Here is a 72,089-nt window from a genome sequence, read left to right as displayed (position 1 = left end):
TGCCAATGATTTTATATTTTAGTAACATGTATCTACGAATTCAAAAGTGCCAAAAGGCAGCTACTTACTTCAAATTCAAACTGTCCATATCTTATTTACTTTCCTTAGTACTCAATATAATTATTTCTACTATTAGTCACACTAGGCTCTTGGTACATCAACCAACAAACTTCAAACATTTACATTTGAAAGTTGTGGTCGTAAAAATATTTTAACGATACACGAAGTAGGTAATGCTATTATTTGAAACGCTTTACATGAAGATATTTGGACTTATTTTTGGCCAAATAAACAACATTTACATGTTCTTTCACTGAACAGCCTGGGCATTTTATATGATCTTAATATAAATAATGTTTATAATTACATGCCATTGAGTTCCAAGACGCTAATATTGAAGGGTGTAAACACGTGCGACCTGAAAAGTTCCCTAACATTGTTATTGAAACGTCACTAAAATATCTGGGGTTGATTACAGATGTCCATGGGCGGCAGTAGCCACTTACCATCAGGTGTCCTGCATGCTCGTCTGCTACTCTTATATTATAAAAAATCTTAGATATACTCATTACATAATACGAATGCCATAAGTCATATCTACTTACCACTTTAAAACGTAGGTTTCTTAAAATTCTCAACCTGTAACCGTACGAGCAAGCAATTTTACGTAGTAAGGCAGATATTAAAATTTCGGTGTCTGCGAATTTTAAGTCGATTCATATGAGGATTGTGGATTCTCTGTATGGGAAATATATTTGATGCTCTTGTAACGAATGATAAATAATTATTCTAAAGTGAATTATAACTGACTAACCGACTAGCTCACAAAATTACATATTTTAAGTTGTAGTACATTTTCAAATTTATATTATTGGTTTTATTTGAATCATTATTAAAAAATCGTTTCATTTAATAGCTCTTTAGTGCATAAAAGATCTTGGATCGTCCGCTATATTATGAGATTTAGAATTATGTCACTAAGCATCATGAATTATTATCGTCAAAACCAAACAAATCCAAAATTTCAGCTCAATGTGTTGAGATTAACTGGTTTAAATTTCCGTTGCAAGATTTGGACCCAATGCGTATGAAAAGAGTTCTTGTTACTGGTATGGTTGGTTGGTAATAACTGACAACCTTTTACTGGTTAACTGGTTTTTATTCTAATAACGATTAAATGGTAATAGTAATGGTATACACGATTCTAACCGCGACTGAATGGTAATGGTATTGGTAATGGTATTGGTCACGTACTAACTTATGTTAATGAAACTAATTTAAAGAAAGCGATTGCGCGTCAATTGCAACTATGCAAAAACGTGTAATCGCTGATCTGTTCGGTTGTGCAAATCCGAACAACGTACACAGGGACTATTAGATAAGTTAAATCATCTATAAGACTATAAGACAAACACCGTAAAATAAGTTACCAATAAAAAAGCTTGTAACAATAACTAAAGTAGTTAAGCAGTATCAAGCACACCGTCATTTACGAGAACACGCCAACAATCGTGTAAAATATCTATGCACTTCGTTTAACACAAAAGTAATGTAGCTGGAAGAGATAAGCTCCTGGATTAGTACGAGTAGAACGGATGGGTATATACTCGTAATACTAGTAGAATGAGTAGTAGTATATGTATACTCGTATGTACGAGTTATACGAGTGAATACTTGAATATACGAATTCCTATACTACACTAGAGTTTATCCATGGTCCCGTACGGTTTTCTATAGCTTTTAAAGTCCTTTTAAAGTCCGTGCTTTGAAGGGCATGTTAAGCCAACATTCACGTTGTTGTCATTGATTTTCAAGTGCTTTTAACTTCGGTGCTACGAAGGGCATGTTAAGTTAACATTCGAGTTGATGTCATTGAATAACTGTTGTTTTTGCTTAAATGTTGTTTTAAGATTGCTGTAAGGAAAATATGTTAAAGTGAGGTGCTCCCGTAACGAAATGTAAAACTGATGTAGTACCTCTTCACATAATGATTTAAACAGTAGAGAAGAGTTAGGTACCACCATTATATTGGTTTCTAACGAAACAGATTTTGCGATTAGGTAGAACGGTGTAGACGCTGGTGGAGGTGCGCTGGCGGACGCATATCTGTTCGGCTTTGGAAAACCCTGTTCTACATGGAGTTAGGGCCCATAGACGGCAATGACCACTTACCATCAGTTGGACTGTTTTATGTTACTTCACGATGAGAATAAATCCTTGACTGATTACCTATGACTTATTACCTATTGATGAAAATCTGTGGTCCATAACATCTTTACAATATTCAAATGTAGAATAATTCACACTTCTCAACCGCTTTTTGCCGTATCTTTTATCAATTCAAACAAGGAGTTCGGAGTAAGAACTTCTTGAATAAAATCCATATTTTCTTAGAATATCTTATGAGTTCTTTTGGCTTTTTCATGAATTTTATAACTTGTAACTGTTTGTGTATGCTGAATGTACGTAATCCGGTTTTATTCGAAAGGACTTTACAAAGAATCCATATTTTTTGACAGATAAACTGAAATCTATAAGAGTTTACACTTCATTATACTATTTAAAGATAGCTTTCCACTAGAATGCGACGTAGGTAAGTTGTAATTTGTCCTTGTAGTCCCGGGAATATAATAGGGCTATGGAATCCCATGTATGTCGTAAGAGCCTACTAAAAGGGGGCTTCCGGGGTTGCCGGCGGCAAGAGTGACAGCTCAAACCGTCCGGCAAGCAACCCCGGAAAGAACGGCGGCCCGTGTGGTCGCATGCCGTCGTAAACACCGGGTGTGCGAGAGGATCGTGAACTGCTCCCCCCAGGGCAGAGCCCGACCGGGGCATCGCGCTCGGAGGACTCCGGTTGTGTTCCATCAGAGATCCCGGAGTTCTCCACCAAGCGCTGAGGACGGCCACCGGGGAGGGTTTAGCGCGGTAAAAATCCCACATAACCCGGCGTCGCTCCCACACCGTCGGGTACCTTTTGAAGGTTTCCCCCTCGAAAACAAAAAAATGTAAGTTGTGAAAGTGTCATCATCATAACTCATCGTCAGTTCATTACACTTCACTTCTGGACATGTACAAGGATTCCCTGACAGGCAGAGGGTGTAGGCCATAATCCACCACGCTGGCCAAGTGCCGATAGACTTCACACACCCTTTAGATTTTTTTTAATAAGAATTCACAGGCGTGCCTCTGAAAGGAGATTTTTGCCCACCAGTGGGACAGTAATAGGTTGATCAGCGGAATAGCCCTCCTATTTATATTATTAGGAAATGGCGCAACCCAAAATAAGACATACGAACAGTAATGGTCTAAAAAGGTTTACTATAAGTAAGAATGCGTGCAGAAAATTGTATCCGCTACATTAGAAACTTTTTCCTCTTAAAACTAAAACCATTATCTTAGTATTTTTATGTAGGTAGGGCAGAATGGATAGAGCCTAGATACTATTTATTTAAAGATGGTTGAACTTTGTGGTTCGACTGGTGTGGTACAACTACTAAATATATGCATATTTTTGCCTTTTTTATTTGTTTATTATATAGGAATAAGCGGTCGACCTGTCAAGCTACTGCGGTCCATGGACATCTGTAATCAACCTGAGATAGGATTAGATATTCCTCACTGAGGTCGGCCACATATGCACCGCTACTCCTGGGTACTAAGCTAGAACGCTTCGGAAAAATATGTGTCCCTTAGCTCACCCTTCACACCAGAACACAGCAGCATTTAACACTGCTATTATGAGGCAGAAATAGATGTGGCGGTGCTGCCGTCAGAGTTGAACCAAAAAAGGTTCTACTACCTTCAAAATTCATTATGGTGGAATGCTTATGATTATTTGAATATACATATTTGCCTGACTATCAATTATCTATACGCCAAATTATCGATATTATGTAGCAAAACGACCAATTATCCAAAAAGACCAATGTTCAAGTTATCTTGAGCAATTAAATGGGTCTGATTATTAAATTGCCTTTACGGCACTCTTTGTTGACTTTCATAAATGATGACTCAATCCCAGCTCTTTGAATCTTAAAATATATAATCATTAGGAATTCAACAAAGCTTCAACTGATAATAAATTAAATATTCGAAATGAATAAAATATTCTAAGAATACCTACGAATATCAATATCCCTTTTAGTAAAAGTTCTTAAGATCAGTCTAGGTATTTACTAAATGCACCTGCTTAAAGCTGAAACCCAATATTAGTTTTAATTTAACAAAGGAGAATCTTTGAAATTACTTTCAAAGACTAGCAGAGAAAAATCTATTTTCTGGGAAAAATGGAAGAGTTAGTAATATTAGTTTGAACATTCCTTTCTTAAGGATTTCTAGTGATGATTAAAAACGTTTTGTTATCGTCGTTAATAAGAAGCTTGGATGTTAACGATATCACATTTTTATAACATTAATGTGATGTTATAAAAATGTGATATCGTAAGTAATAAGTAACTCATTTAATACTACAGTTTAAAAACAGATGCGGGTATGTGAAGTGGGGACGACACCTTGGCGGCGCTCGAATTAACAGAGAGCGACATTCTGGTCGGAGACTTTAGCAAGAACAGTCGAATAACGGACATACTTGTGTAGTTATAATACTTCTAATCACTAGTGTGAACTTAATTACGTAAAGTTACTGGATTTGAACCTCATTCAAGAGGTCGAGTTTCTTAACCATTAGGCTATCACTGCTTTTTTGTAATTATAATTACCATTGCCATTGTAATTAACCCTTAGGATTGTCGTCCTAACTTAGGTCTGCCACACATCAGTTGCTACCCTTGAGGACTAGTTACAACGCCTCGTATAACTATCTCTCCCGTTACACAAAAATACAGTGTCGTTCCCAAAAAAAAACTTAAATATATTTTTGTCACACAAATGGTCGACAAGGGTGATATTGACATAACACGTTTGCCTGTAAAATGTTTCATTATGCTGACATTACCAGCCAAATGGGTCGCGTTATAACATAATGGTGATAAAGTAACACAATTGGTGTTTTAAGTACCTACATGTATTTTTTTATATTGTAGTAGCAAACTAGTATACAGTCCACTAAAGATATGTAGAGTGTCTAAGGACATCTTTAATTAACACAAATGAGACTAGATTCTTATCTACAGGTAGTAATCACTGCCGTTATAATTAACCCCTAGGATTGTCGTTCTTCCTTAGGTCGGCCACCGTTTAGTAGCTTTTTTTTTTGTTTACGAGGGGGAAACCTTCAAAAGGTACCCTATGCCGTGGGAGCGGCACGGGGTTATGTGGGATTCTTACCGCACTAAAACCCCCCCGTTGGCCGTCCTCGGCGCTGCGTAGATGACTCCGGGATCTCCAAAGGAAAGCAACCGGAGTTCTCTTAGCGCGTTGCCCGCGTTGCCGCGTAGCTTAGCGTTGCGCTATTGTTGTTGAGTAGCTACTCTCGAGAAGTCAGTTGAAACGTCTCGTATCTATACCGTTCCACAAAAAATACAGTTTTATTCCCGGAAAAAAACTTCAATATATTTTTGTCACACAAATGGTCGGCAAGGGTGATATTGACATAAGAAGTTGCTTGTAAAATGTTTCATTATGCTGACTTTACCAGCCAAATAGACGAGCATGCAGTCCACCTAATGGAAAGTGGCTACTGCCGCCCATGGACATCTGTGATCAAACCGAGATACGATTAGATATTCCTACCTGAGGTCGGATACACCGCTACCCCTGAGGACTAAGCTGGAACGCCTCGGAAAAGTATGTCTCCCTTACCACACCCTTCAAAATGAAACACAGCAGCGCCTAACACTGTTGTTATTAGGCAGAAATAGGTGTGGCAGTGGTGGCTAGAGTCGAACCACAAAGGGTTCTACCACCTTCAAAAGGTAAGTAGTCACTGCGGTTGTAATTAATCCCTAGGATTATCATTTTAACTAAGGTTGCCTACGGATTACGCGTATTTACTGCTCTTGAGAAGTAAGTTGAGACGTCTTGTATAAGTATCTAACCCAGTTCCACAAAAAATACAGTTTTATTCCCGAAAAAGACTTCAATATATTTTTGTCACACAAATGGTCGGCAAGGGTGATATTGACATAACAAGTTGCTTGTAAAATGTTTCATTATGCTGACATTACCAGCCAAATGGGTCGCGTTATAGCATAATGGTGATAAAGCGACAATCGGTGTTGTAAGTACCTACATGGATATTTTTTATATTGTAGTAGCAAACTAGCATACAGTCCACTTAAAGATATGTGGGGTGTCTATGGACATCTTTAATTACCACAAATAAGACTAGATTCTTATCTAAAGGTAGTAGTCACTGCCTTTATAATTAACCCCTAGGAAAATTATTCTACCTTAAGTCGGCCACGAATTTGTTGCTACTCTCGAGAAGTCAGTTGAAACGTCTCGTATAAGTGTCTATCCCGTTACACAAAAAAACACAGTATCATTCCCGAAAAAAACTTGAATATATTTTTGTCACACAAATGGTCGGCAAGGGTGATATTGACATAACACGTTTGCTTGTAAAATGTTTCATTATGCTGACATTACCAGCCAAATGGGTCGCGTTATAACATAATGGCGATGAAGCGACAATTGGTATTGTAAGTACATGTATATTTTTTATATTAAAGTGAACGAGCATGCAGTCCTTATTGGTATGTGACTATTGCCAATGGAAACCTGTAATCAACCCCAGATTAGATTCCTAACGTTCGCAACAGTTGTGTTGCCACCCCTGAGGACTAAGTTGGAACGCCTCGAATAAGTATAATACATAATTATGTATGTCACACTAATTTTCAAAATTTTGTAAGTATAACACATTTATTTTTAAAACCATCCTCTCATACAGGTGGCATATGGTTCAAATCCTAGGCTACCAACAGTCTTTCGAAATAATATGCATTAAACAAAAGATAGAACTAAATTTAACGATAACGAAAAATATGTATAGTAACTATTACCTGAAAGTTTCCATAACTTCTAGACTTATATTAAGTAGAGGTAAACTTTCTATAACATTTAACTTGACCGGTGTGATGGTATAGTACCTACTCATAGTGGTATAGTCATGATGATAAAGATTAAGAACAATTTCTGGGGGAAAGACCAGTCTTACTAATATATCAGCAAACAAAACAGGTATTCAATTATAGACATTCCAATTTGGCATGTATAACGTCTTACAATAACGTAGACGTTCAACCTACGTCACGTAGCTTAAAGCGTAGATGTTTGCTACGCCGTAGTCCTGTACCCTTACCATGAGTTTTTACGTTTTGACAAATATTACTGTTTTGGTATTTGTTTACGTATTGGCCCATACTATTTCCAAGTTCTGATATAATCCGCTAGGGGCGCTGATTGGAAATTGTATGGGCAAATACGTAAACAAATACCAAAACAGTCATATTTGTCAAAACGTAAAAAGTCATGGTAAGGGCACTGAAAAGGTGCTACAAATAGATCGCCTACGAAGATTATATAACTACACAATTACTATTATAGCAAAAAACCCCGTCTGGTTAAAAGCCTATGCTAAAAGCGAAGAATGAAAAATACACATATACGCAATAAAAATCATTCCTCTCCTCAATCAGGTAAACATTGCTGAACAAACTTATTTTTTAAGTGTAAAGCAAGATACTGGAGCTAGTGCTTTATTAATTATATGTAAAAAATGATGGCATTAAAAAAAAGATAAAAGAGACATAAGTCTTATGGGAAAAATAGAAACCCACTGAGTTTCTTACCGGATCTTCTCAGTTAAGGTCGCATTCCCATCCGGTAGTAGTTTAAGAAAAAATATTGTAACTGACAATTTGTAAGTGCCACCGTAGGCCGTAGTATGTATGTATATTTCATTTCAATTCATTTCATTTAATAATCATTCTTCCGTGGCAGTTTAATAGGTTTAATAGGCAGTTTAATAGGCAGTTTAATAGGTTCTCAAATTATACTCGTATGCGCACAAAAACATGTTTTTTTTTATAATATAGGAGTAGCAGACGAGCATGCAGTGCACTTGATGGTAAATGGCTACTGCCGCCCATGGACATCTGTAATCAATCCCAGATAGGATTAGAAATTCCTACCTGAGGTCGGCCACAGATGCGCCGCTAACACCTTGAGGACTAAGCTGGAACGCCTTGGAAAAGTATGTCTCCCTTACCATACCCTTCAAAACGGAACACAGCAGCGCCTAACACTGCTGTTATTAGGCAGAAATAGGTGTGGCGGTCGTGCCGCCGGAGTCGTACCACAAAGGGTTCTACCACCTTTGAAATAAACATTGTCTTATTATATCTAAGAATTTGATCTTATTAAAACACTGTCACAAAGTTATTCCAAATCATAAACAGTCATTTCAAAGTTTGTGAGCTTTTAAGATGTCTAAGTCGTCAATCTCGGTAGAAAATTTGGTTTCTTGTAATAATTAACTCCTTGAAATGACTCGCGAACAATCTAAGTCAAAGTGGAGTTTAATTGATAAAGTTTTCTTGTTCCGCTAAACAAATTCGTGTAGACCTACCCGGCCGTATTACCAGCTTGTATATTCGTTTAGGCCTTGACATTTAGGTAAATGTGCTTAGGTTCTTTTATACTCTTGTGATTTACTAACGAATTCATGCTAGCGGTTGACCGGGCGACGCTCCACTACTTGTGTAGATTTGAACCGATCTAAAAGTGGGGGAAACCTTCGTGGTCTGGTCCAGGTGGCATCCGCGCCGTCCGCCACACCTATTTCACTTTTGTGGTCTGGTCCGGGCGGCATACGCGCCGTCCGCCACACCTATTTCTACCTAATAATAGCAAAGTTAGGTACTGCTGTATTCTGGGTTGAAGGGTATGGTGAAAATGGCATACCTTTAGTTTAGTTCCAACTTAGTCCTCAGGGGTAGCAACCTATCGATGGTAGCCTCATCTGCAGCATTCGCATCTGTACCGCAAGTAGGTACGACTCTTATCTTATCAGGAATTGATTACAGATGTCCATGGGCGGCAGTAGCTAGTTAACTATCATTAGGCCGACTGCATGCTTTTTTGCTATTTTTATGTACTGGTTAGTGATCAACTCGTAATGCCATACGTACTCCATAAAGCCTCAAACAGTTAAACGGCTGCTAACCTATCATAACAACCAGAAACACGCATGATTATCCACTAGCGGCCACCCATCCAACTCTCAACCACGTATGACGTTGCTTAACTTCGTATAGAACGCCGCGCCCTCAATATATTTATTTTATGTTACCATAATTACTTTCGTTCTCATTTACGCGGCGAAGTTGGTAGCAAATTGTTTGGCATAATCTGTTTTAATTGCGAAGACATAATAACAAAGCGTTACAAAGTCTTGGCAATTCGCAAATTGTGTGTAAACAAAAACAATTCCGTTCTCCAGAGTCGTTTTGCTAATCTGTCTTTGATAATTTCGCGTTACACGTCGTATTAACGGCGATGCAATTAGGGTTAAATATTTATAATGAGATATTTATATTTATAGTTTTGAAGTTGATAGAACCCTTTGTGGTTCGACTCCGGCGGCACCACCGCCACACCTATTTCTACTTAATAACAGCAGTGTTAGGCGCTGCTGTGTTCCGTTTTGAAGGGTGTGGTAAGGGAGACAGACTTTTCAGAGACGTTCCAGCTTACTCCTCAGGGATAGCGGCGCAGCTATGGCCGACCGCAGATAGGAATATCTAATCCTATCTGGGGTTGATTACAGATATCCATGGGCGGCAGTAGCCATCAGGTGGAATGCATGCTACTCCTATATAATAAAAAAGTGAGAAAAAACGCAGAAACGTTTCGTGTAATACACTCGTACATTACTGTGTGCGTTACTGGAATTTGGTAACTCACTCCGTGCTTCTTGTTCACCTTTTTTGCGTAATAACAGCGTCGGACGTTGCTGTGTTCTTGATTTGGTGTGATAAGAGAGACACTTATACGAATCTAATTCGGTCCTCAGGGGTAATGAAGGGTAATTATGAGGGGGAAAATGTCAAGAAATTTAAAATTACCCCCAGACACCAATCTTACATACTTATATATTATATATTGGTACTTACGTTTACCTATAAATGTAGATTTCACTTTTAGCGTAGAAAATAACAATTACAAATTCACGACAACCAAATTCGCAGGCACTTATAATCAAGTTAAATTATAATAATAAAATAAGTTTCACAACCTAATTCTACTGTAAACTCATTTTCCATTGAAACAATTACAACATTTGGCATTAGTAATGAACTTTGCTCTTTATAATTCAGGGCTTCTCAAAGTAATATAATATAAAATAATAAGTTAATATAAAATAAAACAAGTTAATATAAAATAAAATAATATATATAATAATATAAAAAAAATGTAATAAATGGTAATAAATTGTGAATTATAATAGCTACTAACGTAGTATATAAGTAATCTGTTACTAACACACATTATATGGATCTTTAGTTGCCTGAAATAAAGAATATTTATTTAATTTTAATTTAAAGTAGGGTACGTCAATTGGGGTACGCCAGTGAATCGTAGTGTATGCGACTAAATCTGTGCAAGTGCTTCTTTCCTGTCACACAGATTTTATCTGTGTATGAATCTGATACACGTGCATACCACTTGCCTTATACTTTTCCTTTCACGCGCCGTACGCAGGCGGGTTACTAAAAGAGGTAGTGAGACACGCGTGGATAGAACTGCGTGATAGGAAATAGGCCCTGACGGCGATTGCTCATCTAACTCACGCATAACCATCACGATATTCCATGCAAGTAAATCAAATCGCTGTGCTCAATTTCGGACAATAAACAAACCAATTCATGACGTTAACTAATAATCTATAGCTTTTTATGACTGCATTTATTTTTTAACTATACCTTGTTTTGTTCATTTTTTAGAGGTAATCTATAGCTTTTTATGACAGCATTTATTTTTTTAATTGTACCTTGTTTAGTTCATTTTTTAGGGTACATGAGGCTATAACTTTGAGAAACCCAGTTTTACAGGCTTCTGGAGTCCTTAAAAATAGTTCGCAATGGTGTATGAAGTTACCAACTCCACGTATTGTTAGCGTATGATTTCAAATTCACAAGGGCCTACTATCAGCGGTTGCGGTTGACTATAGTTACGTGCTGAATTAAACGCACAATTACACCCATTAATAAATCAAGCATCAATTTGTAGTATGCAGGAATTATTATATGTATTTCGATCTTAGAAGTGAAAGCATTGGATATATAATTTACTAGATCTACTAGAGATACTAGACCGGGCACACGTTGTGTTGCCATATAAATAAAAAAAATGTTAAGGGTGAACAACCCTTATCACGGGTTTGAAAAATAAATAGAATATTTGAAACTGCGATGATAGCTAAGTCTGTCGAATCCAATGTGAAACATTCCAAAATCAACAACTACTTACGAATTAAAAACTAATTAAAAAAAAAACCTTTTCCCACGGACTAAATTGTGTATCTAAACCAATCTCAAGTCCCCTTGAACACCCACAACAAATTTCATCAAAATCAGTCCAGTCGTTTGAGTTTGAGGAGTTCAGTGACATACACACGCACATAAGAAATATATATATAAAGATTAAATACGGGCGTTAATCTTTAGGCAATGTATATTTTTTATAATATAGGAATAACAGACGAGCATGCAATCCATCTGATGGTAAGTGGTAATTGCCGCACATTGACATCTGTAATCAACCCTAGATAAGATTACGTATAGTCCGTGCCAAACTGCTAGCCCGTTCTGAAGTTGTTGCGAGCAGGTGTAGTCATACAATTTGCTATGGCGACTCATTTCTATATTCAGAGCGAACCAGCAGTTTTCCGCGGACTATACCTACTTGCGGTCAACTACAGTAACGCCGATACCCCTGAGAACTAAGCTGGAACACCTCGGTAAAGTATGTCTTCCTTGCCACACCCTCCAAACCAGAACACAGCAGCGCTTGATACTACTGTTACTAGGCGGAAATAACTATGCTACATATCTCTCTTACCACACATCCTTCAAACCAGAACACAGCTTAACACTGCTGTTATTAGTCAGAAATAAACAGCGGTGGTGCAGCCGGAGTCGAACCATAGAGGGTTCTACTACCTTCAGAAACCGTAGCTTTCTGTAACCGACCTGAGATAAAATTCCAAACTTATTCGTCTAAGCGTCTGTAGTTCATTATCTGCTAACGGTTAATAAAATACAATTAGAAAACTACTAACAAATAAGACTTTTATAAGAATTAACTAGAAAAGTATACCTATATTGTGGCAATAAAAATAACCCGTAATATTACGTGGGCGAGTACTTCAATTATTAAAAGAAATACGATATTGTACTAAAGTGCGTGGGTACTTACAATGGAGGGTGGTTAAGTGGCTTAGAAGGGTACTTTCCGCCCTTAACCAACAACCCTACACTTTTTATGTCACTAATACTATTAGAAATGTGCTAGTAGATTGTAATCGTATTTTCTAATATAGAAGTTTCTATGTGGGTCGACAAAATACGCCCTGAAGATTACGCCCTTGGACAACTGGATTTTTTTTTATAATATAGGAGTAGCAGACGAGCATGCAGTCCACCTGATGGTATGTGGCTACTGCCGCCCATGGACATCTGTAATCAACCCCAGATAGGATTAAATATTCCTACGTGAGGTCGACTGCTACCCCTGAGGACTAAGCTGGAACGCCTCGGAAAAGTATGTCTCCCTTACACACCCTTCTAACCACAACACAGCAGCGCTTTACACTGCTGTTAATAGGCAGAAATAGATAGATAACCATCTATTAGACGGTAAGTATAATAAAGGAAACTTCAAATTAAAATTGTCACATATAGGTATATTTTATTTATCGAGTACAAGTTTGAATTAAGTGTTGCATAGTACCATATAATTCGTGTAGTCGAACTACAAACTATAAAGATAGTATAGCCGATTTCTATCTAGTTCCTACACAATCTTCACTCGAAAATCTTTACTTTTTAATTAAAATAACGGAGTCATATACAAGCTTGCAGTCCACCTGATGGTTAGTGGTCACTGCACTCACCCATGAATATTCGTGACCATATAGAATATTTCACTCACGCCGTCTCACGCCGGGCCAGGTGTTCATGTCTGAAAGGGGCCGTGCTCCGACAGTCTCAGTTCCGAGCTTGTATATATGCAAGATGTTGAGAAAACTTCGATAGCGTGATTCAGAGCACTCGTGACGCCATCTGTTGAGTAGCGGGAATTTGCTACAAATACTTTGCCTCTCTTGAGGATTAAATCAGCTAACATCCACACACTCCTCCGAGACGAATAACTCTGCTTCATGCTAGAAATAGGGGTAGCGGTGTTACCATTCGGTCTTCGGTTGAACAATATTCATTCTACTATCTTCAATAAAGTTTCACTTAAAAACGCCTGTAACTGAAGAATAATCAACCAAGTTTCTCCCAGGACTCGAACCTACGACCACTTCGCCACGCACCACGCCTATCGCAATCAGTCCTTGCCATTTAACAAAACACAATCAAAATCAAATCAATTGATTTACTCCTTAAGAACAACTTCTAGGAACTTCTCAGGGTCAGGATCTTCCTTTGTTTTCTCACACTGTCCAGAGTCTATCATCTTCTTCCGTCTACATATCCTCTGACGTAGACCTTCCATTCTTCGTCTGTTCAATAACATTAGCCTTAGAAACTTATTCCATGCGTCCTCGGTAACGAATTCTTCGCGGCATATGAATTTCGTTTCAGTACCGTCTCGAAATCGGAACATTCTTTTGATATCCAATGCCCTTATATTTGTTGTTGAGAGTTTCCTAAAAAAAAATTCAATTAATAAAATTACTTAAATTAAATGAAGTCATTTGTAACTTACTAGACATAATTAAAACCATAGATAATTATAATTGGACTCTAGTAGAATTGTAGCTACAAAAAAGTCTATACGTGTGGGTAGGCGCGACTAACATACGCAAATTTGGTGTGCTTCTTGTTTTAATTAATTTAAAAATATCAAAACCCTAATTACATATCTGCAAATGTGTTAATTGTGTAGTGAACCCTACAGCACTCACTGCCTACTATAATTTTCCTGTTAATTTACCCTTAACCCTTTACTTGGCATACTATCACTTATACCAAAGTAACATGGACCTTCAACTGGCAAACAATCTGGAGGAACTGGAGAAATTGTTTTCGTCACGCATGGCTGATTACGAGGACAAACTGAACAAGTGTGCAGCTGGTGCTAGTCCAGTACATCCGGATATCACTTCTCTGTCACGTGAGTTTACTGAGTTCAAGTCCTTTGTTTGGCAGACTTTAACAAAATTAAAAACACAAATGAATCTCCTTGCACTTGGCTTAGACAGGCATGAAACATTTATGAGGAGAAAAGTTCTTTTATTCCACGGCTTGCCTGAAAAAGAAAACGAAAAGATACATGAACGGGTCCATCATATTATATCCAACCAAATGAAGGAGACTAGCGTATCCATGGACAACCTTCTTGTTTGTCACCGCCTTGGCACGTTCAATGGCAAGTGTAGGCCGATTCTTGTTAGATTCCATGATATCCAACATCGGCAAGCCATTTGGGAAGGCAAAACAGCCCTAAAAGGCACTGGAATCACCATCTCCGAGTTTTTAACGCAAGCACGACATAAAGCGTTCATGGCAGCACGGAAGCACTTTGGGGTCAAGAACTCCTGGACAGTTGAGGGAAAAATAATGGTGCTCCTCCCAAATAAGTCCAGGCAGAAAATTGAATCTTTGGCGGAACTCGAGGCACTAGTTGCACAATATCCACCGGAGACCTCTGATGCAGCCTGTGAGTCGAACCAAACAGCACAATTGTCACCCAAAAATGCAGCGTCTAAAGGTGTTATTGCTGCCCGAAAAACCCGGCGCCGTTAGTTTCTTTTAATCCGTATTGCATACTGTTACAACACCTTTTCACTCATTCCACTTATTTGTTTATCAAACAAACCTTTTGTATTTGGTCGCGTAGTACTTTACGAGTGTATAATTGTATTTGTAGGTATGCTGAAATAATGTTTATCACTAAAATTGTCTTGTTTACACTTTTAAATCCATAAACTCGTTTATCCAACATAAGGATTAAATTTCCCTGCTCACAGCTAACAGCTTATCTGACATTTCTGACAGTATTAGAATTAGACATTTCATTTAATTTCGTTGTCATCACGAGTCAGTTGTTTTGACAATGACATTACGTTCCGTTTCACACGTCATGTTTTACTAAGTGACACTTAGTGTATTTTCTACTTTATTTTTTATTTTATTTATTCTTCATTGCCAAGACATTTATGTATTACGTATTGCAAAAGCTTTTAATATAAGTATTTGAATTGTATTTTCCTATATTGTTGACTGTTAATTGTTATATTTTTGTTTTATTTTATTTTGTTATAGTGATACGTATGAAATGTCTTTATTTTTTATTAGTTTTGTTTTGTGTTTTTTTCATGTTGTAATATTTGTTGTTTTAAAATAATTAGGTACCTATTGGGAATTTCTGTCAGTTTGCCCAATACTTTATTTTTATATTTTTTTCTTGTGAAGTCATTTACATGTATTACGTTTTGCAAAAGATTATAATATAACTACTGAATTGTATTTCCCTAAATTGATGACTATTAATTGTTATATTTTTATTGTATGCTCTTTCTGTGTAGTAATACTTATGAAATGTCTGTATTCCTATTTTTTCCATTATTATTATTTTTTATTTTTGTTTTGTTGTAATATTCTTTGGTTTGTCTTAAAATGAGTATTGTAAATCTCTTTTAGCTTGCCTGATTGTGAGTGATACGGGTTTGCGCACTAAGCATATTTAATATCGTTTTAATTTTTTTTTTTTTTTTTGTAGTTATTGTTATTATTATAATTTTGTTATAGATTTATTTATTCATATATATTTTTTTCTTAGTATTTATATTAAATTATGAATAATTTATTTGACCTTAACGATAGTTTTTTCTCATGCTCTTCCTCTGTCTGCAGTTTTGTAAGTGCGGACAGTGACTCTTCGTCCGCTTGTCTAACCTTGCATGATCAGATCTCCAATACTTACTCCAGCTACTTATCCAATTTCAATGTTGCTCATATAAATGCACAAAGTATTCCTGCTCATTACCCCGATCTTTTGGCATCCTTTAGCACTGCTCACTTGGACGCGTTATTAATTTCGGAATCCTTTCTAAAACCCTCTCTTCTTTCCTCCCAGTTCGCGTTGCCAGGATACATCTTAATTCGGAACGATAGAACAGGTAAAGGCTGTGGAGGTGTTTGCATTTACTTACGTGCTGACTTGCCTTTCAAGGTAGTAAGTGCTTCTCCTTCTCAGTACACCGAATCAGCTGAATATCTGTTTATTGAAATTACTATTCACACCTCTAAATTGTTACTAGGAGTACTATACTGTCCAAATCTTAACATTGACTATTTCGGCACCTTGGATGAAATTTTAAGTGAAATCTGCCCTACTTCTGATCACATTATATTAATGGGAGATTTTAATACCTGTTTATTGAAAAATGATATTCGTAGTTCTAAACTGCAATCCCTATTAGCGTCATACAATCTCCATATTCTGCCACTTGGCCCAACTCATCATTTTCCAAATTGCACTCCGTCTCTCCTCGATCTCATGATTGTCTATTCACCTGGCAACGTCGATACACATGGGCAACTCACTTCTTCTTTTTCTTATCATGATCTTGTGTATCTATCTTATCGAATTCGTACTTCTAAGCGTAAGTCGCAGTATCTCTTACTTCGTAGTTATAAGGGCATCGACTTGGACGCGTTGCGGCGTGATGCTGATGCTATCGACTGGTCACGACTCATCAATAGCACCAGCATCGATGACAAGGTACGTGAGTTCAACCTCCAGGTACTCAAATTATTTGATCTGCACGCCCCTCTCAGACGTGTTAAAGTTAGGCATGCTCCAGCTCCGTGGCTTACCTCTGATATCAAGGAGTATATGGGTCTCAGAGATAGGGCCAAGAGAAAGTTGAAACGTTGTCCCTCGGAGCGGAACCTGGCGGTGTTCAAGCATTTACGTAATCGCTGCAATCGTCTGTGTAGGGACGCAAAGAGACGCTATTTCCACGACTCTCTTGTTAATCGTAACTCCGCTGAGGTTTGGAAATTCCTTAAATCCGTTGGGATAGGCAAAACCTCTACTGCTGCTGATAGTGATTTGGATCTAAATCAGTTAAACAAATATTTTTCTCTATCGCCGTCTTGCTTGGATCCAGTCACTAAAAACAGCACTCTAAGCACTTTATTAAATGCTCCGAAACCAAATTGTTCACCATTGAACCTCACGGTAGTTACGGAAGAAGACGTTAGAAAATCGATTAAGTCTATTTCTTCGACCGCGGTTGGAAATGACAATTTGTGCTCAAAGATGATCTCATTAGTCCTTGAAAATATCCTTCCCATCATTTCTCATATACTAAATTTCTCCTTATCCACATGTACCTTCCCTTTAGCTTGGAAACAAGCAAACATAATCTCTCTGCCAAAGAAAGCGAACCCTGTTTCCCTGTCGGATTTTCGTCCTATCTCTATACTGCCATTTCTTTCTAAAGTACTTGAGCACATTGTCCACAAGCAACTCTCCTCCTTCTTAATTAATAACTCTCTTCTTAGTCCTTACCAGTCTGGTTTCCGGCCCGGTCATAGCACTGTAACGGCATTGCTAAACGTCACAGATGATATTCGGTGGGCGATTGAAAACAAATCTCTAACTGTATTGGTTCTGTTAGACTTTAGCAGTGCTTTTACATCTGTTGATTTCGATGTCCTTACGGGAGTTCTCAGATCCATTAACGTCTCATCTTCTGCCGTTTCTTGGTTTAACTCTTATCTTCGAGGAAGATCACAGCGGGTCCGTCAGGGAGAGTACTTCTCGGACTGGTGCGAGCTAGCTGCTGGTGTTCCTCAGGGTGGCGTTCTCTCTCCTTTACTTTTCTCTATCTTTATTAACTCCATTACAAAAATTATTTCCTCAAATTTCCATCTTTACGCAGATGATTTGCAGCTATACCGTCACTTTACTGTGCTTAACGCCCATAATGAAATTAAAAAGTTAAATGATGACCTTTGCAGAATATGCGAATGGGCTAAATCATACGGAATTTCCATCAATCCGAGCAAAACACAGGCTATTGTTATTGGCAGCAAGTACCATCGCAATATACTAGACCTCAGTACACTACCAAAATTAGCTGTCAATAACACTACCATTCCGTACTCTACAACAGTAAAAAACCTCGGCATCATTATGGATTCCAACTTATCGTGGGAAGCTTATGTGCGGGAGGTAAGTCGTAAGGTTCACTTTACTATGCACTCGCTTAAATGCCTCCAAGGTTTTTTGCCCTTTAAAACTAAAATCTCTCTTACTCAAACTCTCATTCAACCGATCTTGGATTACGCGGACGCATGCTATTTGGATGTCACAGAGGAGTCATTGAAGAAACTTGAGCGCTTGCAAAACCTATGTATTAGATTTATTTTTGGTTTACGTAAATTTGATCGTGTTTCTCATTTTCGCAAGGATCTCAAGTGGCTCCCAATCCGTTCACGCAGGAATACTCGAATCCTCTGTCTCTTATTTAATATCCTGAAAAATCCTTCTTCTCCTTCGTACCTGAAGCAACGTTTTACGTATGCACGGCCCTCTCTGGCACCCTGCAGATCTCACCTTAAATCCCTTTTAAATTACCCTTCCCACAAAACCTCTCTCTATTCTCACTCCTTCTCTGTTCATGCGGTTAGACTATGGAATTCGTTACCACCTAATATTCGTCTCACTAAGAATATCTCTTTGTTTAAAAAAAGAGTCAAAGAGCATTATTTATCACTTTCATAATATAATATGTATGTATAATATATATATATATATATTATTTATATGTTTATATCGTATGTATATATATGTATATATATATATACTTATACTTAATTATTAGTTTAATAGTTTATAGTTTTGTTTTTATGCACGCTAAATTTGTTTTCATATGAGCATTCCGATCTCAGGGCTGCTGGAAGAGATTTCATTTTGAAATAAGCAGTCCTTTGTACTCTATTTTCATAATGTTTGCTGTTAATAATTGTTTTTTCCGTGTACAAAAACTTATAAAATAAAATAAATAAAAATAAAAAAGTCTAAAGTTAGTTCTAAATAAATATTTTTAGTTGTCTTTTAAAACGGATAGTATTTAAACGAGTGACTGCAAATAAAAGTTTTGAATGACAAAAATAATGAATTTTGGTTATAGTATTACTAAGTGAATTGGCTGCGAGTGACAAGAAATCAACAGAACAGCAACTTACAAACATTAATGTGAGTTACTTAAAATACAAAATGAGAAGCTTCATTATATTTGAGTGACTTAATATTTGTCTAAGTGTAAACATTACGTCCTGTGTTTTATTGAATATTTAGCAAATGTTTTTTTTTACCACCACTTTTTGGAACCACAAAGGGTTCTACCACCTACAAAAGTAATACTAACCTTTTCAATTTCCTACTCATTTTATCCACATCCATTTTGTCATTACTAGAGTTTGTGGAGGAATCATTTGAGCAGCTTTGATCATCAAAATTATCTAATGTATTTGTAGTGCGATTCTCATTAGCTGTGCTTAATCTTGTACTTCTGAAAACAAACAATATATTATTATTATTTTTCAAATAATGTTTGTTCTCATTTCACGTCAGTTTTATATGAAAGAGGTACGGGCTTATGCCAAGTCACCTTATTCATGTGTGTTTGTGTGATTGGAGCAAGTGATGATGAGTGTATTTGGTGGATTGTGTGTATGTGTTTGAGTATTGTGTGTAGATGAGGTTTGTGTTGTGTTAGGATGTGTGTCTCGGTAGTTTTGAAGTGTGAGAGTGGTTTATTATTATTATTATTGATTAAGGCATTATTCATCATCAAAGCATAATTTTCCCAATGCTGCAGATACTACCTCAGAATTAAAAGGGTTGAAATTATAGTCAACCATGCTGGCTGACCGGAGCCCACAATGATTAATCGATTAGCATATTAGAGTCGACTACTGGACATAGACCTTCCAAATGAAATCAAATCAAATCAAAACTTTTTATTCAAAATAGGTTCAATACAGAGCACTATTTCTGCCTCATAACAACAGTGTTAAGTGCTGCTGTGTTGAAGGGTGTGGTAAGGAAGATATACTTCTCCGAGGCGTTCCAGCTTAGTCCTCAAAGGTAGCGGCGCAGCTGTGGCTGACCACAGGTAGGAATATCTAATCTTATCTGGGGTTGATTACAGATGTCCATGAGCGGCAGTAGCCACTTGCTCATGTGGACATGCTCGTCTGCTACTACTATACTAAAAAAAAACATGAAAATCTCACCTGCGTACACATTGCCGTGTAGTTTTACTGCTTTCTCTTTTACTCTCTTCAAGCATGATATTTTCTATTTCATCAACATTTGTTTCTTCAACCTCATCAATTTGATCTTCACCAACAATTGGTATGGCGTTGCTTAATAATCTCTTAACAGAGCCAAATCCATCAGTTTGATGGTAAGATTGTGGTGTGAAGTGGTCGCTACATACGGTACAATTTATTGTAATTTTGGTTACACCTGTGATTTCCATCCATTGCTTTTTTATGTCCTCGTCGAAGGGAAATCTGAAAAAACAAATTTTTTACAGTATTAATTGTAGTGTGGTAAGGGATAAAAGTGATAAAACCCAAACATTTAAAATTAATTCTCAAAGGTAGCAATTTATCTGAGGGTCAGAAGTTTTTTAAATAATTCTCAAGCATATAGATTTCCTCACAATACATTCTTTCACCATTTAATAGTCATAATTAATGCGCAACTTTAAAGAATCAGAGGTGCGAACTCCCAAATTAAAAGGCCGGTTTTTAAATCACTACTTCAAAGCTAAGCAAATATAAAATTCCATTAAGTTTTAGAAAATATACAAAAATATTTTAGTAGCTACAGTTATACAGTATAATTATTAATTGCCTTAAAATTTATACAACGCACTTACTTGTGAAAACTTCTAGTATTATCACCCGACACTGGGTATTTTTTACATACGACGCAACTTTTTGTCATTCTTTAAGATTGGTACAAAAAATTATTAAAATGATCTTTAAAATATTTAAATAAATAAAATTTTATTTACTATTTACATTTTCTGCCACTGTCAAGTGTCAATAGAGAAACTGTCAGTGTCACTGCTGTCAAAGTTTGTTTTTAATAGGTGTTAATTTTAATAGGACATTCGGCATTGAATTATTTTCAGCCGTTAAATTTATTAGCATTAATCGGTGAGTTGAGACGATCACGTGTTTTTGAGTTCGACCCCCATGAGACCTCTGTTCTGTGCATGAGGCTGACTGATAATGAATTTGATTCATTCTACTCTGGTAAGACTTAAATCTTAGCGAGTTGATCTTTGGAGTTATTTACAGATATTCATGGGCGGTAGCAGCTTCCTGCTTGTTTTCTAATTTTATTGGATTATGCGAAAAAGTCAATTAACAGATCGACCATTGACGATCAATATTATATTTAAACTCGTAATTCTCAAAAACACGCGCATGATTTGAAAAACAGGCGCACATGTCTAAGATTTGAAACACGGATCTCTTGTATCGGATTTTTAATCTTTCTTAGAAAAATAAAAATACTTGTCTAGTTGTTACCAATTAAAATTTATTGCAATTTAACATTTATATTTACCTACTAATCTTTAATAATATTATTGATATTAAATTATTAAAATAAAATGTGTGACAAAGTTACCACAGCTGGACCCGGCACTCATAGTTTTTCAAAACGGTCCAAATGTGATTCCCGCACACAAAGTTCCACCTACACTTTCCTTAGTCTACATAAAGTTTCATCACTTCACTTCTACGACAAAAGTAGCAGTATTTGTAGGGTCCTCAGAGTAATAATTAGTATAGACCGCGAGCATGCCGCCCACACCTTGGTATAAACTGTAGATGCTAGCCAGTTTAATTTAGTTAAGTAGTGTGTCCTACTACTAGCTTTCACAACGCCTTTCATCAGAATTTGACCTGTTACTGTTCAATTGACCAGCGGGAAGAACTTCAGCCTAATCTCTCTCATTCTGAGAGGAAATCAGTGCCCAGCAATAGGACAATAATAGATTGAAGACTGTTAAAACAATGAAATTAGCTAAGTTACCGTGTGCATTTGAAATGTGAATGTTCATCTTTGTATAATGATGATGTTCTGACTTATGCCTGCTGTTCATACCAGAATAGGCTCTCTCTATACATTATAATTACTCTGAGGTAGGGCTTCTTTCTTGTCACGCGGGTTCATGTCCACGTACGAAACTGACCCGCATGCGTACCACTTTTATCCTATTTTTTCACCCATATTTTTCCCGTCATTCGTGCCTCACACATGTCGCGAACTACAGCGAGTTAATTCACGCGTAGAACCGCGTGACAGGAAAGTGGCCCGAATGATTGTTTGTTTATTTAACAAACTACAAAGTTAAAAACACTTGCATATTTGCACTTTTCTTTCAATTACTCTTTAAGTATGACTTCTAGAAACTTCTCCGGGTCGTAGGGATCCTCGTCTTTGTAATCATCATTTTGATCTCCTAAATCGTGATGTTCGGCGTCTAATATTTTCTTTCTTACACTAAGCCTCTGATTGCGTCCTTCGAGTCGCTGCCTATTCAGTAGCATTAGTCTTAGAAACTTATTCCACGCCTCCTCCGAAACAAATTCTTCTCGGCAAAGATATTTCGTTTCGTTTCCGTCTCGAAACCGGAACATTCTTCTAATATTCGATGACGGTATGATGTTGGTTGCCATTTTTCTAGAACAAATGTAGTGTATTAGTTTTTTTAAAGTGTAAAAGTAGTAAACGGGCACGCTGTTCACCTGTTGGTAAGTAGCTACCGCCGCCCATGGATATGGATATTATACTCATACCCGGGCCGGGAAATTTGGATAGGCGGGCAATCACTTTTTTTCTTTGATTCGACGGCAGGCCAAACCTACACCTATTTTGTGTCTACTTTTAATTAAAGGCATCATTACGAAAATAATTATTGCAAGCAAAATTAAATAAATTTACTTTACTGTAAAATATCGGTGACTGGGGATTTAATGTAAATGTATGTAAAAGGTTTTTCCCATGATAGTCGCGGAAAATAATAATTGGTATAGTCTGCGCCAAACTACTAGTCCGCTACGAATATAGAAACGAATCGCGTCGCAATAGCAAATTTTAATTATTAGCATTAGGACGAAGACAGTGCGGGAATTCTCCGGCACCCAGCGCTGTCCGCTCTCGCCAACAGGTACATAGCTGCGTTAGTGAGTATATGCTAACTAAACCTGCGCACAAATCTTCAGAGCGGACTAGAAGTTTGACGCGGACTATACGCAAATTTGTGGGCGTCCGCTATTTTGGATATGGAATAACGTCACATAAATTGTTATCCAAACGTTAATATGAATATGAACAAACAAATAAGTTAAGTAATATAATATTACAGATCAAAATGAGTGTAACAACGCACCTCTTAGCTTTATTACCGATATTACTCATATCCATTTTCTCATCCGTGGAGTTCGCCGAGGAGTCGTTGGAGCAGCTTTGATCATCATAGGTATAATATGGGTTCGTATACGTGTGGTTACCATTCGTATTACCTTGTCTTGTTCTGGAAAAACAATAAATACAATTTTTAAATGGACATAAAGTTTTACAGTCAATAATAAAGCATTAAGTCTTTTTGAATCCTAATAATTTTTGAATTAGAAATTAATGACTACTACTATTGAAATACGACTGAAATCTAGATAGATAACTAGTATTCCCAAAAAAATGTCTCAAAGGCACATGACCTTTATATTGTGTGCTTGACTGTATAATTATGACCTGTAATGTGCTCAATCCTTAGGGAATCTCTTTAAAAAAATACAAAAACGAACATAGTAACGGATTGGTAATGATGATACAGTTTCTGTTTTACTTAAGTTTGTTTGAGTTGTACTTTTGTTGATTAGTCTAAGGGGAAACAGGAATGAGGTATGTTTTATAAATCTTTCTGTCAGTCTTTGAAAGTCTATTGCACATAGGCCTCCCGAATAGCGCTGTGGCGACTTCCTGCTACTCGTCGACAGATGGCGCCACGAGTATACTGAATCACGCTATCGAAGATTTCTCAACGTCTTGTACATATACAAGCTCCGAACTGAGACTGTTGGAGCACTCCCTGGGCATGACCACCTAGCTCGGTGGGAGATCTCTTTTTGCCAGAGCGCCATTGCAACTGATTCTTCTGAATCCTACAATTCTACAGTATTTTATTGTATTATGGGGTTGTACTTCTGTTTTTATGTGGATATTATGACTGCTTTTTCATATAAAACAAATAATAATGCTTACCTACTCACACTTTGACGCGTACACATTTTATTCTCATCCTTTTTACTCTCTTTACTCGACTCCATTTGGTTTACATTATTTTTTACATGTTTCTTAGGATTAACACCTTTTTTAAATGGTATCGCTGTTCGTAACAATCTTTTAACCATTCCTATACCATCCGTTTGATCTGGGTAAGAGTCTGGGGTGAAGTGATCACTACATACGGTACAGCTTACGGTTACTTTAGATATTCCTAGCGCGTCCATCCATTGTTTTTTTATGTCTTCGTTCACGGGAAATCTGGAAAAGATATGTAAGATTTTTTAAAACACATTTATGCTTATGCATAATTATTAGTAAACAGCTCATCCCATGTCATACCAGAATGTTTACTATTATAAGAAGAGTGTGGTATGATAAAACAGTTAGTATAGTCTACGTAGAAGACCAGAATGACCAATCATACAGAGATTTATGTTTGTCCAATTCTCTTTATGGATAGTTATATTGGGATCAAAATACCTGGGTACTGGTATTGGTGTAATTGTCAAAACTCAACCAGATCAAATAATTATAGGGAATTATTACAGAAAATTGTCAGCATCAAGTTGCTGTATAAACAAAACTTTATATATAACATGACAATTTTAATTTTTTTACGTTCATACATTTGTATCAATTTTTCCTTTAACTATGATTTTGTTGATATTTTAATAAGACTTTAGACAAGTTTATTTCTAATTTACTTGGTGGCAAATACACCTCTTCGTCAAAAATTTGTATCTTATTTTAAGAATACAAGTATGAATGTCTAAAATTTTGTGAATGTGAATATTAAATACTTGGTGCTACAGTGCCCTGACACCTTATATCAACCAACACACATACTTGAGTCTGACTGAATGAAACAAGTAATCTTAGCCAGACAAATAACTTATGATGATACTGGAACCTGGGTGGAGGTAGCCATAATGTATGGGCTATAATTATGATCAAGTGAATTTCACACACACAAAAACTATGTCAACCAGACATAAACAAAACTAAAAAAAGTTACAACTCTTTCTGACTGAGTCTAGAAGCAATCCACACGCTCAAGATCGCCACTCCTATTGCTAAATTACGACGGCACTACCGCCACACCTATTTCTATATTACGACTAGACCATCGCCACACCTATTTCCCTATCGCACTAGCCAGGATTCTAGTTATGTAGTCAGACACACATTTACAACAGAATTTCCACCTAAATCTTCACGCACAGCAGCTCATGTCTTAATGTCAAACAGGTAATGGGCAATAGTGCCCACTTAACAACATATATTGAGAGTAAAGCAATCATTACACGGTAACTACCATATAATCAAATATATAATGAACTCACTTATGAAAACTTCGACTAGTATCCCCCGTTACCGATATTTTTCTGCACACACAGCAGGTTTTTGTCATATTTATCGCAATATTTATGAAAACAAAACAATCAAGAGTTCTCGACTCTTCAATCAATTTGTCACTTTCACTTATGTCAGTGATTAAATTGTCAATGTCAAGTTTGTTTGGCTATTGGCTTTTTTATTCTGCCTTGGATTCTAATTTTTTAGCTATTTTCATCTTTTAATTTATTATAACACATTTAAGAAATGACAACCCTGTTTAATCATTTAGTTATGGGCAACATTTGGAAAGTTGCAACCTAAACATAGAACGCTAACGAAGCCGAAGGCCGTAGTGAGACGGCAACAATAATAAACAGTTTATTCAAATAAAATTAAATGGCGTTACGTTACAAATATGGGTGGTAAAAAATACTACTGAGTTCGCTATTATTATCTATCCATTACTGCCCCACTGCTGGGCATAAGTCGTTTCTCAGATAACCCGTATCATTTCTCTCAAAATCCTTGAAAAATGTAACGTAAACAAAACCAAAGCAAATAGTAACATATTATCAAGTGTTTCAGATAATTTCCTAGATATAAGTATATTGACATTTTAAGCACCCATATACAGGCACAAAGAATAAGCATTTTATAAAAAAATATGAGGGTTAATCATAGATTAGTAGGGTTAATAATAAAACCAATCAAGTTTGAATATGCATTTATTTAAACGCCCGTTGATAACTATGACAAGCGTACTAAAATCTAAAATATGTACATTACGTAAATAAAATCCATAATTCTGTCAACATTTATGATGCGTCAATAACATATTTTGTTCCCTTATAAAAGATGGGTTGCCGTACTTACAAACAGTTCCTATATTATTGGTGTTATACGCATTAAAAGTTAATAAACTAAGTCTATCTTATTTATATTACCAGTATGAGTCTTCTGTATATTATATGAGAGTATGTATATAACTTGTTTTAAAACAGATTGAAATCCGAAGTTACAACGAATGCCATTTCGGAATGCAGTATGTATTGAAACAAGTTACACTAAGATCAATATTTTACAAAACTTACAGTGTTGTCAGAGCTTATTATTTTGCATAAAATTCAACTTTACCATATTGAATAGAAAAGCATGGTATTTTACAGCAAAAAGTATTAAACTTTTATTATATAACTGGAGTAGCAAACTAACATGCACTTCTATTGGTAAGTGCCCCCGTGGACATCTGTAATCGTAGTGTAAATTACTATTATACAATAGAAAAAGTTGTGACAGAGCTACAGTCTAACTATAAAAAATATAGTAGCTCTAACAAGAACATTATACTTTTAACTGTTCACAACTGTCATGCTTGATAACTATTTACACTCTGACAGCTCAATAAGCAAACGAGGATGCAGTTGAAATGTCAGCTGACAGTTTCTGTCAAATCTTTGTACCCAGCAAAGTAGTTGACTACAAAAAGGCACAAAATACAAGAAATTTTAACACTATCTGATATTTATTATACAATTTGTGTATGTTTTTTGAATAACTTATTGCTTTTATCTTTGAACCCAGCAAAGTAGTTGACCACAAAAAGGCACAAAATACAAGAAATTTTAACACTATCTGATATTTATTATACAATTTGTGTATGTTTTTTGAATAACTTATTGCTTTTACCTTTGAACTCAGCAAAGTAGTTGACCACAAAAAGGCACAAAATACAAGAAATTTTAACACTATCTGATATTTATAATACAATTGGTGTATCTGTTTTGAACAATTTATTGCTTTTACCACGTACTCGCGCGTTTTCTTACTGTCTTAAAAATACTAAACGATTTTTATAATAGATTTTATCTACAATGATATAATATAGATTGCTCGAACGTATTTAATGTAATTTGATTAAACAAAACAAAAAAGTCAACAAATGATTTTAAACTAATATAATCGCGGAATTTATACATTTTAACGGGTACTCATGATACATGATTTTCTTTTTTGGAGAACTAATTTTCCTGCGAAGGGAAGTGCAGTCGATCTGTATTAACTAAAATAAAGCAGTTCATCTGTACTTAAACTGCACTCAAAACTGCTGCTAAATTACTGCAAATGTAGCCTGCTACAAGCTATAAAGGCAATAACACACACAATGACAACTAAAATAATAACTTAATATTGATGTGCCATCATTAACGTGTGTATGTAACCTTGTATTATCCGACCAAATTAAAAAACAATCTTGCATTATCCAACCAATTTGAAAAGTACTATAAATCTTGCATTACCCGACCAATTTCAAAATAACTGCAACTCTATTATCCTCCTGTTTAAAGTAAGCAACCCGTAATATCGCTTAATCGCCGACTTCTATTGTTTTCTCCTCAGTAAGTTTAATCTTTTTCGTAGTGGGTGAGTTACTATTACTTATTGCTTCTTCAGTGGACATTCCACCTCGTTTTCTCTTAGAAGCTTTCAGATCTTTAACACTTTCTATACTACTTAGCCGGCCACTACAATCTGAGTCGCTAGAGATCCCATTCGTAGCGTTTTTTATTATTAACAGATCTTTCTCTATTTCTGACAACTCTTTTGGCTTCGGTGGTCTTCCTAGTTTCGATTTGGGTTTTATTTTGCTTGTTGAAGGTGAGTCTTCGATTTTTCGCTTCTTGTATGTCCGTTTCGCTGCTAACTTGTTTTTCTTTGGTTGATCGGCCTGCAAAAAAAAAGAAAAGGTATATAATAAGGTGTAAAGGTGATATGAAGATATGTGGCACTTGTAAAAAAAGAACTTCCTTAGGTTTGTATATATTTAATACAGTAGTACAACATTATGAGACGTGCGATAAAAATTAGAATGTTTTTAGTTCTACCTAGAACTTTTTGATTTAACTACATTTTTTGCAGAATCCAATAATTCGCTTCAAACTGAACTCTTTGCATGTATTATTTAAAAATGACTGAACAGATCGAACCCACATTTGAACAACAGATATCACATAACATTTTATTCCAAAAATATGTGAATAATTAATAATTAATTTATTACATAAATAATCTTCTCACCTGCTTGGGTTTAGCTCCAATATAACCGGAGCATCGCTTTGCCCCACACAAACATCTTTTCTTCTCTATGCCCGCACTCTCCAAGTTGTAGTTGAATGTCACTTCACTATTCTGTAAAAAAAAATAGTTAAGGGTTTAAAAATCTATTTATATTGTATTAAGACAATGGTTACTATCAAGAAATAATTAAGTGAAACACCGAGATACAGATAGATGGGGGCAAAGGAGAGAAGACAGATAAACAGACAAGAAAGTATATTGATAGTAATATCGTATAGTCCGCGCCAAACTGCTAGTCCGCTCTGAATATAGAAATGTGTCGCGTCGCAACAGCAAATTGTAGTTATTGACGGGACAAAGATAGTGTGGGCCCCCAGCACCCTCCGCAGCCCACAGTTAGTGTGCCCTTACGGAGTATTCAGGGTGAATTTTTTCAAACGGGCCTTCAGGGACAAATCCGAAACTATAAGGATTAGCGAAAAATGCTGAAAGGAGTTACGACGCCGATTTTGATAAAAACTAAAAGTGCAACACTACTTTTTTAAAATAACTTTTTCCCTAGCCGGAAATCGAACGAGATCATTTTGAAAAAAAAAAAATACATCCGATATATTATACTACTATCTGATAGTGTTGCTTATAAGGATCAAATTCTGGAAAGTAATGTTGTAATGTAATGTGACAAATTAAAGGAAAAGGAAAATTTTGAAGAAAATACATATTTTTTTCATACATTAGCATACTAATCCTTAAGGATTACACATAACATATGACTTATGTATAATTCTTTAAGACTATACATAAGGTTGAAATGTATTAAAGTATAAGTTAAAGGTATATTGTAGAATTTGTGGGTTAATCAATTAATTCTTCAATGTTGTGACCATCACATACGGCTTAGTATGAGAAAGTAAAAGGTTGGCAAATAAGTTCCCGCCGTTTTTAGGATTTATTTTACCCTGTATACTTGTAGTTGTGTTCAACTACGTTGGCTCTCTGACAACACTCGCGCGCAACAACCTCAGAGCGGACTAGCAGTTTGGCGCGGACTATAAGAAAAATAAAATAAAGTACAAAAAAATGCTTACAGCCGGAATGTCGTAAAGCGCGAACAGACCAACTCGCACATCGCCCAACACCGTCCATTTCTGAGTTTCGCAGTTTGGTTCGCAACAGTGGTTCATGAACCTGAGGAAAAATCATTTTCAATTAAATCTTAATTGATTTTAATAGCGGCGCATCTGTGGCCAACCTCTGGTACGAATATCTAATCCTATCTGGAGTCGATTACAGCTGTCCATGGACGGCAGTAGCCACTTACCATCAGGTGGGCTGAGTATGCAATCTGCTACTCCATATTATTAAAATGTTATATGCATTTGATCAAGTGATGATCTTTAGCAAAGTTGAAGGTACGAATTTTCAGTTTTATGTATGTTAGTATGTTATATTATTTTCTTTTAAACGCGGGCGAAGCCGCGGGCAAAAACTAGTAGCCCTATAGTAAAAGACACATATCACAAAATTACCTAGCCAAGTTCCCTTTAGGGCCAGCATCAATCATCCTCTCCTTATCCAACGTGAGGAAGTAGAAGTTCTCGTCCCGAATCTCGTGTTTCCTTCTCATTCTGCGCTGGAATTCTTCTTCGTCTATCAGCTCACCCACATACTCTATCACGAATTGGCCTGGAAATTTATTAAAAAATCTTCAAATTTATTTATCTTGTTCAGCCAATTGTAAGTGTAGCTACTTCAAGTTCAAATCAACAGGTAGATGTCTAGGTACATAAGCCTACACAGGTTCCCAAAGTTTGACTAAAATCAATGCTGGGATGTTCTGGTTATCATAGAAGGTGAATAGCCAAATAGGTTCATGGCTGATCAAGTTAATCAACTATAAACAAAGTTGCTGTCGGGAGAGACCCACATCCAGGCATAGTATTAGAAACATTAGGCATAATTCATGTTATTAACACATGATTATTCTTCATACAGAACTTGTTCGTATGAATTACATCTTATCTTCCCGGTTATGTTGGCAAGTCTATATGTCAAAGTAAATTATGAGGTACATTTAATGAAATATTTTCTAGATCGAGTCAGTGAAAAACTAAATTTGCAGACACAAAATTATTCAAAATACGTATATGGTCCAAACTCAGTTATTTTATGTAAGTGTATCATACAAACCGGCTTTAATATCCTCCAATGTCTTCAACCCCCAACCCCTATGAGGCGTTCTATACGGCACCAGTTTGGGGTACAATCGCTTTTCAAACGCACGGTTGTTGCATCTCTCGCCCGCACGGCAGGTTGGACCGCATTCCGTTAGTAGCATCCTGAGTAAAAATGTTAACAAATTTAACAATAACATAAAAGACAAATAATGAATTATTCATGAAAGTAATGTGAAACAAAAGAGGTCCTACGACACTACCTTGGGGGACACCAGTTGTCTTTTTTTTTTATTTTAACCTTCATTACACACGATTGAGAGTTTCACCTCAAGATGGAATGTTTTATTGCTTTCCACCGGGTAGCCCGCCTGTCTTATCGTTAAGTTAAATATATATTTTTTTTAAGATGAAAACGTTTGGACCCATTGTGCAACTCTTTGTCTTACATTTTTGAAACTAAAATACAGCAGCGCTTAACACCCTGTTACAGATATGTTTTCGGTGGTAAATTTCTATCATCATCATATTTAATTGCCTCAAGTATCGTTCAAATTTGTATGGTCGTAGGGACCATTTTCTTTCCGCGAATAAATACGCATGTGTTCGCTGAAAGCGACCTTTAATTCGTCTACACAAAACTTTTATCAAATATGAAGTTTATTGATTTTTGCTGTTTTTAAGGAGGATTTCGAAGCACTGGCAGCACTGTCAGCCACTCACCTATTAAGACAGTGGGAGTACGGCCCACACGGGCACTCATCATCCGGGGAACATTCGCACTGCGTCAGCGAGCTCTCTTCATCTGGACGACGGTTGACTAACGCACCGCAGGGCTTGTTCGCACGAAGTTTCACGTAGTGGGGCGGTAGGAGGGAGGACGCGATGTCGGAAGACTCTTCTTCGTTTGGTGCTGCACCTTTGGAGTGAGGGATAGTTAATGTTAATACGCACATTAGAAATTACAAATTAGTATGTTAAGTTTCCACTAGATGGCGTCATCTCGTCAAGTCTTTTAATATCAATTTTCGAATGCACAGGAGTACATGACACTGCACTCGCATGCACGCGTGCTTAATATTTTTTTTATAATATAATAGCAGACGAGCGTGCAGTCCACCTAAAGGTAAGTTACTGCAACCCATGGACATCGGCAATCAACTCTAGATAAGATTAGATCCCAACATGAGGTCGGCCACAAATGCGCCGCTACCCTTCTCTGCATAAAGCTAGCAGTTTTACGCAAACTGTACTAGTCTATGATTATTAGTAGAATAAAATATATCGATTATTTTTTCTGACTGAGCTTATCTTGGTAATCTCGAAAATTAAGATATCTATGGAAATTTCACTAAAATAATTAAATATTTACTTACTTTTGAGTATTTCACAAGCCCTCTGTGCATGTTCCATTGCCATTGTGAACGCTGCATCGATCTTCGACTTCTGACTTGACACTTTGCCTGAATCACCTGTTACATTCCGAAATAATAAAAACAATGTGTAATATAGAAACAGAAGCAAGCATACGCCAAACCAATTAAAAAAAATTGACGACATTTAAATTAATTAAATTTAAATGAAATTACATTTTTAAATGATTTTTAATCAATCCATAGAAATTACATTTTTTTTATAATATAGGAGTAGCAGACGATCATACAGTCCACCTGATGGTAAGTGGCTACTGCCGCCCATGGACATCTGTAATCAACCCCAGATAGGATTAGATATTCCTACCTGAGATCGGCCACAGATGCGCCGCTACCCCTGAGGACTAAGCCGGAACGCCTCGGAAAAGTCTGTCTCCCTTACCACACCCTTCAAACCGGAACACAGCAGTGCCTAACACTGCTGTTATATAGTGAAATAGGTGTGGCGGTGGTACCTTCAAAATTATTTTATTTAAAGATGTACCTCATTTTTATCACAAATATATCTATAGTGTTTTTGATAGACATAAAAACAAAACTGTGCATACCTTCTTGGAAAGGAAACACTCGCCCCCTGTTGACCCAATAATGGTCATATTGGCCAAAGAATCGAACCACAAATTCGCCGGGGGAATGCTTCACCGCTAAAAGGTTTTCTGGTATCTCACAAGGATGTAGGATTATTCCTGGCCACCATCTGACGAAGAAAATAATAGTAGTAAATTATAGTATAAATACTACTATCTTACAATTAGTTTTCATCTCTTATTCATCTCAATTAGGGGATGGACTTTAAAAACCCTGTGCTCATTAAGTTATACAACTTTTAACTCCTAGTATACCTCAATTAGGGGACGAATTAAAGAAATGTACGTTTAAGTTGTGTTACTGACTAACACAACTTAAACGTACATTTCTTACACGTACTCACTCGTTTCTCACAACTTAAACGTATATTATAAATTTTATCAACTTGAGTGTAAGTAAAATTACTTTCAAAAAAGTGTACATGACACTACATAAACATATTATGTTTTCAACAGCTAAAGTTTTAGTAGGCTGATTATACTTCGATCACTAATAAAACTAGTGATCAAAGTGATTATAATAATAAAATTTTCTAAAAGCGATTGTCGAAGGGATACAAAAATGTAATTGCCTTAATTTGATTATGATTTACTGAGAGGATTCATGCGTAATATTTACCTATAGTGCCCAAGTTTCACCCACACCATTTCTCCATATAAAGGCAACCTGCCTGTTTCACAATCTTCACACATATAACCACCTGTAAGCAAAAAATTACAATAATTTATTAAGGTAATAAAACGTAATTTTTAGCTTTTAATTTTAGTTCACATTGACCAAATAATATAGAGTTGTAAACATGGTATTTAAGAAAAATATAATTGAGATTTTCATAACAAAAAATATGTTGTAACAACTCATTATAGATACCGTGTAAAACGACATTCGGCACATACGAAAGTAGCCGATTATAGCCGATAGTTTCTAAGCTATATCGTAATATATGTCGTATCGTATATAGGTTGTAACCTAGGTCAGTAAAATGACCAAAATAGACATTCCACAATTCAGTAGAATGTATTGCAAATAAATAATTCGTGTATAATACCCGGCACGAGTCGTGAGCACAGGTGGGCAGTAGTGGGGGTAAGCTCGCGCATGTACACTTTTGGCACGAATGAACATGAACCGAATGACACGCGAGCCTCCAATAGACGATGTGCATTGACTGAGGAACCAATCGCGTGCAGCTCGGCACCCCGCCCTGCCCCCATGGCTTCTTCATTCCGCCAAAGAGACCGAAACATTAACTACTGCGCAGCTGTCAGTTGTGCTCACGACTCATGCCGGTCACTATACAATACATTTTCAAAAAAAAACAATTTAAAGTTCAATCTAAAATACCTTCAGGCGGCTTAATATTAAGGCACTCAGCGTGGAAGGAGGTCGGGCAGTATTCACAACAGATGAGGGTACCTCCCAAAGCGCATATAAAACACCAGCCTGTATTCACGTGACAGGGTACTTTGCCTGGCCTGTGGACAAAGAGTAACGGATTAGTCAATAAGGGTTTTATTTCATTGAATAAATTATGTTAGTTAATACAAGATGGACAGTAATGAGTTGACGATGACGAGAACAATATTTTTGTTTTGTTCCCAATCAATGTTTTTCAACACAGTTACAAACATGTGTTTGTACCTGACTGACTACCCCCAAATAATGGTATTAAGTTGAATATACCAAACTTTACAGGAGAGGAATAATAATAAATTAACTTTTCGTTAGCCTACTTAGGCTGCAAATTTCAAAAAGTTTTCCCATACTTTACTTTTCTTTTGATTAATAATGGATTTAGACAGTTTATTCGTTGATTTGACTAAACGCTCGACTACTACTTAAAATATTATACTCCGCGCCAAACTTCTCGTCCGCTCTGAAGTAGCTATAAGCATATACTCCATAGCAATAATAAGGGTAAGCGGAGGGTGCCGGGGGAGTCCCGCGCAGTCTTTGTCACACTAATATCTACAATTTACTACTGCGACGCGACTAGTTTCTATATTCAGAGCGGACTAGAAATTTGGCGCGGAGTCTACCTTCTACTAGTAACAAAAAACAATCACTCACCTATGCTCATAATGTCTCGGACAAATAATATGCGAGCCGGTCAATATCTGCGTTCCAGCTGGAAGGCACTTCGTAAACGAATGGTACGTAGCCGGACATCTCACACATCTAGCCAGCTTATCCCCACTGAACCTCGTCTTACATCCTCTGGGGTCATCTGACACACACGTATGACACACATGTCTCGGGCACGATAACGCTTCGAAGTACTCATTTATCTTTTTATTATACCTCGCACATTCGCCCGAATTAAACTGCGTTTGGGGCCAATGTTCTAAGCACTCTAAATGGTAGTATTTATTGCACTGTGGCACTTGACAGCGTTGTCGGTGCAATGCGTTGTTCTTCGGGGACTCCGCGTTACGACACACGAAGCATATCGGTACGTCGTATTTCTGGCAATTGTTACATTTGAAATCCGAATAGTCGATAAGTTCGTCCTTTTTCGTTTTCAGTTTTATGTCGATGACCTCACATTTACCGGCTTCAGTGTCGCTCCAGTCAAGTTCGTCGTCGCTTGATAACGAATCGTATTCAACGTTATCAGTTTCCGCGAGTAATTCTTTCATTTTTATTGCTAATTGGGCTTCAAAATCGTCTGCATCAGCGACTATGTGAGATTCGGGTTCTATATTATCGGTCGATGTACTCGCCATTTCTTCGGATACATTCGCATCACTGCTTTCGTCTAAGCCGTCATCAGACTTCGATTTACGACCTTTAAACTTTTTCTTTTTCTTTCTACCCTTCATCGGTATTTGCACTTCGATTACATCTGTCTCTTTCTTGACACAATCGACATGGAACATGCAACTACAGCCCTTACACTTCACAAGGTTGCCTGTTCTCTCGCATATTTCGCAAACTTTCTCCCTTAGCAACCCTTTGAACACGTTCGGTTTCGGTTCTGCTAACTGTGCGAAATACTCTTCAATTTCATCTATTTCTTCTTCACCTTCTTCGACTTCGATTGTCTCTAAAACTTCGCCATTTTCCGATCCTCCTTCAATATTCGACACAAGTACTTTTAATTCCTTTCGCATTGGTTTGAAAATAGGGAACACTTCGAGATCTTCTTCAACATCTGAATATTCTTCATTGTAAGAAGGTCTTACAGTTCTCCGTTTTGGTTTCTGTTTAGGCACAATCTCTGCGTCTTTCACTGGTTCATAATCTTTTTCTTTTTCAACCTTAATTCGCTTCCTTACTTTCTTAGGCTGCGTCACACTTTCTGATTGCAAACCTTTCACCATGTTTGCGGATTCCATGTCATCTGTTTTCTTTCTATCTGTTTTTAGGCTCTCTTCATACAACCAAGTATTGTATAGATATGTAGTGATTTCATCTTGGCTTAATTCTGGATGTTCATCGTATATGGCATCCTGTTTAAGCTCTAAATACTTCAGAAATTCAGGCTCTTCCATACGATTAATCACATTAGACTTTTTCTCAGTAACACTTTGCTTTTCGCCCTTCCAACGCATTCTACGTTTACTCAAAGAAACTTCACTGTCAGTAGAAATAATGGATGCTGTATCTTCATCTTTTTCTTTTATAACATTATTAATAGTAATTACTTCTTCTTTTTTATTGCTATTTTCTTTAATAATTTCCAAACCACTTGGCGTTAATCGTAATTCATCGCCATTCATAATTGCTCTTTCTTTACTAAGATCTACATGGGAAGTTATTTTATTTATATCAATGGACTCAATTTCAACGCCCTCTTTACTAGGTTCGTGATAACCGTTTGGTATAATAGAATCATAAGTAGATTCGTCTACGTCCATAGTGTCCGTAGTTTCTGTGGTTTCAGTTTGATCATCACTATACACACTTTTGTCTGAGTCACATGTATTATTAGATTCTGTTGAACATCGTTCGCTTTCTTCAGTAGTATGTTGACTAGTACCATCTGTATTGACGTCATCATGTGCACTAACATCATCTTCAAGTGTGTCATGTACATGAATTGTATTTACAACTTTTTTACTTGAAATGATTTCTTCGTCGTTATCAGATACATTTCGTAAATTCAAGTTTTTACGAACTGTTTGTATAAGTGTACTTTTACATTTATTAATATTAGAAAAATCATTAAAATTATTCACATTTACTGGGGTTGAATTAGAACTTCTGTCATCATCCTCCGAAGATGAATAGGAATCACTATTTCTTGTCACTGAGTCAGTTTCTAAGTCATCTTTATTATGCATATAACCATTTATTACTAACCCAGTGTTATTCTTAGATTTAAATTTACTTGACATCACAGATTCATTGTCCGATGTATCTGTTTTCAAACTGTCTGTTTCTTGAGTATTATCTCCGTAGAATATATCAGCGCTAATATTATTTACAGAAGCAACTAATGTCTTATTAATATTAAACATTTCCTTATTATACATATTATTGGTAACATTATATTGAGAGCTATCTGTGCTACTATTATCTTCTAACATTTTTGACTCTTCGTTATCTGTATGTATTGAAGTCTTACTTTCTACATCATCACTTACGTTATTACTATCGTCATTTATACTGGTTCTGTTTGTGGATCCGTTGGTTTCTGGAATTGTTAAATCAGAATCATCATTCATAGTAATATTTTCATCAATAGACATTTCATTCATATCATTTATAAAATCAGTCTTATCAGAGTCAACAGTATTACCAACTAATTTATCACTTAGAATTTGTTTTACAATATTTACGTCTTGTTTTTCTTGATCTTCATCGTTTGTTACGTCATGAACAGTGTTTGGGGGCCATCCCATACTTATTTCGCTTCCATCTTCATCTGAAACAACTTTGTTTACTTCTTCATAATCCATTGCAGATTCTTGGTCAAAACAGTCTTTATCGTTAGTCTCTTCATCATGACCATTCGTTTTTGAACTGTTTAATGTTTTTGCAGAATTTACATCAGAATTATCTTCCAATATTACATGACTTGGTTCTTCCACGGAGTCAGATATGCTATTTTTACGATTTTCTGAATCATTTAAAGGAACTACAATATTACACTCAAAATTCGTACTAATTGTAGAGCTGATAGTAGTTGCGTCGTCAATTAAATCATTCGCTTTAAACGTTAACTGGCTGTCTGAAGCATTCATAGATAAATCATTATCATCCAAATTTTTACTTTCTGCAGAACTAATTGTTATGTTACTAACAGCATCATCTTGTACTGTTTGTAAGTCAACGTTATTTCCATCGGACTCTACAATAACATCATCAGAAGCAATTACCTCTTCACTTACTATGTAGTCATCACTCATCATTACTACTTCATCATGAGTATTTAACACGTCATTAAGGCTTTCCACCTTAGTAATGAAATCAGAACCGTTACCTAAATTTGTATCACTTCCAGGTTCATTTGATACTTCAATTGTAATATCATTTGCATACTGACTACTATAATCGTGTTCATTTTGATGCGATTGCAACTTATCAGTTTCACTCAAAGATTCATTATCAGATGTTGTAAATCGAAATGGCTTTGTTAAATCATGTTCCTTCTTTACTTTCTTACTTTTATTCTTATATCTGTCTTGCGTCTTACTGCTTTGAGATTTAAATTGAGATTTTTCTGGTGTTTTCGATTTAGCCTTTTGCAACCATCTGTCCATGTGCGATTGTTTCTGTATTTTTGTTATACCTGTTTTGGCAGCCATATTATCAAGGCATGCGGTAACTACTTCTGATACATCTAACGACTTATTTCTCGTTTTACTTTTGGAGCGTTCCAAGTCATTCGTTTTGGAATCATCTTCAGAGAACAGAGTGTCATACAAACTCTCGCTAAGTGACACATCACTGTCTGTTCTAGAAATCTTCCTACTTCCCTTAGGAGTAGTTTTAACTGTTCGAGTTTTGTTCAGCATGTCATTTAGCATGTCAATTCTCAATCTCTTAGGTTCTCTTAGCAACGTTTCTGCTTCTTCCACAGAAACTCTCCATTGTGTCAATTTTCTCTCAGAAACAAAGAATGCTGCACATTTTGGATCTTTCTTTCTTGCCTGAAATCAGATATTAGTTATATTGTTAGTAAGTTTCTATAATTGTTTTATTTTCTAGGTTACCTAATAGACAGACCGCAAATAAAAATATGAAAATAAAATAATTTTAAAGGCAAAAGTTTCAAAAAACAAGCTGTTCTATGTTTTTAAAATATATTGCTTTCAAGCTGCAACAAATATAAGATTATGTACTGCAAGAAATCATGCAGAATTGCACAAATCATTAAGTAAAGCATGTACTCAATTAATTTTAATAATAAGGTTATTCAATATTATATACTCGTAAGTATTTAAAGTTTATAGAAAATAATCATAATTTGTATTGATAAAGAAAATCAATACAAACAATTAATTGTTGCGTAAAAAAATTTCATATGTCAATTAATGAGTTCTTTCAATAAACTAAAGGCTGGGTAAAGGCACATTTATATTTTTTGACTAAAAAACATGTAAAATATTTTAGACCCAAAATCAATTTGTTTGTACACATATGTTTGTTTACACTTAGGACTCTAAAATACCTCCGGAGTAAATTTATCCCTGGTCGTTTCAAACTCCAGCTGTCCCAAGAACTTCCTGAGCATATTGTCCACAATCCAGCTCCTTCTACCATTGTCTCCGAAGAAAGTCACATGTATCACATCTCGGTCTATACGGCCAAACACTAAAATACACAAAAATGTTAATATTAATGATATGGTCTAATTATTAAATTAATGAAGACATTTAAATATGTGTAAATACTGCACAATTAATAATTCTAAATTATGTATGTATGTCGCGTGTGTTTTTTATAGAGATATTGTTAATATATTCCATGGAAATGAAAGCCAATTACAAATACCATTACCCTTTATTATCAATTAGAGAGGGGAAGTTACTGCCTCCCCATTTTAAATAGAATTCCTGAGAACTAAGATGGAACCCATCATAGCAATTTCAAACTAGAACACAACAGTGCTAAGCCAGTTATACCTTGACTTTTAGCTTACATTGTAAAGTAATTTTCTATAATTATATTTTTATAAGATTATAAGGACTACATTGCGAAAAGTTAAAATGTTAATGAATGAATCATAAACATGCTTAGTTGCATATTAACTTGACTATTCCGGGCAAAATATTATTACTGTTACTAACTTACATTATATGATAAATTTAAATTAAATGAGCTATGTCATTTCATCATATCTCTTAATGAGACATACATTTTATAATAACTGCATTTTCAGTAAAATAAATTTAACCATTCCATATCTTATCATGAACGTTTGTTTATGATTTTACAAATAAATTTCGTTAATTCAATTTGATACCTATATGATACAATTACTATCCAAACAATAATTTAAATTTGTATATATCCGCTAATTTTTATTCTATTTTCAATAGGCTTATGTTTGGTTGCTATCGTACCTAATACTAAGTGCGATGCAGCCTAGGATGCAGCAAACTTGCCAAGAAATAGTCAATCTACTCTCATCTTTAACAAAAATAAAAAAATCTTGCTTTGAAGAGTAGTTAGTTATATTTGTAGGGCGAGACATGTAATAAAATCTATTTATATAAGCCTATGATGGCACTTACAGACTGTCAGTTACAATATTTTTTATTATACTATTACCGGATCGTAACAACACGTAAGCCTAATGTTTAAAATCAAATGTTGGAAGGCAATTCTTATACAATACAGAGTAAATGTAAAGTATTGCGTCTGTAACAACTGGGTGTACTAACATCAATTAAGACAAATAACTCTATTTATAGTCAATTAAACTTACCATCAGCTTCCCCTTAAGCCAGCATGAGTAACAAAAAGTTTTATTTCATAATTTGATACCATGCATAAGCAGTAAACATAAGATACCTATGTACATAATATATTTGATATAATATTCATTTGATATACAAAAAGCGCAGAATAATCAGTTTAAAATATGTATGTATGGTCAATATATTGATAATTTTTTTTAAATAATTAACAACAGATAGATATATTGCAAAATTATCTGACAAACTCCTTACTTAATTTATATGGATACATTTATTTTTATATAAGAATAAATACAACAATATCTCATTAAACTAAAAATAAGAATATTAAAAATGTTATTTATTTTAATCCGATTTCCTTTATAATGGCAAAATAAGCACTACCAATAAATATACAAGTATGTTATAATTTATTATTAAAATAAATTGTCCTATGATATTTTTATTACATGAACTGCTAAAATATTGTTTTATTGTTTAGTTTTTAAATGCAGTATTTTTTAAGACTAAAAATTGCAATATGTATAGGCATTAGTTATTAGTTAATCGCAATGAGCTCACACAAGGAAAAGGCTTATCACATTACTGAAATCCAATGTGGTAAGTATAGAGCATTCTAGCATAAAACCTAGGTCTAATTAATTTCAGACCAGGCCAGAACTGATTCTAAATAGAACAAGATTTATCTTGTTTTTGAAGAGTTGATTAGTGAGACATCATGAACATAGCATGCCATTTTAATATATACAATACTAGAACAATAAAATAATATAGATATACATACATTCGCAATTTTATTCAGAATGCAAAAAATAGTTTTCTAAGATACTTACACTTCTTTTTAACAAACATGCCACTGTAAGGATCTCTTGTCACAATGCAAGGCCAGAATGGGTAGGTACCCATCTTCGCCCAGGCCAAGTCACCGACCTGGTATTCACATTTAGCTTCCAACTCAAAAAGATCACTTTTAGACATAACTCCACCTATTTCTTTAGGCTTTTTCTTTTTATTTCCATCAAAATCTAAAGTCTTAACAACGGAAGAATTATCAAAATAGCCATTTTGTTTGTTATTGTTTAAGCCGAATCTTTCAGATCTCTCTAAAACATTACTTAGATGTGTGTGGGATTTCTGGTTGCCTCGAACAGGGGAATAAATGTGCTTTATTAGTGTCACGGTTTCCTCCTTTTCCTTGCTCTGTATCAAGTCTTTCCTGACGTAGACTTTCTGGGAATTTTTAGGAGGTGATATATATTTTTTATCATCTCCGAAGCGACTTAACGATATGTTTTCATTATAAATGCTTTCGATTTGATGGTCGAGATTGCATTGGGCCGGTTTACTGGGAGATTCGACTCGTATTGGGGAGTTAGAGGCATGCATTTTGTACACGGGGGATTTGATTGTGGACTTATCAGATGGTGGCGATTTGAGTGTACGCATAACTTTTTCTGTGTCATTTGTCTCTGACTCCGTTTTCAAACGACGGGCCCTCCCATACCTACTTGTGTTGGTACTATCACCATTTGTAATCGGAGAGGTGATCCGTTCAGTCAAATTAGTCTCCAGTTCCCGTTCGACTAAGGACCTCTTTTTGGGTCTAATTTTGATAGATGGACTATCTGTATCTTTTATGTCTTCCGAACTCAAGTTATCTTCCAATTCCTCCATCTTGTTTTGGTTTCATACAAATCTTGGATCTAACCACTATGCATGTAATACCAAAAATCGTATTTTATAAGCGTAACAAACTCGCTGTTTTTGGGCTAAAATACCAATGGATCATCGTGTCAAAGTCTAAAACACAGTTCTTATACCTTTTAGACGTCAAACAACTACAATCTGAAACAAAAAAAATCGAAATGAAGTTTTGAATTAAGGGTTGGCTAGGTTATTCGATTTGTACACACAAAATCAGGTATTTGCAACTCCAAAATTGAATTTTATGAATAAAAAAATGACGGAATCGGTTCGAAATCTTTCTACGCAGATCTAGAACGCGAATGACTGAAATCTGTGCTCAAACAATATAGATTATGCGGTATCCATAGTGTTGCATCAAACTCTAGTATCGAAAACTTAATTTTCATTTTCACAAACGCCTCGAGCCGATTTAGTAAGATTTAATATTGTTTTAATATAGATTCGGTGGTATAGTTGCGAAATATTACAATTTTGCACTGTGCGTCTCAACTACATCCGAGCAAAGTCCTATTCTCATACGAAGCAGGGCCCAATACAGCCGTCATTCCACGCGCCATCGCAAATTCATTACTACCAAAGAACAACAACTGCTAAGCTTTTACACTTCAAAATTAAACAAAGAATCACTATCACTCATTACCTCAAAATTAAAACACCAAACAACAATTATTTACACTTATTATTACAGTTCAAAAAGAAAATAAGTTCACCAACGCTAGTGCCGCGAAAACTACTATGAAAATGATGTCAATGTGTGAGTATAGCCGTGTTTGTATACGGCAGTTCTACACAAACATAACATAAGCGCATACATACACATGCACACAAGTTCATTGGCTTCACTTTTGCGCGCTATATAATAACTGCAGACATTAAATTTTTTTAAGAACTGAAAAATCTTTATAATTTGAAACTATATCACACATTTATCGTAATATTATTTTGAATCCAAATTATATAAATAATGATTTTAAATAATATTACATGTATAAATTCATGGCATTGAAATAAAACAGTTACAATTAATAATCTACTAATCAAGATGTTTAAATATACTTCATTATTTTAGTATCTTCATAACTCAATTTATTAATAATTCAATAGTAATCATTTCAACAGTTTTAATCATTTATTCTCCCAAAAAAAAATCTTTATGATATTTATGTCTATTATTACTTGGCTGTAAAAAATACGTTATTTAAACAGACATATTTTCGGACTAATGCAAAATATATATTATACCAGAGGCAGCGATATTGTGCCCATCTTTAAGTTATCTGTATCTATTAGCATGGCGGCTGGCGACATGACATTGACAATTTGACATTATCAATTGCTGTCAGTGTCAACTGTCAATTCGAATAGTAGAAGTCATCGAGGAATAAGTTATTATTTAGTGTTTATTAATAAAATAGGCATTGCTTTAAGTATAACCATGTCAGGAAGAGTTAAAGATGACAAACCGGAGCCCGTGGCGTACAGTGAGGCTGCTCTGAGGAATAATGCGGCGGTTGTCGAGTATTGTAGGACTTCCATGGCTGCCTTGTCGGGATCTACTGCTGGTGAGTTATTAAAATAAGTACTTAACCTCTTTAAATAGGGAAATCCTACTAGTTATTACTATACATTTCAGACTACAAACGGACAACATAGTATATATGATTTACTTGGTTATTAAGAATTGTACAAAACTATGTACATGTCTGAATTTTCCAAAATATTCTTAGATATACGAAAAGTCATATTAATTGTACTTAGAGAATTGTTTCAAATAAGGTTTAAAATGAAAGAAGTGTCTAACCCTTACATAGATTTCCTCATAATAAGTAAATTAATAAATTAAATCACTCATACATAACTCAGATTTGAACTCCAACAAAGAGAGGTCGAGTTTGAACTACTAGGTTATCAGCTAGGTTATCTGCCTATTATCTTTTTCCTAAATTGAAATGTCTATTCTAATTACCAAAATTAAAATTTTCAGGGGTCCTCGGTCTTACTGGACTCAACGGGTTTGCTTTCTACGTGCTATCAGTGATAGTCCTGTGGGTAATGTTCATGATAAAGGCTGGACCTAAATGGAATAAGTACTATGTCTCCAGGTTTGGGCTACTTACGAATGGATTCCTAGGAGCTCTATTCACTTATGTACTATTCTGGACGTTTATATACGGCATGGTACATGTTTATTAGTATGTAAGAGTAAAGGAATATTAGATTAAATTCTTGCATTTTGTTTGAAGGATGTGGATGTTAGACTTACACAATGCAACTATGACATGCCCATTATAAATAATCAAAATGTTTTATTTGTGTCTACTATAATTTGACATTTAATAAAAGTTTGTAATAGTAGTATTAATTGTCAAATTTTATCTTGGTAGACAAAACTTTGGATAGATTGATTATTAATAATGGATGTTAGTCTTGTGGAGAGATATCTTATACATTGGCTTCAGTTAGAACCTCTGTCACAGTATAAGGATCTATTTGAGGATAGTTTTACCGTGCCTCTGTTCTATGTGGAGATGGTTACAAATATGCATATGTGACAGTGACATACCATCTGGTGGACTGCATGCTCGTTGGTTACATAATATATACATAATGAGTCATAAAAAATGTCACTGTACAAAAACATTGTAATTTATTCCATATTATTATGTAATAAGTTAGGTTCTAATTATAAATGTATTGAATCATTATCTCACTGAATTACAGATGTATTAACTGACTTTTTACTTGTTTAAATTAAAATTCTTTATTCATCTTTTAATCATTTTACTATGTTCTAGTATTTTCTGAGGTTATGTAAGTAAAATATTGTGTGGGTAAAACAGTCAACTTAACTTTCTTGAAAATTTACTAGGCCAAGTCAAATTTATAAGCACAGTAAAGTTACGATGGTATTACCACGTCTACATATGAAAATAATTATTTAATGTAATATTTATAGCATTTATATCATTATATTACAGTGACAAATCTACTAGATTATTAGAAAAATAGTAAGTAGTTATGGGTATAATAGGTATATTTGATGTTATTGGTTCTTTAATGTGTGGTTAGAAATACAGATGTTACCAGAATTTTCCATACTTCTGTTTTCGTAAATTGGACATAGTACCATAGGACATTGTTTTTGGATTGGGAGTATTGGGAGTTTGTACTAAAAGGTAATTTTTGGTACTTTCACAAAACTTGGATTCAATACTTTTAATTCATAATTCCAGTCTAATGACATTGAGGTTTTATAATGTTTGCATTTTAGAATTTCAGTTTTGTCAAAGTAGCAAAAGTGCTGTTTTCATTTGGATTGTAGTAAATTCCAATGACAGATCTATCCAGATAACTCTATACTTTATTATGTTACTGGGGAAGTGTAATTAATTGTTAATTTTTTAGATGTAAAAAGTTCAATAAATATTAGTAATAAAACCCAACCAAAGATGTATCTTATTTCATACAACCTTCTGTTACCTAAATGTATATATTTATTTACTTATTTATTATATGTTATTATGAATGAATCTACTCGATTTGCGTAAAATCATTTATTACTATTAATAAGCAATCCACAAGATTAAGCAATTAAGGGTGCGGTCTGCAGTTGGATCAGTTGGATGGGTGACCGCTAGTGGTTCAATTTCACGCAAGCTTCTGTTCTTCACAGGGCACGTGCAGCCATTGGACCCGGTAGTTATTAAATAAACAGCAAATAGCAGTCTTATTATTTTCAAAGTCTTATTTCGTCTACGAGTAATGTTCTAAAACTCTTCTAACCATTCACATTGGAGCAGGGTGTTGGTGCAAGTGTCCAATTGTGTTGCTATTATGGCTATTATGTTATGGCATTACGTTGCTATTATGGCATGAATTAATCAATTAACCTAAATATGAATTTTATTTGTTGTTTTGTTGTAAATATTTCAGGCATTGTGCTACGGTCTATAGCGGCTTTGGGCGGAAGTGGCTGTCCGCTCCGGGCCTCCGATCCTTTGGGGGGGCTCCAAACCCAGTTGCTAAAAAAAAAGGTCGTCAGAACCAAACAATGTGAAATGTGTATCACTCAGCGAAAAAAAGATCACCGAATCACAGACGAAATCAAATAAACTTTACCCTTTTGGGGGCCTCCATTCAAATTTCCGCCCGGGCCTCTGAAGACCGTAGTCCGTCACTGGCTACGGTATTCTTAGGGCATCAATTCAAGGCTGGTGAATATAATGAAAGATATATATCTACGACACATAAACCTCTTATTGTTATTGTAATAAGATATGGGACGAGAATAGAATACGTTACGTTTGGCCATGTCTCGGCATGTTGTTGAAGGTGGTAGAACCCTTTGTGGTTCGACTCCGGCGGCACCACCGCCACACCTATTTCTACCTAATAACAGCAGTGTTAGGCGCTGCTGTGTTCCGGTTTGAAGGGTGTGGTAAGGGAGACAGACTTTTCCGAGGCGTTCCAGCTTAGTCCTCAGGGGTAGCGGCGCATCTGTGGCCGACCTCAGGTAGGAATATCTAATCCTATCTGGGGTTGATTACAGATGTCCATGGGCGGCAATAGCCACTTACCGTCAGGTGGACTGCATGCTCGTCTGCTACTCTTATATTATAAAAAAAAAAAAAAAATGTTGCTAGGACAATGAGTAATTCAATTCTTTGCTAAGTAAATAAGTGTAGTAAGTGCTCAGTGGTATGGAAAGTCTGCCACTCAAACTTTCATTTGTCAAAGGAATGCGCGTATTAACATTTAAAAAGAGGAGGTTGGTGCGTAGTGTTGGTATGATGAAAATTTATTTTTTTATTTTATTTTATATTTAAAAATGGAAAACCAACTAAATACCCACACAAACAACATTAAAGAGAGACACTATACAAAGCTAGTTATTTATATGTAGATATGTATTATGTAGTACATACTTAAATTAGTTATAGGCTTGCACAAAATAACAAGAAAATGAAATGTATTTTAACATAACTGGAAACTTTTTAGTTGCAAATATGCTTATTTACATAGGCTTTAAGATATATATTTTTTAGAATTGATAACATTTTTACGAATAAGTTAAAGTTCTAACTAATGACACGCAATAGGTATCTAAGATAGACATTTATGCGTAAAAATAAACATTGCGCGATATTTATATACCGTGCATATCGTAAAACCTAAGATTATTACATGCCTACATATATTACGTGTTTTATAGTTACCAAATGTTGAGATATTCGATCGTCCTAATTGCTTTATCGTCGCCACCGATATAGCGTCTATGTTATACGATACGATTATTTAAGTAGAACTAATTAAAATTATTAATTAAACTAAAATTTTGAAGGTAGACCCTTACAAAATTTGACTGTGACAGTATCATCATCATAATTATAAAAGCACCTGAAACATTTTCCTGTCGAAAATAACTGACCAAATTGTAATTCGGTCTGAAGGTTCTGTAAGGCACCAGTACGACATCAAACCTAATCTATAACTACAAGCAAAGGTAACTTTGTGTTAATAATATCATTGTTTACAGACGGGGTAGTCACCATTTGCCACCAAGCAAACAAACACTACGATTAATCGTGTCGTGTTGTGTAAAAGGCTTATTGTAAATAACAAAGTGTGACATCACGGTGTCAGCTAAAGAGCTAAAGTGGTTATCAGTTCCAATCCAGGCTATTAATTACCCATCAACTATCAACCTAGTAAGATAACGTACAAAGTTCTGATGAGGGCTAGATGGGAGGATTAAAATTTCGACGCCACATCGGTAAACAGTTTTAGTATCGTGCTACTAGATGGCGTTATAAGTTTTATTAGAATGGTGAAGTGGTCGTCGTCAATAAATGTGTCAATTGTGCCCTAAAATTCGAAGCCATATTAGTATATTGAGTATTCTAGAGAGACAAAGTGTAACAAGTAATTAATTTAAAAAATCAAAAACCCGACTGCACTAAAAAGGCTGAAGTAGAATTTCCAAAAGCAGTGAAATAGGCATTTAATTATTTTTATCCAGAAAGCCAAATACAAAGTTTTGTAGGAGGTGTCTGCTTCAAAAATAAAAGATGTTCAAACAATATTATCCTATTTTATCCTCTTAGTGCTAATTTACGCTATATAAAGAACCTATGTGTAAAATTCCAGCACGCTTAAGTTCAGCGGTTTCCCCTTGCGTTGATCTCTGGCACAGCAACTCACTCATTTAGTCAGACAGTCATCTCGATGTGTATATACGATTGTATATGTACTAGCTGACCCGGCAAACGTTGTGTTGCCATATAAATAAAAAATGTTAAGGGTGAACAACCCTTATCACTTGGGGGTAAAAAAATAGATAGTGGCCGATTCTCAGATCTACTGAATATGTATATAAAATTTGGTGAAAATCGGTGAAGCCGTTTCGGATGAGTACGGTAACTAACACGAGAATTTTATATATAAGATATATTATAAAATGTATGTGTAAACTCCTCTTAAATTCCTTTATTTTGACACCTTACTCGATAGGTTTGATTAACTTTTTTAAACCGTGTTACTATTTCGCGAAAAAATCCACCATTTACGGTCTATAAAATATATAACTTCAGTAAATCAAACTTTTGGTCATTATTTTACCTCGTTAGGGGTAGAATTACATTATTTTTATCCAACAAGCCTGATACAAAATTTCATAGTGTTTGCTTCAAAATTGACGATTGTTCAAATGAACATTTAACCCTTATTTTACCCTTTACGGGGTTGATTTTTCGGAGGGGGATAAATAAATGCGTCCTTGTTCCTATGCAGAAAGCCAAATATAAAATTTTATAGTAGTTGCTTCAAAATTAAAGGATTTCAAAAAAACTGTTTTCCCCTATTTTACCCTCTTTAGGGTAGATTTTCCAAAAGTCCTTTCTTAGTACTTATTCACGCTATATAGAGAACCTATGTGCAAAATTTCAGAACTGTAAGGTCCTTGGTTTAGGCTTTACGTTGATTTCTGAAAAATGAAAAAGTCATTTAGTTAGTCAGTCAGTCAGTCACCTTGCTGTTTTATATATAAACAAATATGTTTTTATAATCTCCGTTTAATTTCCTTTCATTTGATATCCTGCTCGATAGGTTCGGTTAACTTTTTTTTTTAAATGTGTTACTATTTCGCGCCAAAAATCCGCCATTTTGCCTTTTTTTTACTAACACCTATCTAAGGACACTCGGGTCATAGAGACAAATATAATGACACCTTAACTGTTGAAATTCATCCAGACGTTTGTTAGATCGGATCAAATAAAGAAAGACAAACATACAAGATACGCGCGAATAACATAACCCTTCCTTGGCAGTCGGGTAAAAATATACTTTACACTTTGTTACTAAAAAATAATATAAAATATCAATAACGATAAAAATGTTTTTCTTTTACTTGCTTTTTAATTACTTGCTCAATGATAATTTTTTATAAGAAATTTATTTGGTAAAGGCGTGTCCTATGGAACACCATAGAAGAAACATCTTCTCCCACTCCTTCACAGGTTGTTCATAAATCACAGAGGTTGATTACAAATGGGTTGCTACCAACTAAGGTTGCTAAATTTTGTCTCTTACAAACTATACCCTTATGCATCTCGTATAAATTTCTCGTATAATTCCTTTAAATCAGAATAAGTAGCGTTTAATCCTGCTGTTATTAAGAAATAAGTGTGAGGCCGTAGGCGGAGTGAGGCGTGTAGTCAACATCAAATCAAAAACCTACCTGTTAATATAATTTTTAAACATGAAATCCTTTTAAAGTTCCTAATTCCCAAATACCAGAACAAGGACACGTGTTTTCTAGAATCTAAAGTCCAAGTAAAACACTTTGTAAGATCACAAAGCGTTTCACTTTGCACTTGTTGAAGTGCGAAAGAACTTTGTGCTGTAAACTTTGTTTCCCAATACTTGCGACTCTCGAAGGACAAAAGATTGTCATGTTTTAGACATCTGTATTGCATTCTGGAGTTCTCTACAGCTGGATTAACCTGGATAGATATTTTTGTTTTATTTTATATAGAAAAAACTAAGTAGTAAGGTAAAATAATGATTTTGTTAAACTTTATTTTATGACAAATATAGTATGTACCTATATTTTTTATTCTTATATGATTTTACGTCATAAAGTTATGTTTTCATGCAATTTGACTTTTTTATAGTAAATAACTTTTCCTAACGGGCCGAAGGTATGATATTAACTTCCCTAATAAATTGGTTACTTATTTGGTACTTTATTTACGAGAAAGGAAAACATCGTGTAACCTACATGGCTCAGATTTTTATTATATATATTATTTTGTGTTTATTCGTTACAATATATTGATTATCTATTTGACAATTCATTTATGGGAAAGGAAAACGTAGTGAAAATTTAGATTCCTTAGATTTTAGTAACAATTTTTACTTTGTCTTTATTGGTTGTCTAAATTGATTATCTATTCGGCTTTTCATTTGTGGAAAACATCGATATACTACTAATAAAGACGTCATTGGTGGAAAAGGAAAACAGCGCTACACCTATATAACTGATTTTAGTAGCTAGTAGTAGTAGTAGATTATTATTATGTAACACTTATTCTTCTGTCGGAACCTTTCGTAGTAACACACTTTTGCTCATTTTTTCCACATCCCAAGGTACATATCACCAGGTACACGGCCGACCCAACTTCTCGACGGAGAGATTAATTAGGAACGTAAATCAACGCTGCCAGCCCTTGCTGATTAAACAGGGGAAATTCTGTTCATTTAGTAGGCTACACTGACCTAACATTGCCTGTTCAAGAACCGATATTTAGCTACGTTCAATATTGGAGGCACATTTGAAATAAATAGAAGGGATAATTTGTTTGCTATTGTATGGTAAGGGGACATACTTTCCGAGGCGTTTCAACTTTGTCATCACGGGTAGCAATGTATCTATAGCCGACCTCTGATGGGACACTAATCATCATCAACCCATTACTGTCCCACTGCTGGGCACGGGTGTCCTCTCAGAATGAGAAGGATTAGGCCATAGTCCACCGCGCTGGCCAAGTGCGTATTGGTAGACTTCACATACCTTTGAGACTTTTTTATTTTTTATAAATCTCTCAGGTATGCAGGTTTCCTCACAATGTTTTCCGTCATCGTTTAAGCAAGGGATAATTAATTTCTAATACGCGCATAATTTTTTGAAAATCAGAGGTGCGTGCCTGGGATTTGAACCTCGGACCCCTCGATCGAGAGCCCGCGTTTCTTAACCACTAGGCTATCACTGTTTTTTCCGGGACACTAATCCTATCTGGAAATATATATACTTACTAGATGTGCATGGGTGGCAGTTGCTGCTTACTGTCAGATAGACTGCATGCTCGTATGCTACTTCCATATTGTCGAAAATAATCCATCGACACAGAGATACGTGTTTTTATAGTAGATATGTAAGGATAATACGCATGAATGTTATATATCTTGAAAATTAAGGTCGAACAATACTTCATGTAACTGCCAGAAGATAGCACCCAGTGGAAATGATTAGGGTGAGACAATTTGAACAGTTATGTGCGATGCCCAGAAGTATGGAACGTCATTGATCAACTGACTTGTAGCATCGCGAGTGCTAAGCGATGAACGATAAAATTGCTGGTGAAATAAATTAGTGAGACATTATATATTCAATTGTGACAAACACATTGTTCTTCGGTAGAAAATTCCTCAGATCCTCAGGAATACCAATCCAAATTTAAAGATAACTGTGGACTATGGCCGAAATTCATTCCGCACTGACAAAATCCCATGTCCAACAGTGAAAAAAAACGAAGCAAGGAAACACTTTATTTTTCTTATTATATAAAATTGATAAGGTACTTGCTTCAGTAAGCGGGTCATCAATGTAACTTAATGATTGTAATAATCCAAAAAATAATTATGGTTATTTTTTGGATTATTACAATCATTAAGTTACATTACTAATCATACATTTTAAATACGATAACTAATTGTTCTGAACTCCAATAAAAAAGCACTGTAATTAACATAATAAGTTATATGCAATTAATATTTTCATGACATTTGTTACCTTTTGTTTTGTCTCGCTTCGTGTCGCCTCGTCACGTTTCGTTTCGTTTCATTACGATCCGTCACGTTCTTTTTGATAATTTATTCTCGCTTTCGTTTTATTAATTCGTTTTTCGCTGACACAGAACCTAAATCCTTAGGATGACATGGGGCGGACAGCCCTACAATTGATTTGTGGTTTCTGGAGTAGCACAGAAATCTATAACTTGTGTCTGTTAGGGAAGGGCCAAAATTGCCTGTTTCCAAATAAGTAGTGCGGAAAATGATTTCGCATTGAAGTATGGATTCGGGGTAGTGTTAGTTGGAACTTGTGATAATGATGACATTTGAAACTTTCTTGAATTAAGGTCATGACGGTATTATCTATGCTCTATTTGTGTTAGATGTTAGGTTTTATTCTTAAATGAAAGGTGCGAAGTTGGAATCAAATGATCATAAATTTAATAATTATTTCTTAGACTTTCTTTTCTAATATAAGAGTAGCAGACTAGCATGCAGTCCACCTGATGGTAAGTGGCTACTGCTGCCTATGTAAATCCGTAATCAACTCCAGATAAGATTAGATTCCTACCTGAGGATGCGCCGAATGGGCCGCTACTCTTGAGGACTATGCTAGAATGTCTCGGATAAGTATGTGCTCCTTACCACACCCTCCAAATCAGAACGCAGCAGCGCTTAACACTGTTTTTAGGCAGAAATAAGTGCCGCGGTGCCGCCGGTTTCGAACCATGTACCTATGTCTATTTATGTAACCAAAACATTCACACTTCAATAAAAACGTTTGTTGATTAAAATAAAAGTTGATTTTTCAATTTTCAGGCAATATCAAAGGCTTTACAACGTAAAGTTACCGAAACGGTCACCCAAGGTCCATTGCGGTAAATCCTATAAAAAACTGCCCATAACCTCGACATGTTATTGAGAGCCCTAACCCTAAACGACAATTCATTCTGGGGTCAAATAGACCCACATCTAACAATTCGTACATTTAAATAGTTCTTAATCTGAGAGGAAATCCGTGCCCAGCAATGGGACAGTAAATGGTTGATGATAAATACTCTCAAAAATAATAAAATTATACTCATATAGTAAAATTGCAAGATTTTTTAAATTGAAACAAACAACATTCCCAATGTTTTCTTTGAAAATTTTTCCATAATTAAAAATGTGTATTAATGCGCCAAGTTAACCAATTCTCTTACTTCTATTGATGTCCATTGCCCATTAAGAACAATATTACAGGCGCTTTACAACGTAAAGTTACCGAAACGGTCACCCAAGGTCCATTGCGGTAAATCCTGTAAAAAAGTGCCCGTAACGTCGACATGTTATTGAGAGTCCTAACCCTAAACGACAGTTCATTCTGGGGTCAAATAGACCGAAACTTCGTAAACTCTATTTAGGTACCGAATCTAGACAAACACGTTTTGTCTACAATGCATTTCTATCTTAGTAATATCTAAAATTAAATTGTGTGTGTTTAAAAGGACGTTTTATATATCCACTGTTCCACACTAGGATTATCTATGTCGTGGTTTTGTGGAACACACACAAAGACGACGATACAAAAACCCATACCCAGGACTGATAACTTAATTAATCATTTAGATATCTGGCGGTCCAGGGACACAACTTGAAACCCTCAACTACAAGGATCGAGAAAAAAACATTTTTTAAAGGTGATGGAATTCTTTGGTCTTCTGTGGTAGTCTGTGGTAGTCCTTACAAAAACAGTATTTATGTGCTGTTGTGTTTTTGATTTCCTTCTCCAAGAAGGCAGATACACTGATACGAGGCATTCCAGCCTAGATCTCAGGGGTAGCGATATATCTGCGCACAACTTTCATAGCTATCTCTATTGTGAAGCAATTCCTGTTTCAGGGAAATGTGGATGCTGACTGACGTACATATAAGACGATCGTTAATCCCCATGGGTGGTAACATATCTTAATTAATTATCACTTCCTAAAACGGTGAAGGAAAACATCGTGAGGAAACCTGCATACCTGAGAGATTTATTAAAAAAAAAAGAAAAATCTCAAAGGTATGTGAAGTCTACCAATACGCACTTGGCCAGCGCGGTGGACTATGGCCTAATCCTTCTCGTTATGGGAGGAGACCCGTGCCCAGCAGTGGGACAGTAATGGGTTGATGATGATGGTAACGTATCTACGTTTGGCTTCAGGTCGAACTTCTATTTTATATGGAGTTGCTTCCTTACATCCATGGACAGCAGTGACTTACCTTACCGCTTACCATCAGACAGACTGCACATTTGCTTCCCCATATTCGTCAAAAATAATTGATCGCTTATCTATTAGTCCAAAGGAACTCTAACAATAGTTGAGACCAAACTCCCAGAGAAACTTACATCACATATTATTACACCGGAAATATATCATAAAGAACTCCCCGGTCTCCGCTGTAAATCTGTCTGCCTGTCTGTTAGTTAAGTGCCGGGGCTTGTTCAACACTGCTTATATAAGACCAGCACCTCAGCTTATGACGTCATAAAGTTTGAAAAATGTTAACTATTATAGAAACTTTGGATTGTTTCAGATAAGTTATAAGTTACATATCCTCTTAATATTATTTACTTGCTTTGACCGAGAAAGAAATCATCGTAAACCTGCATACATGAGAGATTTATAAATAACATCTCAAAGGTATCTGAACTCTACCAATTAGCACTTGGCCAGCGCGGTGGACTATGGTCTAATCCTTCTTATTCTGAGAGGAGACCCGTGCCCAGCAGTGGGACATTAATGAGTTGATGACGAGTTACAGTGTCTGCGGTAGTACCTCCATATTGGAAACACGAAACTACCGCCACAGTATAATACAGATTCTTATACTGTGATACCGCTTTCAAAGACAATAAATCTGAGAATATAAAACGGTATAGAATAGCACCGCTAAAATCTAATTCGAGGCCATTAGGGCCGAGCACCACTCATTTATAATTAGGGGGTGGAATAAATCTGACGCGTACATATAGCCCTTAATTGCCGAACTATTGCGATTAATTGCTTTCGTCAATGGCGAGTATGCCACCTATTTTACCACGCTTTTATTATCTTGACCTGTATGTATGTATGTATGTAACGGAATCTTTGAACACGATTTTTTCCCACTTTGAAAGGTTTGAATAATTTAAAATTTTGAACACTTATCATGAACCGATGACAATACATGATTTTAATAATTTTGTCCCATTTTCCACAGGATCGTCAGGATTAACGGATTTTCTTGTGCGATTTTAGCGTGGTTTTTAGTTTTTAACTATAATTATTATTTACACCCAGTTTTTTCGAATTGTGTAGTTGCTTTTAAGACGTAGCATTTAAGATATCACCGATAGAAAATGGAAATAGACTAACGTATCCTTTTTTTACGCGGGGAACCCTTCATGGGTTCCTCTCAGCCGCGGGGGTGGCGGAGAGGATATGCCGGACTCCTACCGGCTAAAATCCCACGGTGTTCCTCTGGACGCTCTTTGTCGGGACCACGGGTACGCTAGTAGCATTCGTCCGCGGTCCCGACGGCAGACTAATCTAACCTAGCCTTACCCATAGCAGCAATAGCTTAGTGGTTGAAATAAAGCCTCTCAATCGGCAGGTCCGAAGTTCAAACCCTAGACCTCTGATTTTTCAAATTTATGTGCGTATTAAAAATTAATTATCTCTTACTATGAAGAAGTATGACTACTGAAGAAAAACATCAGGAACTTATACGCCTGTAAGTTATTTAAAAAAAAGTTCTTTAAAGGTATGTAAAATCAACCAATTTGCACTTGGTCAGCTCGGTGGACAATGGCGTAAATTATTCTCACTCTTAGAGGCGATCAGAGCCCAACAGTGGGATTGTAATGGGTTGACAACCCTACCCCAATTTCAGGTCATAAGATACAGCATAAATAAAAAGACGATTTTCCTTTGCTTTATTTATTCCGTGCATAATTCCCTGTCACCAACTCTTTTATTAAACGCCTTAGTATTCAAGTCAGGGCTGCCCTATGTTTACTGGGTAGGGTTTCGAGTTACTAAATGTCTTTTATAATTAAAAAGGGTTGTAATGACAGGAAGTAGATATGATCTAAGCCTTTGTAAAAGTAATTAGGTACTGTTTTTTATTTTTTCTGAGAGTTATTTAGTAAGCTTAATGAACCCGTCGTGATTGGATTGGATACCAACGCCTACGTATTTCTGTCGAATAACAATGTTAAGAGCTGCTGTGGTGGTAATTTTATCACATTATATAAAGCAGTGATAGCCCAGTGGTTAAGGAACTCAGCCTCTCGATCGAGGGGTCCGAGGTTCAAATCCCACCTCTGATTTTTCAAAAATATGTGCGTATTAGAAATTAATTATCACTTCACCGTTTAGGTGAAGGAAAACATCGTAAGGAAACCTAAGAGATTTACAAAAAAAAAAATCTCAAAGTTATGTGAAGTCTACCAATACGCACTTGGCCAGCGCGGTGGACTATGGCCTAATCCTTCTCATTCTGAGAGGAGACCCGTGCCCAGCAGTGGGACGTTAATGGGTTGATGATGATGATGATGTATCTTCACCATTCGCATTCCAACTTATTCTTTAGAGATACCAACGCACTTGTGGCCCACTTCAGGTAGGACTCATATTTTATGTAAGGTTGATTACATGTGCATAGACGACGGATTTGTTTTTTGTTTTTGCTATTGACAGAATACTATTTATACCGAAGGTATGGGTGGTGTTAATAATACCTTGATCTATAAAAACGTCTTTCAATTTAAAATGATACCATTCTGTACCAGGGTCTTCAGTTTTCAAGAATTTCTGCTACTCATGCCTTGGTGTTTATGGGGCTGAGAATATAGAAAATGTATAAAGGACGCCTAGAAAAGAATATGCATGAAGTTTAGTATTTCAATTTTTTTTGCGTCCTTCCAAGATACGAGGCTGGAAAACAATGATATAGTTCAATCAACAAAATAAATAAATCACGTAATTTAATACTTAACTTTGTTGATAGTAATAAATATACACTGCAATAAAATATTATACATCTTTTATTAAAAAGTACAGTGCATAAATATACAGTTCTTAATTAAACGTCAAATCGGCGTGACAATCGCCGATCAGATAAAATTTATTTGAAGCGGATTCTGAATATTTACTATATTCTAAGTTCCGAGGTTACTTCAAGGAGTGCAGTGACGTTTTGCATAATCAGGGCTGATAAATGTTACTGATGGCTTACATATAGAAGTACTTCAAGGGCTTCCAGAATATCTAAAAATCTACAAAATCTACAAAGGCTAAATGAAAACTTTCTACACTCAATGCCGTGTGGATTAACTGTGTTATGAATGCTACGCAAACAAAAGTGAGTAATAGAACACTCAGACCCTGAATTGAAATCTAAATTGATCATTCATATGTCTGCCTAATCAGGAATCGAAACTGGAAAGCTCTGAGTGTCACCGATAGTGATCGCTCCTATCCTAGATTAAAATGTAAAGATGAATATTTCTTGTAAATTTTAAAACAAATACCTTCATTGAAAATAAATTCTTTATAATCAGAAGTAAGTACGTAATTATAAATATTGAAAGTCTCAATTTCAAATATAAGAAACTTGTTAATTAAAATACAGAACTATATGTATTATAATTTAATTTAAAACGAGACTGAAAAATACACATTTAGAATTTTTATCAAAAAACTTATTCTCATTTTACCCTAATTGAATTATTCTAATTTAATCAACACAACAATTTCAGGCACTTAGTATAAAGAATTGAAAATTTATCTTCGTTCACAAAAGACTAGAAAAACTGGATAATTGAAACAAACCATTTTTGTCAGGCGTTTTAAAGGTAGATCTACAATCTCGTTTGGCTTGTTGTAACAGAATTATTTTCAAGAGAACTTTAAAATAAGAAACCTGTCTTTATTAAACCGTTTTATTATGATTAAGGTCGTTTAGGAATGGATCGATTTGTAAATTAAACCAATATATTTTTAGTCCCGTAGTTAACTTTATATTGATCCAGTGATTTTTAAGGGACGCAAAGTTAAGTTTAGTTAAGCAAAATTAAGTTGTTTAAGGAAATAGAGAAAAATTGAATGAATAGGTCAAAAACTATGTTAAGTCATTATAACAAATTTATTGTAAACATTTTAAATAAAAAAATGCATCATCAATTCCTCTGAAAATAAAAATATTTTACGAACGACTCTATCTTATACAAGATTATTTAAAATTCAAGAAATTCTCCAAATTTCATCAAGAATGAAAAATGATATTCAACGCGGCAACGCCTATCTATGAATAACTAATTAAAAAAATATTTTTAAGTAATTAAAAAAATTTAACCAAAAACTTTGGCAATGGGAGATCTCCCAGATATTTAGAAAACTTCGATAGCGTGATTCAGAATACTCGTGGCGCCATCTCTTGACGAGTAGCGGGGGGTCGCCACAAAACGTTCGCCAAATTTCCAACGAGAGTGTATAGCCACGCTAATAATTTTTCTTAAAATAAGCCGTGCGGCGTGCGTAAGATCAGTGCGACAGACGGGCTGCCCTAATTACAGTCAGTCAACAATAGGCATGACCATTTGTATGCGTCAGTTATAATTCCTTTTAGGGTTTTTGTTATTTTTGGTAGTCTTTAAGGCGGTTGTTAGCTATATTTATAGAAACCAAAGCAGTAAAGAAGAGAAAGAAGAAGATTATAGAATGCTCTGTGATATGACTCCGGTGGCTCGAACCGCCTCATCTATTTCTGCCTAATAACAGCAGTGTTAAGCGCTGCTGTAAGAAGAAGCCAGAAGGCTTAAAGGGTGTGGTAAGGGAGAAATGTTAAGAACTAGCCTAGAAAGGGTGGTTATTAGGAGTACTTTTATTGAACTCAAAAGCGCAAAGAAGGGGAAGAAGTAGAATTGTGGTTCTCCCCGGTGACGCTTACACTAGTCTAAAAGGTGGTTATTAGAAGTACTTTTATAGAACTCAAAAGCGCAAAGAAGAGGAAGAACAATGTGGTAGAACTGTGGTTCTCCCCGGCAACGCTAACACCACAACAATTTCTGCCTAATAACAGCAGTGTTAAGCGCTGCTGTGTTCCGTTGTGAAGGGTATGGGAGACATACTTATCCGAGGCATTCCGTCTTAGTCCTCAGGGGTAGAAACGCAACTGTTGCCAATCTCAGGCAGCCTAATCTTATCGAGGATTGATTATTGATGTCCATGGGCGGCAACGACCACATACCATCAACAAGACACGTTTTGCTACCTGTCATAAAAATATTTTTTAATTCGAGCACCATTAGGTAATTTCAATTATTTATTGCTAATCAAACAGGCTTTACCCACAAACCTAAACCCGGATAGCGAGTTACGTGTAAGCGCCAGCCCTACACGTTAAGGCTGCATCGCGCCAGCCCTACACCGTTCTCACGCTGCATCGTGCTTGCGCTGCATCGGGCCTTCGCGGAACGGCCAACGCTGACGAGGCGCGCAGGTGGCCGTCCCACGCGCGGGTGGCCGTCCCACGTACAGGTGGCCGTCCACCATGGAATCAGTTCACCTCCATCGCGGAAAGTGACTCGACCTATCCCATCAATTTATTTTTTTAATTTCATTTTTGTTAAAACTTGTGTAAAATTTGTGTTAAATTTAAATAAAAATTTAATTTGTTCGCGAAATAGACTGCAATTATTTCCTCGACGCCCAGCTCCCATAACTGGCGCAGTCGAAAGTTCCCGGTTTGTGCGTGTTTCGGACTATCGCAATTAAACGAGGAACCCATAAGTGGCGCAGAACCCATAACTGGCGCAATCGAAAGTTCCCGGTTTGTGCGTGTTTCGGACTATCGCTATTAAACGGGAAACCGAACCATTGAACGAGATCCGGACGTCGGGGAACCCTGCTCAGCTCGCTACATCCAAAAATCGATGTGCAAATACGAGATGAAGCTACTTCTGTGAGTAATAAGTAGATATTAAGTATGTACCTATTGGTTGCAGCTCCTATACAATATATGTCCTTCCTATCCCTATAAATATAATTTTATTGAAAATTTGAGTGAACAGTGACATAAAATCTTTCAAGATTTTTTTATTACGAGCAAATAAGGGTAGTTCACCCAGTTCTCGTCAGGAAATTCGTAGATCTATACGAGACCGTAATCGTAATTTAGATTTATTTGTCATAGAAGAATCATTAAATATGACAGAAAATTCAATGCCAAGTGTAAGTGGAACGGCAATTTCTGCTTCTTTGTCAGACAAAACCGATAAAATTTTTAATGCTTTAAGATTAGTCCCTGAGTTTGATGGAAATTCAAATGTTTTAATTAGATTTTTAAACATATGTGATCAAATTGTATTAGCATATGTCGATCCGGCATCTGGAAATGAGTTAAATAATTATGCAGTGATAAATGGAATTTTAAATAAAATTAAGGGACCCGCGGCTAGAACCTTAGCTACGAATGGCATCCCATCGGATTGGAATGGAATCCGCGCAGCTCTTATTAATACCTTTTCAGATCATCGTGATGAATCTTCATTGTATAGCGATTTATCTATGTTATCTCAAGGTAATGACACACCCCACATTTTTTATGAACGAATTCAGAATTTACTCGGTACAATAATGACATATGTTGAGTTACATGATGATATTTCCACTACCGTTGAAGCTAAACGGACCTTATATAAAAAAATTAGCTTTACAGACTTTCCTTAAAGGCTTACGTGAACCATTAGGCTCACGCATACGTTGTATGAGGCCTCCAACGCTTGAAAAGGCCTTGGAGTTTGCTCAGGAGGAATTAAATATTATTTACATGCAAAATAGAAATTCTTATTCACGAAAACTTACACAACAGACACCATCATTCAGAACTAACAATTTTAATCCTTTCTTTAATAAGCAAATTAGCCAGCAGTCACGCATGAATAATTCTCAGATGTTGCCACACTTAAATAAGCCTTATCAAGGTCCATCAAAAACCCAGCAAATGTTTAGGGCTCTACCACGATCGAATATGAGCACTGGTTTTAGGATACCACTTAGGGAAACTCACCCCACACAGCACCAACGCCAGGTCAGTAATCAAATGCACGGACAGCCTATGAGTGGCATTAGCCACCCCAAAGCCCGTACATTGCCACCGACTTCAATGAAACCTGACTGGAGCCGACAAGGTCAGTACCGTTCTCCAAATTATTACCAAGAAATTAATACTAATGAGTATGATAACTGTGATGACATTGACCATAACTTCGTCGATAACTATGACATGAGCTATGACACCCCATCTAACGTAGTTGAACACTTAGTGGGAAACGGTTACATAAATGACCAACAATTTATTGAACAGACTGACGAACAAACGGACGAAAATTTTTTGTCAGCTCAAATTTCAAGTGTCCCAAGATAGAATTAAATTTACAAAATAAAAGACAGCTTCCATACATTCAAATTCATAACCCACCTCTGAAATTATTAATAGATACAGGAGCAAATCAATCCTTTATCAATCCAGAAGCTATAGAAAGATACTATTCGGATTTACCATTATATTACGACCCTTTTATTGTGACAAATATTCATGCTTCTACTAGAAATGACTATTCCATAGAAATACCATGTTTTTCTGAAATTAATGACAATAACCCCGTAAAGCTTTACATTTATAGGTTTCACAATTATTTCGACGGTTTAATAGGTTGTGATTTATTAGAGCAGTGGCAAGCAAAAATTGATTTAGGCTCTCGCATACTTAACACACAGTTTGCAAAAAATAAAATCCATATGTTTGAATCTGGCAGTGTAAATTTAATAGAGGTGATAATACCAGCACAATCTAGCAAAATTATTAAAGTGCCAACTACTATAGCTAACGGTGAAATTATTATAGATAGACAAACCATTTGTGAATGTAGTATTGGTGATTGTTTGACTATTTCTGAAAATAGCCAAGCCTATGTAGAAGTTTCTAACCCTTCTAAAAATGATGTGATTTTCACATTGATCCAACCAATTTCTGCAAGTTTATTCAGTGAACAATCAGTTTCGGCCTATGATTTTTGTAATAAAAATAAAAATTTAGATCGCACTCAAAAAATTTTATCCAGATTACGAACTGATCATTTAAATAAGGAAGAAAGTGCAAATTTATTTGCCTTATGCAAAAAATATGCCGATGTTTTTTATGTAGAAAACGAGCCACTTACATTCACCAATAATATCAAACATCGTATAAAAACTACCGATGAATTTCCTGTTCATTGTAAGACATATAAATACCCTCATGTGCATAGAAATGAAGTACGGGCTCAAATAAAAAGTATGATTGATCAGGGAATTATCAGACCATCTAGTTCTGCGTGGAGTGCACCCATCTGGATTGTACCCAAAAAGGCAGATGCTTCGGGTAAGACTAAGTGGAGACTTGTGGTTGATTTTAGACGACTGAATGAAAAGACTATTGATGACAAATACCCCATCCCTAATATTAACGACATACTTGACAAATTAGGTAAATGCCAATACTTTTCGACTTTGGACCTAGCTAGTGGTTTTTATCAAGTGGAGACTCACCCTGATGACATACATAAAACTGCATTTAGTGTTGACTTTGCTCCCGGACACTTTGAATTTTTAAGAATGCCCATGGGTCTTAAAAATGCCCCATCAACCTTTCAGAGAGTCATAGACAACGTTTTACAAGGCTTACAGAATGAAATTTGCGTAGTTTACTTAGACGATATACTTGTATTTTCCACCTCACTACAAGAACATATAGTTAATTTACGTAAAGTTTTTGACCGACTTCGTCAATCCAATTTTAAGATTCAAATGGACAAATCCGAGTTTCTGAAACATGAAACACCGTATTTGGGACATATTATAACATCTGACGGAGTAAAGCCAAACCCTGACAAAATTAGTGCTATTTCAAAGTATCCAATTCCCAAAACTACAAAACAAATTAAAGGATTTTTAGGCTTGCTAGGTTATTACAGACGTTTCATACCTAACTTTGCAAGACTGACCAAACCACTAACTAGCTGTTTAAAAAAAGGTGCAAAAATAACCTTGTCTGAAGAATACATTGAATGTTTTAATCACTGTAAAACACTACTGACAAACGATCCGATATTACAATACCCTGATTTCACTAAGGAGTTTAATTTGACCACAGACGCATCAAACTTTGCACTTGGAGCTATTTTATCACAAGGACCTATAGGTAGTGACCGACCAGTAGCGTACGCATCCAGGACTCTTAATGACAGTGAATTAAATTATTCTACAATTGAAAAAGAATTGCTAGCAATTGTGTGGGCGACTAAATATTTTAGAGCATATCTGTTTGGCCGAAAGTTTAAAATCTTTACAGACCATAAGCCCTTGCAATGGCTCATGAACTTAAAAGAATCGAATTGTAGGTTGACAAGATGGAAATTAAAATTAGCCGAATATGACTTTACAGTAATTTACAAAAAAGGGAGACTTAATATTAATGCAGACGCTCTTTCTAGAGTTGAAATTCATAATGAAGATTTAAACTCAATAGCTGTTAATATCTCAACTTGTTCATCATCAACTGTTACCGCTCCAGATGATAGACCCTTTATAAGCCAATCGTCGACTGACACAGCACCAAACATAGAACCCTTAAGTAGTCCATGTTCCACAGTAACAGCAAACTCTCGTTTTTCTATTACTGACGAATTAATACCTGCGAATGACGTTGAAACTGTCAGATCACGTAGTGAAACCATGCATACCAGTAATGAAGATCCTGTACTTGAAATACCTATTGTCAATGACCCTTTGAATAAATATCATAAACAGTTAATTCTTAATATTTGTGAGCATCCATCTAACCGTAAACCAAAAGTCACAACACCTTTCAACACGTATGAAAAAGTAGTTACAGATATTTCAGCTAACAATTTTCAACAAGATTTAATAAATACAGTAAAAAATTTCATCGACCCAAAGATTCTAACTGCTCTTCTTGTAAATCCGCCTGAAAAAATGCTTACAGTTGTACCAATTTTGCAAGAATTCTTTAAAAATTCATCAATAAGATTAGTCCTAGTTAAGCATGAATTAGAAAATGTCAGCAGCTATTTTGAGCAACAAGATATTATACGCAAGTATCACGAAGGTAAAACGAACCATCGTGGTATCGCAGAAACCTATTTATCCCTTTATCATAGATACTTTTGGCCTAAGTTAAAAGAATCTATAAGTAAATTTATAAATTCATGTACTACATGTAGTAGAGCTAAATACGACCGTCATCCAATTCGTCCAGAATTTAAAATTGTGCCACCTCCTAGTAAACCTTTTGAAATGGTACATGCAGATGTATTAACAATTAATCAAGAAAAGTACTTAACTGTAATAGACGCATTTTCTAAATACGCTCAAATATACAAAATATCTGATTGTACAGCCCCAAATATAGTAAAAGCTTTTCTTACCTTGTGCACTCATCATGGATTTCCAATTAATTTAACTACTGACCAAGGAACAGAATTTACTAATCAGGTATTTAGAGAATTTCTTCTGTTACATAATGTACACCATCACACTACTGCACCTTATTCTCCTAATGAAAACGGAATGATTGAACGTCTTCATAGCACCATACTCGAACACTTAAGGTTATTAAAACTACAGTATAAAAATGAATCCACTTCTACTTTAATGAATTATGCTATAATTGCCTACAATAGTTCCGTACATAGTTTAACAAAATGCAGACCCTTTGACTTAATATCTGGACATTTCGATCCGCGTGACCCTACTGACTTAAACTTAAATGAACGACTAATGCAACAATACATTCAAGACCATCGTCATAAAATGGATTTAGTATATAAAATTATTCACGACATTTCACAGACTGAACGTAACACACTTATGTCTCAACAGAATGCACGTAGAGAACCACAGATAGATTATGAAGAAGGACAAGAAGTTTACATTAGGAACCCGGTAGCTACAAGACAAAAAATTGCACCGCGTTACATACATGATAGAGTTATTTCAAACTTACCTGTACATATATACACTTCAAAGAAGCGCACACCCGTAGCTAAAAATAGACTGAAACGTAAACGCAAAACGTCTGGATTGCTACAGATGTCTGGTGATCCTGATACACCTGGCCCAAGCACAAGACATTCGACTTGACAGTTTAAATGATGGTCCTGGCATTCTTCCTTTCAAACTCGGACCTGCAAAAATAACCTCACATTATCACACCTTTTTACATGATATTAATTTTGATGAAATTCAGAAGCAATTAGATTTGACTAAAACTCAGTTAACTGATGTCACAAATAACTTAACTACTAGAGGCTTCGCTCTTTTTAAATATCAAATCATACACTTGTCTGACAAAATTAAGGAAATAAATTCTCAATTAGATACTTTTCTGCCAACAAAAAGAACCAAGCGTGGTTTAATCAATCCATTGGGATCCATAATTAAAAGTATTACGGGAAACCTCGATTATAATGATGCTTTACAGTATGAGCAAATGTTTCATATCTTACAGAAGAATGATGTAGATTTAGCTAATAGTTTAAATAATCACATAAGTTTATATAAGCAGATGTCTTTCCATCAAACAGAAATATTAAGTAATTTAAGTAGCAATCAAGTTAAGTTAGAAAAAGCTTTGACACGCTATATTAATACTACAAGTAATAATACTATACAGCTTACCCGTTATGTCCAATTGTCGCAAATATTAACACTTATAGCTGAAAATATTCAAGATTTGCGATTAGAGATAGATAGAATAGAAAATATTTTAGCGTTTAGCCGTACAAGTACCGTACATCATTCTGTTTTAAGTACTAGTAATGTAATTGATATGTTAAGCAGATTGAAAGATATATATAACCAAGATCAGATTATTAATTTAGTTGATGCTCGACTCTACTATGATTTAATTAGGTTAGGATGTTATTTCGTAGACAATAAACTCATTATTGTTCTTAAATTTCCCATTGTATCTCCATCAACTTATGACCTTTACCGTTTGTGTCCAGTTCCTAATAAGCACCATGAAGTTATAATTCCCCCATCTCCTTTTGTTGCAACCAACTCCAAGGAATATGCATACATGGAGGCAGAATGCCCGAAGGTCGACACCATATTCATATGCAAGCAACAAATGAGCTATCAAACCAGAACATCTCAGGACTGCATCAGCACACTAATTCATTTACAGAAAATAGATGAAACGTGTCACCCCACGCCTATTTTTCTGTCTCAGGAGGCTCTACTGGAGCTTGACGATCAACACTATATACTATCTTTTCAAACCCCCACGAAAGTACAAACGCTATGTGGACAGGAACGCCATCAAATCATCGAGGGTAGTTTCCTTGCTACTATACCGAGAACCTGCAGCATCAGAACAACAGAATTCACTATCACCAACGTCAACGATAAACTCCGTGGACAGCATTTCGAAATACTTACATTCACAAATTCTGAATTATTAGCCTTGTCATCTTCAAGGAATCGAAAAGCTCATTTCAACATAACTGCAATAGATCTTAATAAACTACATGTCATTGAAGACCAAATATCAATGGAAACTTCACCAAAAGTAACCGACGCCACTTCGATGAGTACTTACCATACTACTCTTCCTCTGTACCTGTTAATCCTACTGGGTACAATTGCTCTCGCTATTGCGTACATAAGGCGATACCGGCGAAATAGAAAATCAGAAGACATATCAAAATCGAATGTTGAAATATCTCTTCAACCGTGTGCAACCTCAAGTGAGCATCACTCGTCGACAGCTACACGAGAGGACAAGAAGGCCGCAATATTTGCACTAAACGTAGGCAAATAGTTGCTCAGCTGGGGCGGGAGAAGTTACGTGTAAGCGCCAGCCCTACACGTTAAGGCTGCATCGCGCCAGCCCTACACCGTTCTCACGCTGCATCGTGCTTGCGCTGCATCGGGCCTTCGCGGAACGGCCAACGCTGACGAGGCGCGCAGGTGGCCGTCCCACGCGCGGGTGGCCGTCCCACGTACAGGTGGCCGTCCACCATGGAATCAGTTCACCTCCATCGCGGAAAGTGACTCGACCTATCCCATCAATTTATTTTTTTAATTTCATTTTTGTTAAAACTTGTGTAAAATTTGTGTTAAATTTAAATAAAAATTTAATTTGTTCGCGAAATAGACTGCAATTATTTCCTCGACGCCCAGCTCCCATAACTAGCGGCTAAATATTTACCCGGGTGGATTGTAGGCAAGTTTACAAAGCCGAGCCTGGCTATACGAAATCAAAGTGGGCCAACCCACATCTATTCAAGTACACTACCAATAAATCACGCATTGATTTGTAGAAAATAGCGATTTGTGTTTATTGTCGTTTCATTGTGTAACTTGGCTTCTGTGTTACAATTGACTTGCGGGGAGACTAACGGTCTGAAAGATCCGGGTTTGATTCCTGGCCAGGCAAGAAGCTAAATGATGAATTTTAATTTAAACAACTGCACAACGTGGTTAGAGTCAACAAATCACCAAGCTAATGACTGGTACAGGTTCCTGGATTCGATCCCAGGTTTGGCAGCCAGTTCTACATTATTGTGTCCTGGGTCATCATCATCATCAATAGCATAAGGTGGTAAGGTATCAAAACCATGGGGAATCTTAGCTGGACACTATACTTATAGTGTCCATCATCAACCCATTATTGTCCCACTGCTGGGCACGCGTCTCCTCTCAAAATGAGAAGGATTAGGCCATAGTCCACCACGCTGGCCAAGTGCGTATTGGTTAGCTTCAAACACCTTTTTTATAAATCTCTCAGGTATGCAGGTTTCCTCACGATATTCCTTCATCGCTTAAGCAAGTGACAATTAATTTCTAATACGCACATAATTTTGAAAAATCAGAGGTCTGGGATTTGAGCCTCGGACCCCTCGATCGTTAGGCCGAGTTTTTTAACCACTTGGCTATCACTGCTAGGAGATAATAAGTGTAGACATGCAATTATAATCTATTTTTAGCTGCGCCAAATTTGCCTTTATAAAGCCAATATACACTTAATAAAAGCACGCAAAACTTAGTATAAAACAGAAATGGGCACTTTATTGTTCCTATCAAGCAACCACTAAAAATCCATAATTTATTTCAATAGTGAATATATTACAATCAATGTACCATCCATCACTGCGGCAGCTGGGATATTCTATAATGTTTTAGATAAGGCCGTTTTCGTACGCTACTTAAGCGGTTTTTCAAAAATTTTCACTCGAAAACCTTCAACTTTGGCTTTTGATTTTTTATAATATAGGAGTAGCAGACGAGCGTGCAGTCCACGTGATGGTAAGTGGCTACTATCGTCCATAGAAATCTTAAATCAATCCCAGATAAGATTAGATTGCTATCTGAGGTCGGAGACAGATGCGCCGCTACCCTTGAGGACTAAGCTTGAACGCCTCGGAAAAGTATGCCTCCCTTACCACACCCTTCAAACCATAACACAACAACGCTGTAAATTGCTATTATTAGGATTAGGCTTTACAGGATTAAGCTTGGTGGTGGCGCTGCTGCTGCTTCCGAGGTATTCCACTTTAGTCCTCAGGGGTAGTGGCGCAACTGTGGCCGACTTTAGGTAGGTATCTTATCTAGAGTTTATTACAGATGTCTATTGACGGCATGGCAACCTACCATCAGGTAGTGAATTCTCAATTGCTACCTCCATTCCCTTAAAAAAACCTCATTAATGTATAGTGTGTACCAGCCCTTAGATGGTAATAGAACACCTCGTTACAGCCTAAGTGCTTATTGAAATTGAACCCAAATTACAGAGTAGATGGAGCATGATTGATTCTTCTACAAATAAATGGCATAGGCTATCTATATTAATTGATTTTCTAGAAGATGGAGTGGACTATCTTAGAAGCTACTTTACAGTTTTTTTTAATAATTCTGGAATGGGTAATGGTGGATACATATTTTCAGATATGAAGGTGGTAGAACCCTCTGTGGTTTGATTCCGGTGGCATCACCACCTTACCTATTTCTGCCTAATAAACGCAGTGTTCAGCCTTGCTGTGTTATGGTTTGAAGGGTGTGGTAAGTGAGACATACTTTTCTGAGGCATTTCAGCTTTGTCCTCTGGGATAGCGGCGCATCTGTGGCCGACATCGGGTAGGAATCTAATCTTACCTGGGGTTGATTACAGATGTCCAGTGGCAGTAGCCACTCACCATCAAGTGGCTACATGATCGTCCTCCTATAGGTATTGTCATTAATTAGAGTAGCTTAGAGTACCTTGCAATATAGATATAAAGTGCTTTGCTTACGTCCATTATCAATAATTACTCAATCTATCTAATGTTTTGCCTACCGAAGTACGACATTGGACATATGTCCATAGGAGTAGTAGTAGTAATTAGTAGATTTCAGTACTTGACCGATTTCATTATTGTTATTTTTCATTATTAATTATGGGCATTAGTAGCGGGCTGTAGGTAAAAGAATCTAAATCCTTCGAGATTCGTGACACCCATAAAACGTTTCGGTAAATAAAATCTGCAGAGCCCTAAAAGCATAAAATGACCAAAACCGTGTCCTTTCCTAACAAAATGGACTTTTGCCATTACGCCTGTAATGCGTGAAAACCCTTTGGAGGCCTCGATTATTAAGATGCTGGTTTTCGGCGCCGATAACAAGTAGCATCTCGATTGGTAATGCTCATTGAACCACAAACTTTGAAGGTGGTACGTTCTTGCCACGGACGTGTAAGATGTGGAATGAACTTCCTTCTGAGGTATTCCCGGAGCGCTATGACATGGAGCTCTTCAAAAATGGTGTAAAAAGAGCTCTCCTCCAAAGCCGGCGATGCATTGGCGACTCCTCTGGTGTTGCAAATGTCCATAGGCGACGGTGATTACTTTCCATCAGGTAGCCCGTCTGCCTCATCGTTTAGGTATAATTAAAAAAAAAACTCTTTATCGTTAGACTCCGAAGACACAACTGTGCGTATTTCTGCCTAATAAGAACAGTGTTGAGCACCACTTTGTTCCCCTCTGAAGGGTGTGATAAGGGAGATATAGATACTAAAGCCTTCCAATAAGTGCTTAAGGCTAGCACCCCATCTGTGGCCTGCCTAAGGTAGGAATCTAATCTTATCTGGGGTTGATCACACATGTCCAATCGTCCATGTGCGACAGTAGCCACTTACTGGCAGATGGACTACATGCTCGTCTGCTACTCTTATATTATAAAAGACCTAAAATAAAACTGTTATACTACAAATGCACTCACACCAAATTGTTTTCGCACGAATCGCTGAAAAACACTTTTAGTACCCAACTAAATGTTTGTTTGCTAAGCATTGACGAGTGGGCAATATTTATGATGGAAAGCCATTCGTTTACTTGTCATGAAGGTGATAAATAAATAGTAGATGTATAAGATTTTTCATCCAAAAAACATTATTATAAGTCGACAGTAACTCTTTCACATTCAAATGATTATATAATATACTTAGGTCTCGAATGACTTTTTCTAAAAGCTTTATAACTTTTCGTAATCTGAAGTGATAGAATTTTTCGGTATTACATTTATTTCTGCCTAATAATAACTGTGTTAATCACTGCTGTGTTCTGGCTCGAAGGGTGTGGTAAGAGAGACATATTTTTACGAGACATTTAAGGTTAATCGTCAGAACTAGCGGCACATCTATGGCCGACCTCTAGTAGGCATCTAATCGTATTTGGGGTTGATTACAATTATCTATGTATGTAGCAACTTATCATCAGGTGGTCTGTATGCTCGTTTTTTTGCTTCTATATTATAAAACACCTAAAATAAAACTGTAATACTACTAACGCACTCACACCAAAGTGTTTTCGCACGAATCGCTGAAAAACACTTTTAGTACCTAACTAAATGTTTGTTTGCTAAGCTTTGACGAGTGGCAATATTTATGATGGAAAGCCATTCGTTTAGTTGTCATGAAGGTCATAAATAAATAGTATATGTATAAGATTTTTCATCCAAAAAACATTATTATAAGTGGACAGTAACTCTTTCACATTTAAATAATTATATTATATAGGTCTCGAATGACTTTTTCTAAAAGCTGTACAACTTTTCGTAATCTGAAGTGATAGATTTTTTTGGTTTTACATTTATTTCTGCCTAATAATAACTGTGTTAATCACTGCTGTGTTCTGGCTCGAAGGGTGTGGTAAGAGAGACATTTAAGCTTACTCGTCAGAAGTAGCGGCGCATCTA

The 72,089-nt window shown here is 36.0% G+C and overlaps 4 protein-coding genes and 1 long non-coding RNA gene across 7 annotated transcripts; 2 read left to right on the top strand and 3 right to left on the bottom strand.

Moving 5' to 3' along the window:
- Positions 1-13,384: 13,384 nt before the first annotated feature.
- LOC140747469 (uncharacterized) lies at positions 13,385-21,277 on the bottom strand. Its single transcript, XM_073079936.1, has 4 exons — positions 21,107-21,277; positions 20,454-20,735; positions 19,583-19,726; positions 13,385-13,843 (listed from the first exon to the last, which is right to left on the bottom strand). The coding sequence occupies exons 1-4, from the start codon at positions 21,172-21,174 to the stop codon at positions 13,570-13,572; spliced, it is 768 nt and encodes a 255-aa protein (XP_072936037.1). The 5' UTR covers positions 21,175-21,277; the 3' UTR covers positions 13,385-13,569.
- A 480-nt stretch (positions 21,278-21,757) lies between these two features.
- On the bottom strand, positions 21,758-26,032 carry LOC140747455 (uncharacterized). 2 transcript variants are annotated; one of them, XM_073079918.1, is made up of 4 exons: positions 25,875-26,032; positions 24,508-24,789; positions 23,636-23,779; positions 21,758-22,926 (listed from the first exon to the last, which is right to left on the bottom strand). In XM_073079918.1, exons 1-4 carry the CDS (start codon positions 25,940-25,942, stop codon positions 22,629-22,631), a joined length of 792 nt encoding a protein of 263 aa, XP_072936019.1. In that variant the 5' UTR covers positions 25,943-26,032; the 3' UTR covers positions 21,758-22,628. The 2 variants fall into 2 exon arrangements, with proteins under 2 accessions (XP_072936019.1, XP_072936028.1); XM_073079927.1 differs by having other exon boundaries at positions 24,516-24,789.
- A 544-nt stretch (positions 26,033-26,576) lies between these two features.
- On the bottom strand, positions 26,577-43,506 carry LOC140747440 (uncharacterized). 2 transcript variants are annotated; one of them, XM_073079907.1, is made up of 15 exons: positions 43,358-43,506; positions 41,844-42,855; positions 39,759-39,901; positions 37,884-39,237; positions 35,210-37,778; positions 34,484-34,614; positions 33,758-33,839; positions 33,100-33,248; positions 32,495-32,590; positions 31,842-32,037; positions 31,135-31,283; positions 30,474-30,630; positions 30,033-30,132; positions 28,945-29,055; positions 26,577-28,594 (listed from the first exon to the last, which is right to left on the bottom strand). In XM_073079907.1, the coding sequence occupies exons 2-15, from the start codon at positions 42,682-42,684 to the stop codon at positions 28,235-28,237; spliced, it is 6,438 nt and encodes a 2,145-aa protein (XP_072936008.1). In that variant the 5' UTR covers positions 42,685-42,855; positions 43,358-43,506; the 3' UTR covers positions 26,577-28,234. The 2 variants fall into 2 exon arrangements, with proteins under 2 accessions (XP_072936008.1, XP_072936000.1); XM_073079899.1 differs by having other exon boundaries at positions 35,210-39,237.
- A 557-nt stretch (positions 43,507-44,063) lies between these two features.
- Positions 44,064-46,165, top strand: EMC6 (ER membrane protein complex subunit 6). The gene is made up of 2 exons (XM_073079888.1): positions 44,064-44,279; positions 44,702-46,165. Exons 1-2 carry the CDS (start codon positions 44,153-44,155, stop codon positions 44,908-44,910), a joined length of 336 nt encoding a protein of 111 aa, XP_072935989.1. The 5' UTR covers positions 44,064-44,152; the 3' UTR covers positions 44,911-46,165.
- Positions 46,166-60,210: 14,045 nt separating this feature from the next.
- On the top strand, positions 60,211-68,013 carry LOC140747431 (uncharacterized). The gene is made up of 2 exons (XR_012102871.1): positions 60,211-60,756; positions 65,946-68,013. It is a non-coding gene; the product is annotated as an uncharacterized LOC140747431 (long non-coding RNA).
- The last annotated feature ends 4,076 nt before the right edge of the window (positions 68,014-72,089 follow it).

Source organism: Epargyreus clarus, unplaced genomic scaffold, assembly GCF_041222505.1.
Source record: "Epargyreus clarus isolate Ecla_fem2 unplaced genomic scaffold, WU_Ecla_fem_2.2 ptg000002l, whole genome shotgun sequence".
Lineage (NCBI taxonomy): Eukaryota > Metazoa > Arthropoda > Insecta > Lepidoptera > Hesperiidae > Epargyreus > Epargyreus clarus.
This window is presented reverse-complemented; position numbering and strand designations above follow the sequence as displayed.

What these genes read in the sequence shown, in the direction of transcription:
- LOC140747469 (XM_073079936.1), bottom strand. Translation starts at nt 21,174, where the DNA reads ATGACAAAAAGTTGCGTCGTATGTAAAAAATACCCAGTGTCGGGTGAT. An exon ending in AATACTAGAAGTTTTCACAA is followed by an intron (nt 20,736 to 21,106) that starts GTAAGTGCGTTG and finishes TTGTTTTTTCAG; the next exon opens with ATTTCCCTTCGACGAGGACA. An exon ending in ACACGGCAATGTGTACGCAG is followed by an intron (nt 19,727 to 20,453) that starts GTGAGATTTTCA and finishes GTTTGTTTTCAG; the next exon opens with AAGTACAAGATTAAGCACAG.
- LOC140747455 (XM_073079918.1), bottom strand. Translation starts at nt 25,942, where the DNA reads ATGACAAAAACCTGCTGTGTGTGCAGAAAAATATCGGTAACGGGGGAT. An exon ending in ACGCGTCAAAGTGTGAGTAG is followed by an intron (nt 23,780 to 24,507) that starts GTAAGCATTATT and finishes TTGTTTTTCCAG; the next exon opens with AACAAGACAAGGTAATACGA. An exon ending in ATCGGTAATAAAGCTAAGAG is followed by an intron (nt 22,927 to 23,635) that starts GTGCGTTGTTAC and finishes CATTTGTTCTAG; the next exon opens with AAAAATGGCAACCAACATCA.
- LOC140747440 (XM_073079899.1), bottom strand. Translation starts at nt 42,684, where the DNA reads ATGGAGGAATTGGAAGATAACTTGAGTTCGGAAGACATAAAAGATACA. An exon ending in CATGTTTGTTAAAAAGAAGT is followed by an intron (nt 39,902 to 41,843) that starts GTAAGTATCTTA and finishes TGTGTATTTTAG; the next exon opens with TGTTTGGCCGTATAGACCGA. An exon ending in TAATATTAAGCCGCCTGAAG is followed by an intron (nt 33,840 to 34,483) that starts GTATTTTAGATT and finishes TTTTGCTTACAG; the next exon opens with GTGGTTATATGTGTGAAGAT.
- EMC6 (XM_073079888.1), top strand. Translation starts at nt 44,153, where the DNA reads ATGTCAGGAAGAGTTAAAGATGACAAACCGGAGCCCGTGGCGTACAGT. An exon ending in CTTGTCGGGATCTACTGCTG is followed by an intron (nt 44,280 to 44,701) that starts GTGAGTTATTAA and finishes TAAAATTTTCAG; the next exon opens with GGGTCCTCGGTCTTACTGGA.